This window comes from Camellia sinensis, chromosome 12, assembly GCF_055761805.1.
Source record: "Camellia sinensis isolate YWXY chromosome 12, ASM5576180v1, whole genome shotgun sequence".
NCBI lineage: Eukaryota > Viridiplantae > Streptophyta > Magnoliopsida > Ericales > Theaceae > Camellia > Camellia sinensis.
In genome coordinates this window covers 133693008-133759547 of record NC_138972.1, presented here as the reverse complement: position 1 = coordinate 133759547, position 66540 = coordinate 133693008, and the positions used below count along the sequence as shown (strand labels likewise).

At 37.8% G+C, this 66540-nt stretch overlaps 2 protein-coding genes, 1 long non-coding RNA gene and 6 other non-coding genes across 10 annotated transcripts; 7 read left to right on the top strand and 2 right to left on the bottom strand.

Annotated features, from left to right (window-relative positions):
- The first annotated feature begins 10222 nt into the window (after window positions 1-10222).
- LOC114320961 (telomere repeat-binding factor 1) lies at window positions 10223-30422 on the top strand. The gene is made up of 7 exons (XM_028268071.2): window positions 10223-10539; window positions 12216-12431; window positions 12608-12825; window positions 15907-15991; window positions 20116-20199; window positions 29004-29354; window positions 30115-30422. Exons 2-7 carry the CDS (start codon window positions 12282-12284, stop codon window positions 30127-30129), a joined length of 903 nt encoding a protein of 300 aa, XP_028123872.2. The 5' UTR covers window positions 10223-10539; window positions 12216-12281; the 3' UTR covers window positions 30130-30422.
- A 1850-nt stretch (window positions 30423-32272) lies between these two features.
- On the bottom strand, window positions 32273-35089 carry LOC114320969 (LIM domain-containing protein WLIM1). Its single transcript, XM_028268082.2, has 5 exons — window positions 34670-35089; window positions 33791-33887; window positions 33630-33673; window positions 33323-33406; window positions 32273-32595 (listed from the first exon to the last, which is right to left on the bottom strand). The coding sequence occupies exons 1-5, from the start codon at window positions 34802-34804 to the stop codon at window positions 32377-32379; spliced, it is 579 nt and encodes a 192-aa protein (XP_028123883.2). The 5' UTR covers window positions 34805-35089; the 3' UTR covers window positions 32273-32376.
- An 11954-nt stretch (window positions 35090-47043) lies between these two features.
- On the top strand, window positions 47044-47115 carry TRNAP-CGG (transfer RNA proline (anticodon CGG)). The gene has a single exon. It is a non-coding gene; the product is annotated as a tRNA-Pro (tRNA).
- Window positions 47116-48747: 1632 nt separating this feature from the next.
- On the top strand, window positions 48748-48819 carry TRNAP-UGG (transfer RNA proline (anticodon UGG)). The gene has a single exon. It is a non-coding gene; the product is annotated as a tRNA-Pro (tRNA).
- A 777-nt stretch (window positions 48820-49596) lies between these two features.
- On the top strand, window positions 49597-49668 carry TRNAP-UGG (transfer RNA proline (anticodon UGG)). Its single transcript has one exon. It is a non-coding gene; the product is annotated as a tRNA-Pro (tRNA).
- A 142-nt stretch (window positions 49669-49810) lies between these two features.
- Window positions 49811-63082, bottom strand: LOC114320956 (uncharacterized). Of its 2 annotated transcripts, XR_014345684.1 has the most exons (5): window positions 62899-63082; window positions 55849-55969; window positions 55677-55767; window positions 50336-50398; window positions 49811-50227 (listed from the first exon to the last, which is right to left on the bottom strand). It is a non-coding gene; the product is annotated as an uncharacterized LOC114320956 (long non-coding RNA). The 2 variants fall into 2 exon arrangements; XR_014345683.1 differs by lacking the exons at window positions 49811-50227; window positions 50336-50398 and having other exon boundaries at window positions 55540-55767; window positions 62899-63075.
- Window positions 50959-51030, top strand: TRNAP-UGG (transfer RNA proline (anticodon UGG)). Its single transcript has one exon. It is a non-coding gene; the product is annotated as a tRNA-Pro (tRNA).
- TRNAP-UGG (transfer RNA proline (anticodon UGG)) lies at window positions 55293-55364 on the top strand. The gene has a single exon. It is a non-coding gene; the product is annotated as a tRNA-Pro (tRNA).
- Window positions 57349-57420, top strand: TRNAP-AGG (transfer RNA proline (anticodon AGG)). The gene has a single exon. It is a non-coding gene; the product is annotated as a tRNA-Pro (tRNA).
- Window positions 63083-66540: the final 3458 nt, after the last annotated feature.

Genomic DNA, 66540 nt, shown 5'->3' with positions numbered 1-66540 from the left:
GTGATCCAGAATTCGCATTTCTTTAACCTGGCATAAAATTTGTGATCACGTAGTGTTTGGAGAATCGTTCGCAAGTGCTGCTCATGGGCCTCTGGTGACTTGCAGTATATGAGGATGTTGTCAATAAAGACGATGACGAACTCATCAAGATAGGGTTTGAACACTCGGTTCATAAGGTCCATGAAAGCTGCTGGAGCATTTGTGACGCCAAAAGGCATAACAAGAAACTCGTAGTGCCCGTAACGGGTTCTAAAGGCAGTCTTTTCGATACTTTCCATTTTGACTTTTAGCTGATGATAGCCAGAACGCAAGTCGATTTTGGAGAATACCTAAGCGCCTTGAAGTTGATTAAACAAGTCATCAATTCATGGCAGCAGGTACCGATTCTTGATGGTAACCTTGTTCAGCTCCCGGTAATCGATGTATCACCGCATCGTGCCATTCTTTTTCTTCACGAACAATACTACAGCTCCCTAGGGTGAGGTACTAGGTCGAATGAAACCTTTGTCCAAGAGTTCCTAGAGTTGAGTCTTCAATTCTTTTAATTCTGTCATTAACATGCAGTAAGGAGCTTTTGATATTGTTTGGGTACCAAATTGAGTGTCAATGGTGAATTCGATTTCCCAGTCAACTGGGGTACCAAGTAGGTCTTCGGGAAAGACATCTTGGAATTCTAAAACCACGGGGATTGCATCAACGATGGAGGTCTCTTTTTGTGTATCGATCACATAATAGATATAACTATAACAACCCTTTCTTAGAAGTTGTTGGGCTGTTATGGAGGATATAATACAGGGAGGGTTGAAAACTTTAGTCCCATCAAAGACAAGCTCCGGTTGGTTTGGTAACCTGAGGGAGACCTTTTTGGCTTTACAATCAATAGAGGCGTGGTTGGCAACCAGCCAATCCATCCCTAAGATTAAATCAAAGTTCCCAATGCGAAGGGAAATCAAGTCTACGTATAAGGTTTTTCCTTTTAAGGATATAGTATATGATCTGTAGACCTCAGTACTACAGACAAACTTGCCAAAAGGAAAAGACACAGACAATATATATCCTAAGGGTTTGGGTGTTGATGCCAACTTAGCAGCAAAGTGTGGTGCAATGAAAGAATGAGTTGACCAGAGTCAATAAGGACGTGAGCTAAATGACCATAGACAGAAAGTATACCTGACACAATGTTTTTGGTAACTTCTGGTTTTTAGGTACCAAGGAAAAAGCCCTTCTTGGCGTTTTTGGTCCTTCTTCTCTCCTCCAGGTCCTACGGGTTTTCTAACTGGGCCAGAGAGGCTGGCTGTAGGATTGGTTAGCTTTGGAGAGTCCCTCAGCAAGTGGCCAACTTGACCGCATTTAAAGCATGCTCCTGTGTCTCGATTGCATTGTGCCCAATAAGCCCTTCCACACGTAAGGCAAGTTGGAATGGTGCCACCTTGGGAATTAGTGGGACATTGATTGCCTGAACTGGTTGCACCTGTATTTACCCTCTTGGGAAGTGCAAAACCGGATCTTCTGTTTTCTCTTTCCCAAAATCACTTCTTTTGGCTTGATTCCCCAAAACACAAGGCTTTAATCCCTTTTTCTGCAATGTATCCTTAGTCTACCACTTCTGCATAGGTTGGCAATTTCAAAACCTCAAGCTTATCTTTGATTTCAGCATCCAATCCTGCTTCCAATTTTCTTGTTTTTCAAGCTTCGGTGGGGATGACGTAGGTCGCAAATCGAGTGAGTTGTATGAACTTGCTCTCGTATTCGGCCACTATCATGGTTCCTTGCTTTAGATGTATGAATTTCGATGCCTTCTGTTCCCACAACGAATAAAATACTTCCAAGAATCTTGCCCAAGTCACAATTTCTTCTTTCTCCAGAGTGAAAAGTCACAATTCCTGTGCATTATCTTTGAAAGTGAAAGTGGCGAAAGTTACCTTCTGTCTTTCGGTGCAAGATAAAGCGTGAAAAATCTTTTCCATGTCTTTAACCCAAACGTCCACTACCATTGAGTCTGGACCACCGATAAATGTGGTGGGTTTCAGATCCTAGAACTGTTTTATAGTAATCGGCTCCTCTCGCCATTCTGGCATCTCATTGTTGATGTTAGTCTACAACGCTTGCAAAAGCTAGTAACTGCTCTTTCCATGATTCTTTCCATCGACTCAGTACCACTGACTGATGACTCGCTTTTGTTACCATTATTGGCCATTCTACAAAGTAATAAACGAGACATTACATTCATAATGCAGCATATGTATTGCATATCTAAAATACCAACTTTGCTATTTTTACAAATATAATATTACATCGTAGTTCCAAAAAAATCAAAAAATTGTGTTAGTGTCTTATCCCTGTGCTACAAAAACAAAAGAGAGATCAGAACTCATCATGGTTAGCTTACAAAAAGTTTTCTTCTACCAAATCTAAAGTGGTGAGTCAAACGGGTCAAACAACCATGGAAAGTAGTATTGTATAAAAAGCTCAAATTTCCATCATAACTGGACCACACCAAAACACATCCATGCTCCCTGGACTGTGAAAATAAGGATGGGCTGTATGTATCCCAAAAACGCTCGATCAACAATCCAACCGGGTGTCTCGATATATGACAAGTCATTACTAAAGTCAATATTTTGAATATTAATAATCTCCAGCGGGTTAGGGACATTGGTGAAGATATAGTCATTGGGTTACACATTTTCCCTTCTTACCACAAAATCTGAGGAGTAAAGGGCCAACGATGTAGTGCGGGCGGTAATAGCCTGGGGCAAGGCCGAGGACACTGGTGGGTCCAAGAAATCGTCCGCACGTATAGGCACAGCTTTGCCTTCACAATAAGTATGGTACATCAGTAGGGTCAGTCTATACATATATCAGCCGACCCATCAATTGGGCAAGGCCTGGATGCAGTCTCCAATTATATCCTCTAAATCTTCCCATCTTTCAGGTGAGGCGGGGACGAGGTGCTATGCTAAAATATCTTCCAAATTAATGGCCCCAAGCTCCTTCCAAAATGCCTTATCAAGGTTAATCTCGGACATTCCTACATCACTAGAATAAACGTGAGATTTTACATAAAAGGACTAACGTCGCAAGTTATGTAGTTCTAGGTGTATATGTATACATATATATTTTTTGTTAAAATCGTTGCTCTGATACCACTTTTGTCACGACCTAACCCCAACGGCTTAGGGTTGAAATCATCACTTATAAAATAATTCTAAGCTTAACAAATTACATGGCGCAGGCAGATGCAGAGTGGTGGAAAAACAAATAATGAAACAGAATATTTACTTCATTCTACTATTTTGATAAAAGAAAATACATCTATAGGGCTTTTATTATTTTATTATCCAATGACCGGCCCTCAGTAAATAAAAAATAAAAATAAATAAAAAAATTTAAAAAAAATAAGAAAATGAAGGGGGAAAAAACAAAATAATGGATCAGCATCAAATTCATGTACGGGTTCCAGTACATGAGGTTACGGGTCTTCTTTACATCTCATCACCTGAAAAGGAAACAGTTATAAGCACACAGCAGAGTGAGAAATATTATGTCAGGAGTATAGAGAACACAAAATAACCATAAATAGTTAGTTAGAATAACTTAATTTGAATAAACAAATCATTTAAGGTGGCAGAAACTGAAATATAGAAATTATATAAATAAATAACCATAACCATGGTACAGAATAGAAAAGAACAGAGGTCACTGGAGTGACAGTCAGAACAGAGGTCAATGGATCTATGACAAACAAAGGACCACAAAGTGGCCAAATAGAGGCCAATGGTTATTTAAGTCCCCCAAGACATTGGACTCCCATGTTGGTACTTACAAAACATAATTGTTTATAAAATCATTGTCAAATAATTTCTAAAAGTTAAACAAACATATCCATGGGTTTCAATTTGTGCAAATAGAGTTCAGAAAATAATTAACGTAATCAAAATATTAATATAATTTATAAAACATAGGTTGCGTAAAATAATTTATGGTAACCCAAAATATAGGTAAAATATATTATGGTGACTCAAGATATAATATAACTCACCTTAAAATTAATACCTCACTATTTCTTTCTACTATCAAAACCCTTCTTGCCTTCCAGTATTTTCGTCCCCTTTCTTTGTTGGTTTTTCTTCATTTGTTCACAAACACCCTTCCTCCTTTTATACTACTTGTTGAGCATAGTTTGGGTGACACGTAGCCTCCCTATGGACTGCCATCATTGTGCTAATAGATTTGAATCTTAAATATAGATTTGAATGCCAAATAGATATACTTGGGCCAACACTACTAAGGGAATTGCTTGGGCCAACACTACTAAGGAAATTGATGCGCCAACATTGGATCACTAATTTTCTTTTTTGTTTATTTATTTATTTATTTTTGTTTTGGTGCTCAATTCTACAGTGTTCCTAATGTAAATTAAATTACACTTTATCGCTTATCATCATAAAATTAATTATTTTATTTTACTTTACAAATTATTATTATTATTATTATTATTATTATTATTATTATTATTATTATTATTATTATTATTATTATTAATCATGGTGGGTTGTGGTATTAATTAAATATTTAAGATGTCACAGCTACGGTATTATTTCCCTCGAGCGAGAGCCTTATTAACGAAGGGCTGCGGTAGGGCCTTATAGCAAAGGGCCATTGTATTGTTACCCCTAGACATAGGCTACACTAAGGATGCCACAATTACTTTTCAAAAGAGACAATAATTCATTCTTATCAAAATAGCACTTCAAAATAACATTTTGTAGTAAATTGAAAATATAGTTCAACATATCTTTACAAATATACTACTCACAGTGAAGCACATGTTCTCAACATATAGAGTATCATAATTTAATTCTCTAACGTGAGTTTCTAGCTTATTCCTTGGCTAAAGATGTCTCAATGATACTTAAGAATGCCTAAAAGAGCATGTGGATGCAAATATGTACAGTGTTTGCCAAAAATTGCTAAAGACAGGATTCTTTGCTTGAGTACACCTTTGGTCGCTCGAGCAGAGTGGTCTGACTGTAAAAGTACTGGATAGTGTCAAAGTAGGCTCGACATTCGCTTGAGCCAAGTGCAATGTAAAGTCGAGTTCACTCAAGCGTACACTTGGTTGCTCAAGCCAACTATAAAAGTCTGTAAAAATACTGAGAGCATGCAAAGTGCGCTCGAGCGACGACTTCACCGCTTGAGCGAAGTGAATGAATTCTGAAAATTCCAAAATAGAATTTGAAGTTCAAAAGTATATCTTTCATGTTCATAACTTGCATGGTTGTTCCAAATTCATGAAAACTCATAGAAAAATATGTATATATACTAAATTTGAAACCATGAGCTTAAAAACACCATGTATTGCCAAGTTTGAAACCAAATTCTTCATGCATGTAATGAATTGTCTTCCTTTCTTTTCAACACACTAATATATGAGATGACGATTATAAAATTGTGAAGAACCTTAAGAAACAACAAGTGTAAGTCCCATGCATGTATGAATTTGTAGAAAACTAAGCTCAAAGATGGAGAATTATGAATGCATGCACTCAGTTGGCTCATTTCTACCATATTCAAGTTGTTTCTAACATTTCCTTTCCAATTACATGCAATTGATCCTACAACTAAGTGAATTCAATTTTCTACATGGATTATCTTCATGAATTATGGTTAAAGATCATACCTAGAGCTTGAATTGAGATGTTACTAGCTTAATTCCCTTCAATCTTCCTTTAATTCTCTAGAATTTCCTCGTTTCTCTCTCTAAAGTGTTGAGCTCTCCACTCCATCTCTAATTTCAGCTACTTAGTTGAAGAATATGAACTCAATAAGCCTATATCCCATATTCATAGGTTTGATTAAGTTAGGTTAATTAAGTGAGATTAGGCTTAACTAATTAGGCCTAAGTCTAACTAATCTTAATCACTTTATTCTAATTATTTTGATCCGAATCAAATTTTAATTAGACCTACCATATGGTTCTAAATATTTTAATTAGCCTATTGAACTAGTCAGTTTCGGTTTCTGAATCCGTTTCGACTTTCAATTTCGAATTCCAAATTAGTATTCTAACATATAATTCACAAACAAACAAATAGGCACAAATTAAATATATAATCATGAAATTATGCTTAATGAAATATTATATAAAAATAATACTTATGTCGGAGTCGTCACAGTAGTTTTGATCTTTTTTATTTTTTTCTTAATTTTCTTTTCTTAACTAAAATAAAAAATAAAAACTGTGAGGCTAAAGGGTTAGTTGTAAGGATGCAAGTTGTAGTAATAGGAGAGTTTGCACTTTTCGAATCTCTCTCAATGTATCTTTTCTTTCCTCATACCTTAAAATTTCATATTTTTAATGAAATTTTTTATTTTGCCGATCCCAAAAAAAAAAAAAAAAACCTTTGGCAAGTGATGGTGTTATAAGTGGTGGCAATGGTGGTTGTAGTGGTGGTGCTTTGGTTGTGGAGGTGTGGTGATTTTATATTGGTTGTAATTGTGGCAACAGTAATTGTAGCGGTGCTTTGGTGGTGGAGGTGTTGGTAGTTATATGGCGATTGTAGTTGTGGCAATGATGATGGAGATTTATCAAGAAAATATTTGATGGAAAAACATTATACAAAAAAATAATACTAAAATCTTATACATTTAGCATAGTAGGGTAGTAGATACTGTGTTTAATGTAGAGTTGTAATCATGATTTCACACCCATATTTGAGTGCTGTATTTGGATATAATTCTCAAAAATTAATTTTACACCCATATTTGAAAACTCTTTCCAAAATATGGGTGGTAGACAGAATTTTTGAATTTTGAATTTTGAATTTTGAAATTTGGTCTACCCAGTCGTCGTCGTCCGCCTGGACATCCTCTTGGGCAATTTTTGAATTTTTGAGTGTACCCGATCGTCCTCCCGAACGTCCGGCCAATTGACTGGAACAGTGATTTTTTATTTTTTATTTAATTTTATTTTTTACAATTGTTCTGTGAAAAAAAAATTTAAATAAATTTTTTCAATAGTTATTTTTTAGAATTGAATTTTAAAAAGAGTTTGGTTATGAGTTTTGAATAGAATTTTCTATAGAGTTTGGAGTTGTGTGTTTGGTTATGAGTTATACATTTTTTAATTAAGTTTTGAAAACCCTTTTTAAAACTCATAATCAAACAATTTTTCTTATTTTAAAACTCATTTAAAAAATTCAACACTCAATTCAAAACTCTTTTCAATATTCATAATCAAATAAATTTTCTCTTTTTAAATCATAATTCCAAAACTCACAAACTCAAAATACAACTATATTCTCAAATCATAATTCTAAAACTCTATCAAATGCTACCTTAATTTTTTTAAAATAATTTTAAGATAAACTTATTAGATTAAGTGGTACAAGTTTTGTTTATCAAATCAACTTATCTCATTTTTACTTAAAATTGATTCAATTTTAATGATTGCTGAATTGTGTTATCAAACAAGCTTTAAAAATGATTTATGAAACAGTATAAATTATACTAAGGCCAAGTTTGGGATGTTCCAAAAAAGTCAAAAAGTCAAAAAGTTACTCAAAAAGTTAAAAAGTTAACACTATTCACCAAAAGTCAACAATTACGGCTGCACAACTCCCAATTCAAAATTTTCCCTACAAATCAATTTTTACAATTTTTTATTACACATTTTTCAATAAAAAGTCAAAAAGTTAACCTAAACATCCATATTTTCAACCTCAATTTTTTAGTCCAAAAAGACAAAAAGTGCACTTATTTAGTCTTCCCAAACTTGGCCTAAATATGCATAGACATCCGCAACTTAAACCAAATAATATGGGGACTTCTATAAAACCTCTCTCCACTAAACTAATAAAAAAATTAAAACTACTATTTTAAAAATTATTGAGAAAATTGCATTAGCTTTGAAATCTACAATGAACTTAATCTACTTTGAATCCAAAATAAATTTAGTTTGTGAATTTTAAGTATTATTTTAGATAACTTATCTAGATATATGACTATGTTTAGGGAAATCCTTCGATACCCACTCTATAACAGAGGTGTTATGCATTTTTTGTATATATATATTTTTATGATAAGGTCTCGTTTGATAACTACATATTTTAATCAAAAAGTCACTATAAGTTGTTATATCACTCGTTCTACTTTTTTACATATCTTTTCGTAAAAAATCAAAAAATTACTAAATTAACTTATTTTCAAATAAAGCTTAAGTGTTATGTAATTTTGTGATAGAATTATATTAATTTTTAATTTAAAAATAAAATTACGTGATGATATTACATATGTTTTTATTGAAACATTTAATCATCACAATTTACGTATTTTTATTTTTTAGTCACAAATTATCAAAAGTGTACTTAAAAAGTGTATGGCACACAAGTAGCGAAGGAAACTCCTGTTATTACAAAAAAAATTCTTAATCTATACGTATAGAAGGACCTCCACCAGTGAACTCGTTTTTGCAATAAAACACTTTCGAATCAATTTTTAATCACTCTTTGGTGTCTCAGATCGAATCAATTTTTAATCACTATTTGGTATCTCAGAGAGCCACAACTCGTAAAACTTATGGAGTGATTGGGAGAAGGATTAGACTAAAATAATTTATTTAAAAATAAAATAAATTAAAATAATTAATAAGATAAAATCATTAATAAATTATAATTATTTAATTTTTTTTGCTACAATCATTAAATTAATTATATAAAAAAAATCAATCAATTTTTTAAATATAACTATTTTAACCAAATTAAAATACTAATCATAACGTGTTTTGAAAAGATGATTAAAAGTTAAATTTTTTATTTTTTTAGTATTTTAACTTTTTTTCTGTGAGAGAGAAAATAAATTAAAAATTAAAAAATGACTTTTAATTTATTTTTTAAAATAAGCCTAAAATACTAACTATTTTGGCTCATAGGGAGGGAGGCTCTATACTCACCGGAATTATAAACCACGCAGCTCATAGGGAGGGAGGCTCTATACTCACCGGAATTATAAACCACGCAGCTCATAGGGAGGGAGGGAGGGAGAGGAGAGGAGGGATTTGTGACCAAAGCAAAGGAAAAGGGCAATGGCTCATGTGAAAAATGAGTTAAAAGTCACTTTTTAATTTTTAATTTATTTTAAATTATATCATTTTTTAGATATTCTTTTTAAAAAAATTAAAAAATTAATTTTTAACTATTTTTTTAAAGAGTTGTGTTAAAATTCTAAATAAATTATTAAATATTTTATCAAACCTTTCACATGAATGTAAGATCTATACAAATCACATGTGTATGAGTCACACACCCATATAATAAGTTTGGCAAGTTGCCAAAAAACTAAAAAATTACTCAAAAATTTAAAAAGTTATCACTATTCACCAAAAGTCAAAAATTACAACTGCACAACTCTCAATCCTAATTTTCCCCTACACACTAATTTATACAATTTTTTAATACATATTTTTTCATAAAAAGTCAAAAAGTTAACCTAAACATTCATATTTTTTTTCTCAATTTTTTAGTCCAAAAAAATAAAAAGTGCACTTATTTAGGACACCCCAAACAAATGTCATACTACAAATCTCAAAAAATTTATAACAAATTAATATGGGTTTCACACCCATGTGAGACATTTGATAAAAATTTTGATAAATTTTTTTGAAATCTCTAACCTTACTTCTTTAATTAATATTATGTTATAATTCATAAATTTTGTAATTATGTCTCATTTTATGTTTAAATATTATATTATTTATTTTTCAAAAATGTTAGAGATCTTAAAAATTTTATAAAAATATTTACCAAATATCTCACATAGATATAGGACTCATATCAGCCCCACATGATATGGACCTCATGCCCATACAAGGTATTTGATAAAAAATTTAATAGAACACTTGGATCTCTAGCCTGGGGGTGTAATTTTGGCTCGGCCTGGCCCATCCGGGCTCAGGCCAGGCAGGGTTCATGTCGGGCCTTGTGGGCTCTCGCCAAAAATTGGGCCAGGCCGGACCAAAAAATTAGGCCCAGGCCTAGTGGTATTCGAGTTTTGGGCAGGCTAGTGGGCCAAGGCCGGGCCCCTAGGCTTAGGCAGGCCTAAATAATTTTTTTTATTTTTTCCACCAAAATTTTATTATTTTTCATTAAAAATAACACTGAACCTCGGCGAGGGCCGGGCTTTTGGGCCGACCTTACGTGGGCCAATGGGCCGAGGCCCTGCCAAAACGAAAGCCCAAGCCCTGACCCAAGGCCTCGGGCTAAGCTTAATCTCGAACAAAAACGAGCCTTAATAGGCCGGATCCACCTCAGACAGAGGGCGAGCTTCGGATCGCCCGCGGGCCACCGGCCACGGGCCAAAATTACACCTCTATTCTAGCCTTACTTTTTCTATTTTTTTTTTTTTAGGTGTGAGGAATTGATCGATAGATATCCACGAAGGAGAGAGGGAGAGGGGGGGAGAGAGCTGGCGAGGCCTTCAAATTCTCCGAAATTTCAAAGCACCGAAGCAATCAATCTTCAAATCGCAGAACATGCTCTGGTACACAATCGCACACTTTTTTTTTTGGTTTCAATTTACCTGATAACATCTCGGCTCCTAATTGGGATAATCGAATTTGCTATTGTTATGAGGTGCCTAGGGTTTCGATTACAGTCCTCTCGTTACACTGTAATCTTGAATTTCTTCTGTCCTACAGTCATCATACACGCGTTGTGAACTGATCGCACCATTTAGTTTCATCGTTGTTGAAATTTTGAGGAAGCAAACGAATGGAAAATATTTTTGAAATTTTTAACTTTCCATATAAATATTACTATTAAATTTTTATGATTGGATCTTCCTGTTTCTGTATCATTGTTGCTAAAAATATTGAGTTTTTGGATGTTATCAGGCATATAATGAACTCATGATGGTCCATTATATGGTTTCATCCACTCTGAATGGTTACATTATAAAAAATAGTCTCGCCGTACTTTTTTTACAAAATTTTCATATATGTGTTCTTGAATTGTAGTTAAGAAAGTGTATCAATAAAACACTTGCTCATTAGCTTGGTCTTTTAGGGCCTTACGACCAATTGATATGTAAGAGCAAGGTTCTGAAAAGCGGTTGCGGTCGCCATAACGGTGGCGGTGGCGTGGTTGCAATTGCGGGTTGTAAAGGCCATAGCGTAACGGTTGCGGTAACCAGAACCATGAATTTTTTTATTTTTCGCAAAATTTGAAAAAAAACTTACCGATACGCACATTTTTTTTCCATGATCATATTTATTGAGTTTTAAAATAAATATTGATCAATTTTTATAAATTTTTAAGTTTAATCCAATATATTTTATATTTTTAAATCACTACAAACTGAGTTTTTTACATTTTATTTTAATAATTAATGACTTTATATTATACAAAAAATCAATCATTAACTATTATATATAAGATAAACAATGACAAAAGTAAGAATAAATAAAAGTCTAAATATATATATATATATATATATTTTAATCAAGCCAAATAGATAATGACCACATTTATTATTATAATTATTATTATTTTCAAACAATATATAGATAGACACAAACAAAATAGTTGAGTAATAGCAACTGAATAGAATAGCATAGGTCTTACAGCTTCAACAAATCAATAACTTGTTCTTCATCTTTCATCTTCTCTCTCTATCTCTCTTCCCCTGTTTTCAACTCTTTTTTTTTTTTTTTGTGTTTTTTTGTGTTTTTTCGAAAGAAACAATTCAGAACCGTTACATAATGGTGCGTTACAGGCCGTTACAGCACCGTTACGACCGCTATAGCAGCCGCTACGGCCGACACACCTGTAAATCTCAATCACACTGCAAAAGCGGCCGTAACAGGTGACGGTAACTACCACAACCGTTACGTAACAGCGTTACGTAACGGTTGCGGCCGCTTTTTAAAACCTTGTGTAAGAGATATGATTTGGTTTTGGAAGATGAACCTCACTAAACTAAGAAAGGGTCTTGGCGTGACAATGCTTCACCGACGTATTCTATAATACGTACGGAAAACCAAGTTAGAGCTTTTTCCACGTCAGCAGAAGGCTTATTTGACAGAGGAGTGTTTGAACTGCTTCATCATCTATTCGTCCTGACCAACTTACGAACAAATTGAACATATATTGTATTTTGGGCTTAATGTCTTCTTATTTTAGACTTCGTTTAGAATCATATTAGCTTTTTTGGCACAGGTGACGACATCTTCTGCTGATAAATAATGCACTAGATTCTTCTGAGAGATTTTGTGCTATTGTTTGATGGGTGCCCCTAAGCAAAAATGGACACCAGAAGAAGAAGCAGCTCTGAGAGCTGGTGTCGTTAAACATGGGGCAGGAAAGTGGCGTACAATACTTAAAGATCCAGAATTTAGTGGTGTTTTGTACCTACGTTCAAATGTTGATCTCAAGGTATATCTTAAATCATTATTTGTTTGTTTTTACTTTTTACATGGTTTGTTTTTCTCTAAACAAATGATTTGTATGGTGAGCGGTGATGATAGCCATTTAGTTTTTTTCTTGGCTTTATATTTAGTTATCTCCACTGTTGTGTATATAGTGTATCAATTTGGTCTTATGTGAATTAGGACAAATGGAGAAACATGAGCGTAATGGCTAATGGATGGGGCTCCAGAGAGAAGGCTAGGTTAGCCCTAAAAAGGATGCGACCTGCCCCTAAAGAGGATGAGAATGCTATGGCTCTTAGTACAGTAGTTCAAAGTGATGAAGAAATTGTTGATGCTAAACCTCTTGCAGTTTCTAGTGGTTCTCCACAGATTGGTGCTCCAAAAAGATCAATCATAAGGTCAGGCATTATTCTTATTATTTGAGTTACCATACTCTTATTTCCATAATTTTTTCTGGGGATAATAATGAACTTGTCACATGCTGACATTTTTGCTCAAGCAATTCTGTAACGGTTAACAGCTGGAAAAAAAAAATTTGGTGACCAAGAATGGAATTTTGTTGATCTTGATAAAAGAATCTAGTGTTATTAATGCTGAACCCTGAGCCTATTTACCTATGAAGCACGGATACTTCAAAAAGGGTGACGTATCCGTATCGGATACGTATCGGATACCGATACTCCTCGGATACTCGCGGATACGTATCGGATACTTCTTAAAAGTATCAGATACTTCTTAATTAATTTTTTATTAATTTTGAAGTATCGGATACTTAATTTTGAAGTATCGGATACTCGAAGTTATATATTACTTATAATATTTTGTTTAGTTCTTTGATAAGAGGAATATAGTGAGAGTTAAAGTAATAGAATTTGTCAAATTGATGTATCCTTGTTGTCTCTCTCACTTCTCTCTCGCTTTTTCACTCTCTCACGTTTCTTCTCTCTGCTCTCATTCTTTTTTTGGTGTTGGCATGTAAGGATGATGTTTAATTTACATTTGCATTTGCTTTTGCTTTTGCTTTTAGTTTTGGATGTTTTATGAGTGTTTGAGCACTTTTAGGTTAATAGGAATCCCTCTCCTTATTTATTAATTTACTTTAAGTTTTATTTTCATGCATATTACATTAAAATTATATAAAAAAAAAAAATCATGAATGTATCCCCGCTGTACCCGTATCGTACTTTTTCAAATTTTGACATATCGCCATATCCACATCCCCATATCACCATATTCGTATCCGTGCCTCCTAGGCTATCATTGATGACTTAAAAAAGTATATTTGCTGAAATTTTTATTTAAGAATGGTTTTTTGGCTTTAGCTAAGGTCTTGTGATATTCAAAGATAAAGGGGAACAAGTTGAAGCTATTGACCTTGAAGACTCTTAGTTTTATAGGAATCTTTTTTCTTTATCAAGTTGTCTTTTGCTTTAGGTTTTATTTTTATGCATACTGCATTACTAAAAATTGTTAAAATAATATTTTTTACGAACGTATCCCCGCCGTACCCGTATCCTAGTTTTTCAAATTTTGTCGTATCGCCGTATCGGTATCGTATCCCGTATCCGTATCCCGTATCCGTATCCGTGCTTCCTAGCTATTTACCATATAAAAAGCAATAACTAGGTGTATCTTTCTTATACTAATTCATAACGCAAAAAAGGTAGATATCTAACTGTCACTATAGTTTTATGCATTAGACCTCTAAATCAAGCCGGTGAAATTATCAACTGAAGTAGAAGAAGAGATTAAAAAAAATGGCAGCGTGTAAATAAGAAACTATGGCTCTATTTGGAAGTGTTCTGGAATTATATTTCCAGACCACGTTTTGCACTTCACGTTTGGATACAGAACTCAAATCATAATTCTAGCACACAATTCAAAATACAACTCTGTTTATTGTTTGGCAACAATTTCCCCCCGTTTCTCTGCAGCACACAATTCTGAAAAGCATTCTCTGAAAAGCATTCTCTGAACTTTGAGTTAATAAGTGACTAACTAAGGTTAATAAATGCAATGTGATGAGCTAAACTGGTATGAAGTGAGATATGGACACTGCGAGGAAGGAAAAGAAAAAAAAAATTACAGAAACTGGTTGACCAGCCGGTCAACCAACCGGCCAACCCACAGGTCGCCCCCCTGCTGCTGTATTCGGCTGCTGCCCTCTGTCGCCGCCTTGCTGGTTGTGTTGTTGCCTTGCTCAGTCATACGTCCAGTGGATGTAAGTGTTTTGAAGGCAGAAGTTTGAATGTTTAGTGGATAGAGACTGTGTTGGGAGGGGAATATCAATTATGTTGATCTTGTATGTTGTCTGGTACCTTGGTTCAGGAGCAGGAAGTGTATTTGGTGCTGCCTTGGTGGAGGAGGACGAAGTGTATATAGAAGAGGACGAAGTGTAATTGGAAAATAAATTAATTTAAAACATAAATTGAAATGAAAAAAAATTAACAGGAAAAAAAGAATTGGGTCATAATTATTTGAATCAAAAATTTATGTGGAGCCAAATTATACGAACAAAATTTTCATTCAAATTTTTTTTTTTTATTAAAACGAATTAAGAATTGGGAGCAAAATTATTAATTAATTTATTGATTTGTATTGAAAAAAGAGTTTGGTTATGAATGTTGACTAATAAGCTCAATACAGTTACGAGTTATGTGTTTGATTATGGATTATAACAACTTGAATTACAGTTTGAAAACTATTTCCAAAATTCATAACCAAACACATTTTCTTCTTTTACATGTCACATCAAACTTTCAAATCTTAATTCCAACTTCAATTCAAATCTCATTTCAACACTCTATTCAAAAACCATAACCAAACAAATTTTCTACACTCAAATCATAATTCTAAAACTCACAAACTCAAAATACAACTCAATTCTCAAATCACATTTACAAAACTCTACCAAACGCAACCTATGTTGTTCTTGTTGTAACTGGAAAGTTACAACCCTACAAGATGGCACGAAAGAAATAACCTAATGATGGTGTTGCGGGAATTAGTTTAAACAGTTTCTTACATTTATCCAGTAAAATTTGAGAAGAATTGAATCTTTTGAAATTATAAAACATTTGTAGAATGAGCAATGAGTGGAATTGAGAAATCCTCACACATGAGCATCTCCAAAAAACAAAATAAATAAACAATTGAGACAATGATATTTATTTGTATTTTTCTCCAAAAGATATTACAAGTTTTTTAACTAGTTTAATTGAGAAATCCTCACACATGAGAATCTTATACTTGTAGCATTTTACTTACTATAGACATCTGCTATTTGCCACATGGAACTCATTAGGAGTTTTATGTTTTGATTTGTGATTCTAAGTTTGTTAGCAATTTGGACAAGTCTACTGCAGTGGGTTAAAGTTATATAGGTTGGAGAATCTGTGTATTTTCTTACTTGACTTCATATCCTTCTGCTTTTGGTCTAATTATCAAAAACTCAGTATGCTTTCTTCACATTGTTATAGGTTGGACAATCTTATAATGGAGGCCATAAACAACTTGAAGGAGCCTGGTGGTTCTAATAAGACTACTATTGCTACATATATAGAGGTACTTTTATTCTTACTTGGGTTAGGTTTGGAAATTGTTTTTTTAGTAGCTTTTTTGTTGATTTTTATTTTGGGGTCTTTAGTGATTTAAATAAAAAAAAATTAAAAAATTCACTTTTTAAGTTATTTAAGAAGTCAACTAAGAAAGAAAGAAAAAGTTAAATTTTTTGTTTTTTGGAATTTTTTCAAAGAAAAAAAGCTCCTAGACTAGATGGACGTGGAATTTAAAAAATTTGACACAAATTTCACTGAAGACAATTTTGAAAAAAAAAAATGTGCTTATTTAGCTGTTGCCAAACAGAGCCTTAATATACTTTGAGAATTTATAGTTGTCTACTTTTTTATTGCCTATTTCAGCTGTCAGTTAGTCTGTTTCATTTGGTAAAGTCTGTAGGAATACTACTTTCTAATTTTATGACCTTTGATCACTTGATGAGCTAAATTTTTTTTTTTTTATAAATAAAGATTTATTAAGAAAGCATCAAGGAGATGCCGAAAGAATACAAAACCAACCCCTCAAACAAGGACTTAACCAACTAAATCATCCACAAAGTCTAAAACAACAAATAAATTAGGATCTACCCAGCCCAACACCCAACTGTACAAAACACCACAAAACCGAGACTGTAACTGAACAATCGACTAAGCACACTCCTGGAAAACCCCGACGATTCCACTCCAACCAAAGCAACTGCATCAAACACAAAGGAGCTAACGCCCAAGCTTTCCTTCAGCGCTTCCCAACCTAACCACCCCCTCAACAACAAAGCACATCCAAAACCTGCTTTGGTTGCACCTACACCACGCCAAATAAAGAAAAAACAAGCACCCACAAGCGAGAAGCAATCGGACAGTGAATAAGCAAATGATCCACTGTCTCCGCATCCGCACAACACATGCAGCACCAATTCACCAATATATGATGCCGACGAATTAGATTATCAATAGTCAATATTCTACCAAATGCTGCCGTCCCCACAAAGAAAGCCTCATTCGACGGAACACCAGAAATCCACACGACACGAAGGGAAATATCACCCACCATCGCCACACAAAGTCCCATAAAATGACAAGACGAAAAAAATACCTTTCGCATGAGGAGCCTTCCAAACCAAAACATCCTCCTCACGGTCAACCTTAACCCCATACAAAAGGCCAACAAATCCACTAACTGCCCAAACTCCCAATCCTGAGTCTGTCGACGAAGCACTATATCTCAAACCAGCGCCTCACCTCCTCCACCCAAATATGAAGCCACCATCACATTAGGATCCGCCGCCAACTAAAAAATCAAAGGAAAACGCTCCTATAAAGTAATCTCCCAACACTACCGATCTTCCCAAAACCGCACACGCATTCCATTGCCCACTCAATATTGGATTTGATCCCAAAACCCAACCCTACCCAACCAAATTCCTTTCCATAACCTACACCCATGAGAACCCCCCACCTCCCTAGTAACACAAATCAACCCTCCCTAACCCATATTTGGATGTCACCACCCTCCGCCATAACTGATCCCATGCATTGGAAAACCTCCACAACCACTTCCCCAACAAAGCCAAATTAAATTTACACAACCTCCTCACCCCCAACCCCCCTCCTCCTTAGGGCAACAAATCTGCTCCCAACTAACGAGGTGATACCGAGACTTCCCACCATCACTTCCCCACAGAAAATCTCGCTGCAACTTCTCCAAACGACAAGCCACGGACACAGGAATGACGTGGACCGACATAAATTAAGTCGGAATACTAAAAACAGACAGGCCAGTTTGAGGAGCGTTTCAATGCGATTTTTATTGCTTTGATCCCTAAGGTGAGAGGGGCTGAGGATATTCGCCAGTTTCAGCCAATTAAATTGTTGGGAAGTGTGTACTAGTTTCTAGCAAAAGTTTTGGCCAACAGGGTTCGGTTGCAAGTGGGGGATGTGGTGTCAAAATCACAGAACACTTTTGTGGGTGGCTGCCGGATTCTGGATGCAGTGTTAGTGGCTAATGAGTTTGTTGACTCTCGTCTGCGAGCAGGGCAGTCAGACATGATTTGTAAGTTGGATATTGAGAAGGCCTATAATAATGTCAATTGGGATTTTTAGCCTCTCTATAAGCACAAATGTCAATAAACATGACTTGTGGACAGTGGACACCTTTAAATGACATGGCACCTGGACCCTTTAATATGGGTTATTAATTTTCTTTTTGAAAGATAGTTTGGATAGCCCAATGGGCCCTACCTATTTCAATGGTGACACATCCCTGTTTGCTTTAGGCTTGACATGGTTCTTTAATCCCAGATCGGGTGTGGTGAGAAGTAGGCAAGGGTTCCGGCTTATGAAGCACGGACACGGACACGGACCCGAACCCGGATACGGACACAGGATACGACAATTTTCAAAAAATGGGGATACGAACACAGCAGGGGACATTACGAATTTTTTTTTTATAAATATTTTTATTTTCATACATATTAATTATTTTATTTATTTTTTAAATAATGTGTTCTTATTAATTATTTTATTTTATTTTATTTTATATTATATATGTGTTTTTTTTTTGTTTATTAATATGTATAAATATGTAAGATACAAAATATGTGTTTTTTCATTGATACATATATTATAAGTATTATTGCCTTGTTTGGTAGGGCTTATTTCCAGCTTATTTCAGCTTTTAACTTAATTTAAGCTATTTTGATGTGTTTGGTTCAGCTTAACAATACAGCTTATAGCTTTTTGTAAATCAAAAATCAACTTATTCTTTTAGTGGGGGAGGAGAAGCTTAATTTATAAATCAAAAATCAGCTTATGTTCACAGCTATAAACTATAATCTGTTAGGCTATAAGTTATAATCACTTTCTCACAGGTCTACCAAACGAGGCCTATATCTTATATAAATTATGAGTATTATATCTTATATATATAATTATATCTCATATATAGTTATATATATAAGACAGAAGAAAGGGCGAGACAGAAGGCAAAAAGGCGAGAGAGAGAGAGAGAGAGAGAGAGAGAAGGTGAAAGGGTGAGAAAGAGAGAGCGAGAAGGCGAGAGATGCGATCTGGTCGAAGACGCGATTAAGTGAGAGACGCAACTGGATGGAGGTCATCAAAGTCGACTGGTTGGATTGATTCGAAGGTCATCGAAGTCAATTGTTTTTTCTAGGTCATTGAAGTCAACTGGTTTGAAGTCGCCGGCCAGGTTTTTTTTCTCTTCTCCTTTACTCTTTGTCTTCTCTTCTGTTTGTGTCCAGATTTGGTGGACACAAGTGTCCCCGCCGTCTCCCCGGCAAAAGAATGATTAAATTAAAAGGACACACCAATTGGCGTGTCTCGTACATGTTCCCGGCGTGTCCCCGTGTCCGACACCGCCACGGCATCAAATTTGACGTGTCCATGCTTCATAGGTTCCGACACTTTAATAAACAAGTGCTGATCAAGAAGCTAGTTGTATTAAAATAAAAAGGTAGCAAAAGAGCCTTGGTGAGTTTAACGGATGTTGGCAGCCATCTAAGGAAACTTGGTGCTAGAAGGAAGAGGCTCAAAAAGTTATCAAAACAAAAAGAGAGTGTAACAAACCTTTATATACATAGAGGAATAACATAATTTTTTAAAGATATTAAGTAGCTAGAACTTTGAACTGAGGAAAAACCACTTGAGATGATATGTCATCTGCATCACCAATTGATGCGCATGTAAAGAAGAGTGATTTGATCCACTTGGAAAGTGATAAAAGAAATAGAGGAAGGCCAAGGAGAATATGGGTTGAGATGATAAGGAAGTACATGATTACCTTAAACTTAGGATTTGACTTCGAATAGAATCAACTGGAGAGGAAATAAAACCATGAAGCTAACCCGAGTAATTGGGACAAAGGCTTGTTGAGTTGAGTTGAGTTCTGGTCTGATGCTAGACCATAGGCCTTCTCTATGGTTTGGCTTGCTATATTATTTCAGGATGCATGAGCATTTATGTGATTTCTTTTTGTTGATGAATCCTATGCAATTGTTTAATAAGAAGTTCTGCAAGACTTTTTCTTTTTCTTTTTCTGTTTATGTTTTATAAGAAGCATTTATGAAATTTATTGTTATCATAATAATCATTAAAAAATACTTTTTCCTTATACAGGAACAATACTGGGCACCTGCCAACTTCAAACGATTATTGTCCGCCAAATTGAAGTTTTTGACTGCAAGTGGGAAACTGATTAAGGTAATTACATGGTACTGGAGGTGTATGGTTTAAAATTTATTGGCGATATGCTGTTTACTTGGATGCTATGAAGTTGAGTTAGAAGATAGCTTAATCATGCTGTACGTAATTTTCTAACATTTGTAGCACGTTGACTTGGAATTTTTATTTGGTTCCTAAGGCAAGGAATTACTGGAGGGTAGGTTTGGGTTTTTGAATGGTTGAATTTTTTTATTTATTAATGCATAATCAAGTAAACCATTGGATATTCTTAGTAGGATGAAGAAAATCTCATTGTATGGATCCTTTTTAGCCGATTTTGCTTTGTAAAGCATTAACGACATTATTGCTAGTAATTAATTAAATTTTCCTTTTGTGTTAATGTGCTTGATATTCCTTATGATTTGTATTATAGAGTTTTATGATTTTTGTAATAATTAATGACTACTGAACAACATCACATGCATTGCCTCTATGCATTGAATATTGTTATTAAATATTAATTGTAAAAGAAATGAGAACTGTACGGGGAGCAAATATTCCGGCAAGCCCGTACTCCTTTCTTCCGAGCTCCGTCGATGTCCGATCACCTGCGAGCAAGTAACGGTGAGCTACCCGGCGGTGTGTGGCCGGAAAAACCCTCCGACGATCAAGTTAGCACACACCTTAGGATGGATAGAGAGAAGGGAGAGAGTGTTTGAGTGTAAGAAATTTCTTACAGAGTGTTCGTGTGTCGCGTATGGGGGGCGCAGACATGCCTATATACCTTCTGAGCCCCTTACCCACTCCCAGTCATCTCCTGACACGTGGCTCTGCTATCCCATCTGTCAGCATAGACCTTGCTGAACATCTCCTAATCTCAACTGCCTGACTTCACAGCTGGAGCTCGGCAGCCGAGCTGCTCTACCACGGCCATGCCATGCTTCATACCCATGCGCCTAACCGGACAAACACATGGAGGACCGGGCTAGGCGGCATCCCGGCAAAGCCTAGCCCGGGTACCTCCTTTGGTCGGCCTTCCTGCCGGTCAATCAACTACCTCGGCTGACCACGCCTTTCCGGGCGCCGGTCACTCGGTCTGTCTGGCTTTGACCATCCTCGGACCGAGCATCCTGGTCCGACCGGTCACTTCCTGGCCGAGCAGTTTCTGTTCGGTCCGGGGTGGCACACACTCAGTCCAAACTCTGCCCGGCCCAAATCTGTCCGGCACAACTCTGTCCGACCCAAATCTGTCCGGCACAACTCTGCCCGGCCCAAATCTGTCTGGCACAAAGTCCATATCATTAATCTCCCTCTCAATTGCCCCTTAATTCCGTCCGCTGAAGCGTGACTGGGATTACCTATCCTGATCGGGGTAATACTTCCTCGGTCCTCAATATGCAAGATGGTGACCGCACTAAGAAAGCGAGCAAGGTCCGCTCCACGACTTCCTTCTTGGCGAGCAACATCAGCTCGGTCAAGGAACTTCCAAGGTCAGCGAGCAAGGTCCGCTCCGCGACTTGCTTCTTGGCGAGCAACAACAGCTCGGCAAAGAACTTCCAAGGTCGGCGAGCAAGGTCCGCTCCGCGACGTGCTTCTTGGCGAGCAACATCAGCTCGGTCAAGGAGCTTCCAAGGTCGGCGAGCAAGGTCCGCTCCGCGACGTGCTTCTTGGCGAGCAACATCAGCTCGGTCAAGGAACTTCCAAGGTCGGCGAGCAAGGTCCGCTCCGCGACTTGCTTCTTGGCGAGCAACATCAGCTCGGCAAAGAACTTCCAAGGTCGGCGAGCAAGGTCCGCTCCGCGACGTGCTTCTTGGCGAGCAACATCAGCTCGGTCAAGGAGCTTCCAAGGTAAGCGAGCAAGGTCCGCTCCGCGACGTGCTTCTTGGCGAGCAACATCAGCTCGGTCAAGGAACTTCCAAGGTCGGCGAGCAAGGTCCGCTCCGCGACTTGCTTCTTGGCGAGCAACATCAGCTCGGTCAAGGAACTCCGAGGAAGGCGAGCAAGGTCCGCTCCGCGACTTCCTTCTTGGCGAGCAACAACAGCTCGGCAAGGAACTTCCAAGGTCAGCGAGCAAGGTCCGCTCCGCGACTTGCTTCTTGGCGAGCAACAACAGCTCGGCCAAGGAACTTCCAAGGTCGGCGAGCAAGGTCCGCTCCGCGACGTGCTTCTTGGCGAGCAACATCAGCTCGGTCAAGGAACTTCCAAGGTCGGCGAGCAAGGTCCGCTCCGCGACTTGCTTCTTGGCGAGCAACATCAGCTCGGCAAAGAACTTCCAAGGTCGGCGAGCAAGGTCCGCTCCGCGACGTGCTTCTTGGCGAGCAACATCAGCTCGGTCAAGGAGCTTCCAAGGTAAGCGAGCAAGGTCCGCTCCGCGACGTGCTTCTTGGCGAGCAACATCAGCTCGGTCAAGGAACTTCCAAGGTCGGCGAGCAAGGTCCGCTCCGCGACTTGCTTCTTGGCGAGCAACATCAGCTCGGTCAAGGAACTCCGAGGAAGGCGAGCAAGGTCCGCTCCGTGACTTCCTTCTTGGCGAGCAACAACAGCTCGGCAAGGAACTTCCAAGGTCAGCGAGCAAGGTCCGCTCCGCGACTTGCTTCTTGGCGAGCAACAACAGCTCGGTCAAGGAACTTCCAAGGTCAGCGAGCAAGGTCCGCTCCGCGACTTGCTTCTTGGCGAGCAACATCAGCTCGGTCAAGGAACTTCGAGGAAGGCGAGCAAGGTCCGCTCCGCGACTTCCTTCTTGGCGAGCAAAAACAGCTCGGCAAGGAACTTCCAAGGTCAGCGAGCAAGGTCCGCTCCGCGACTTGCTTCTTGGCGAGCAACATCAGCTCGGTCAAGGAACTCCGAGGAAGGCGAGCAAGGTCCGCTCCGCGACTTCCTTCTTGGCGAGCAAAAACAGCTCGGCAAGGAACTTCCAAGGTCAGCGAGCAAGGTCCGCTCCGCGACTTGCTTCTTGGTGAGCAACAACAGCTCGGTCATGGAACTTCCAAGGTCGGCGAGCTAGGTCCGCTCCGCGACTTCCTTCTTGGTGGACAAGATCAGCTCGGCCAAGGAACTCCAAAGAAGGCGAGCTAGGTCCGCTCCGCGACTTCCTTCTTGGCGGACAAGATCAGCTCGGCCAAGGAACTCCAAAGAAGGGGAGCAAGGTCCGCTTCGCGACTTCCTTCTTGGCGGACAAGATCAGCTCGGCCAAGGAACTCCAAAGAAGGGGAGCAAGGTCCGCTCCGCGACTTCTTTCCTGGCGGACAAGAACAGCTCGACTGGACCCTCGGAGTTGAGCAAATCATCAACTCATCAGCCGGAGTAAAACATCTCGGCTGGAACCTCGCAGTTGAGCAAATCATCAACTCTTCAGCCGGAGTAAAACATCTCGGCTGGAACCTCGCAGTTGAACAAATCATCAACTCTTCAGCCGGAGTAAATCATCTCGGCTGGAACCTCGCAGTTGAGCAAATCATCAACCCGTCAGCCGGAGTAAATCATCTCAGCTGGAACCTCGTAGTTGAGCAAATCATCAACTCTTCAACCGGAGTAAAACATCTCGGCTGGAACCTCGCAGTTGAACAAATCATCAACTCTTCAGCCGAAGTAAATCATCTCGGCTGGAACCTCGCAGTTGAGCAAATCATCAACCCGTCAGCCGGAGTAAATCATCTCGGCTGGAACCTCGCAGTTGAGCAAATCATCAACTCTTCAGCCGGAGTAAAACATCTCGGCTGGAACCTCGCAGTTGAGCAAATCATCAACCCGTCAGCCGGAGTAAATCATCTCGGCTGGAACCTCGCAGTTGAGCAAATCATCAACTCTTCAGCCGGAGTAAAACATCTCGGCTGGAACCTTACAGTTGAGCAAATCATCAACTCTTCAGCCGGAGTAAAACATCTCGGCTGGAACAGAAGAGTAGGCCCCATATCCACTATTATTTCGGACACAACAAAGCTCTTCAGCAAAAGTAATTCACTTCTATTACATTGACAAAAAGAGTATTTGCATTCAGAAGTGTAGGGGAAACAAGTCCCTCAAAAAATTACATAAGGCCGCATTCCATGGCCGGGGTACGCCTTTGCCATCCAAATCTTCTAAGTTGTATGCCCCCTTGCCCGGTTATCTTGTAAGGCTCCTCCTAGTTTGCCCCTAGCTTGCCTTCACCCGGCACTAGTGCGTTGCCCATGACCTTCCTTAAAACCCAGTCGCCCACTTACTCGTTGCCATCGAGGTTGTCTCCGCGGTGGACGTCGCCGCATCATCCTCTACTCGGATGTGCTCATTGATGCGCTGCATTAGGTGCCACATGGATGTCTGCTGGTTCATTGTAAGCGAATCCCTCAGCCTATGTCCGAGCGGGAGACCGCGCTTGTATTGCGTGATTGCAAGGTTGACCGGGCAATCCAAGATCTCGTTGAAGGTTTCCCAATACCTCGAGTTGTATGCCTTCAGTGTGTCGCTCGGTTCCATCTTGACACTAAGTAAATGATCGACTTCCTTTGGTGTTTTTGTGTTGGTTTTGAAGCGCGTCACAAAGGCTTCGGCCAACTGATGCCATCGTTGTATGCTCCCTTCCGGCAACCTCTCGAACCACTTCAAGCCCAGCTCGCCTAAACTTGACGGGAAGATCAGGCACATAAGTCCGTCATTTCGCCTATGTCCGGCCATAACCTGTCGGAAGTGGCTCACATGCAGGTAAGGATCGGTTTTCCCGTCGTAAAGCGCGAACTTTGGCTGGTGGAAGCCTGCCGGAAGCGGTGTAGTTTCTATTTCCAGGGAGAAAGGGGTGGCACTCAACCTGGCCAAATCTGAATCCACTAGGAGTGGCGCTGCTTGGCGGGGTGGAGGCATTCCGACCTCCTCGCTGGCGTGAACCCCGTAGGATAGCCGCTGGAACGCCGGTATCCTCTGAGCTTCGCGCCGACGAACCCGCTCCTTTAAGACCGCCCGCAAATCCTCTGAATGAGCGGAGTAAGAGTACCTCGAAGTCGTCACCGGACGTGAAGGCCGGTAGGTGCTGTCTTGCGCGCTAGACTTCTCTGCATGCACGTCGGAATCACTAACTTGGTAACTTCTGGTAATAGAAATGGATGGAATGCGTCGCTGACTCTGACCACCTGAACGGCGGGATGGGGTGCGCTCACTGTGGTCACCCACTCTAGCTTCACCTTTCCCTTTGACATGCCGCTTCAGATCCTCCATCTCCGCCGCCATTCGCCGGATGACAGCGTCTTGGTCCCTCAACTTATTTTCCAGACGTCTGGCGTGTGAGTCTCTCCTCCGCCGGTGACCGTCTGGACTCCGTGAATGACCATGACTTCTTCCGCGCTTATCCCGCGCGTCTCCCGACTTTCCGCCAGTGGGCGTTCCCAAGTCAGCCATTGGGTGGACAGTAGGAGGTCCCTCTCTCCTTCGGGTATACTCCGGGATGGCTCCGTCGATGGCGGACAACGGAAACTCGTCGTTGTTCGCCATGGACGGCGATCAGATGAACCTGGAAGACAAGGTTTTGTCTGTCAAGCTTCCCACAGACGGCGCCAATTGTACGGGGAGCAAATATTCCGGCAAGCCCGTACTCCTTTCTTCCGAGCTCCGTCGATGTCCGATCACCTGCGAGCAAGTAACGGTGAGCTACCCGGCGGTGTGTGGCCGGAAAAACCCTCCGACGATCAAGTTAGCACACACCTTAGGATGGATAGAGAGAAGGGAGAGAGTGTTTGAGTGTAAGAAATTTCTTACAGAGTGTTCGTGTGTCGCGTATGGGGGGCGCAGACATACCTATATACCTTCTGAGCCCCTTACCCACTTCCAGTCATCTCCTGACACGTGGCTCTGCTATCCCATCTGTCAGCATAGACCTCGCTGAACATCTCCTAATCTCAACTGCCTGACTTCACAGCTGGAGCTCGGCAGCCGAGCTGCTCTACCACGGCCATGCCATGCTTCATACCCATGCGCCTAACCGGACAAACACATGGAGGACCGGGCTAGGCGGCATCCCGGCAAAGCCTAGCCCGGGTACCTCCTTTGGTCGGCCTTCCTGCCGGTCAATCAACTACCTCGGCTGACCACGCCTTTCCGGGCGCCGGTCACTCGGTCTGTCTGGCTTTGACCATCCTCGGACCGAGCATCCTGGTCCGACCGGTCACTTCCTGGCCGAGCAGTTTCTGTTCGGTCCGGGGTGGCACACACTCAGTCCAAACTCTGCCCGGCCCAAATCTGTCCGGCACAACTCTGTCCGACCCAAATCTGTCCGGCACAACTCTGCCCGGCCCAAATCTGTCTGGCACAAAGTCCATATCATTAATCTCCCTCTCAAGAACTAAATGCAAGGAGGAACATTTTTCTACTGAACAAAAAAACTTCCATGTCAATTTGTGGTTTAAAAGAAGTGGTTCTATAAAACATGAGAGGGAAACAATTAGCCACAAACTGAGAGGGGGGGGGGGGGGGGGGGCAATAATTAGATCCCTTAATTTTTACTAGGAACCTTTTTTTTACATGTTTGTAGGTAGTTAGGAAAATAATATCGAACATTTTCTTTTGGTATAGATGAAGTTGGAGATTGAAGAGATCAAATTTGTGCTTGGCTTAACATATAGTAATGGATAATAATAGTAGACCCCGCTTTTGCCAGAGCCTTGGGTCACCCTTCTTTTACTAGTGGTAGCAGGAGCAGCAAATTTTTGGGGTTAATGTTGGATACTTTTTCTTGAATATGTAAGGTAGCTTCTGACTGATTGAATTATCAAGTTTGATTCAGGCTGCTTTAGAAATTTTAGTTTCATTGTAGCTGAGCCCATGCTGGTATCTAGTGATGGGTAAATTAGAAAGCATATGTTGGCACTTCAAATGAGGACCTCCCTAACTCCTTTCTATTTTGTAATTAAAGTAGTTTTGTGGCTGGTTTTTTGAACATTATATCTCATGTGTATCAGAAGCCTGGCTTGTTAAATAGCTCACCCATGCTTAGTCACAGAAAAACTTGTTTCAGTGGGCCCAATCTAAGCTAGAGTAAACTTGATATCTTCATGAACAAAGTTGATATATGTTAGGCTTCCTTGGTGGGTGGGGCAGTGCCCATTAATTTGGGCTTTAACCTAAATGTTCTATGATGAGAAAAACATTTGAAAAAATGAAGGGTTCAAATCACTTAAGATTTCTTCTTTGTTTGACATAATCCTTTTTGGGAACTTACGTGTAGGTTTTAATAAGTGAACTTATTGTCTAATAGGTCCTATGATAATTAATGACGTTTTTCATCAAATACTGTTAAAAAAAAGGTCACTAATTGCTAACTTTCAGCGACAGTTTGGAAATTTTGTTATAAAAAAATGTCACTAACTATAAGTTTTAGCGACAAGTTAAAAAAATCACCAAAAAAGGTCACTAATTTTCAATTTTCAATTTTCAATGACTCTTTGAAAAATTCATCATAGAAAAACGTCACTAATTTAGCAATAATTTATTAAAACTGTGACAAAAAAATCACTAATTATCGGTTTTTAGCGGCATGCAAAAAATCGTCATAAAAAATTATTTTTAGCGACAATTTTATTAGGACTTGATGGAAATTAAATCCAACTATTAGAACTTATTGGCAGTTTATCCATCCTTTTTTCCTCTTTCTTTGTTAATTTTTTTGGTTTGGGAATAAGGTTTGAAATTAAGGCTTGCAAGTATATTTGGAAGAAGGGTTTGGTTTTCTTCTTTCCTGATTCTTTTTGTAGCATTTGGTGGAAGTTTTATAGATAGAAGTTCTGGTAAGCAGCAGTTTAGTAAGAGATTTTCTGCTTCCATTATGATTCACTCTTTTGATGAGTTCTTTCTCCAAGCTTATCCTTTCGGTTCTAGTTTGAGCTGAACTCAAATAAGCCTGAGCTAGGAGAAGTCATCTGGCATTCCGGGGATACAATGTGGCCATGTGCCTACCCAACAGTAGAAGGACATGTGACCATTTTCAGGAAAAATGGAGAACTAGTAACCACATGACCACATGCCATTGGATGGGCACGCGGCCACACTGAAATTCCCAACTCACCTGATAATTTTTGTTAAGCTAGGGCATACATATGTACTGTTATACATCAATTCGAGCTTGAACAGGCCTGCTCAAATTTTGTTTGAGACACTCATAATTTTACATCACTACCTTTAAATTTATGCTTTAATGGAAATTAAATGGAGTCTCACGTTTTAGTCCATGATTAATTATTTCACTTTGGTCATATGGGAGCTTCCCTATATTTATTCTTTTGTAGAGTTTATAGGTGTTCTGAGCTTTATGATTGGAGTGTAGTTTTGTCTGCTCCTACATACGTTGCATGTATTGGTTGTGCCGTTATTAGTGTTTTTATAGTTACTATTATCAAAACAAGAAGAAAAAATTTCACAATTCAGGAAATTTTTATGGTAACTTTTAAACTATAGTTTATCAACCAGCTTTGTTGGTAATTTTCAAAGCCATTTTATCTGCTGTGGGTGTCACCATTAAATTACCAAGGTGATAGATAGAAATCATTCCATTCACAGATGAGGTAGTCGTGTTCATAGATAAGTGGATAAAACATGTCTCACACAATCCTTGTCTTGAAAGGAAGGTGCCCATATGGATGTGCAATTCTTGTATCGATTATGCATGTCACTATAATTGTCAATCAACAATTATTGAAAGGTTTGCACAGTTTCATCTTTTTATTGCACGTAGTAATAATTGAAAATTGCTCAACCTTCACCTTGATCTTACAGCCATATATAGAACCTAAACTGAACTTGTTTCTATGCAAATTTGGTTGGTTTCAGTGTTTGATGGTAATTATCTGCTTACGAGGCTGATACCTTTGTTTATTTTCTTGCAGATGAAACGAAAGTTCAGAATTGCACCACCGTCGGCATTATCGGATAAAAGAAGAAACTCGTCCACGTTACTACTAGAGGGAAGGCAGAGGGCTTCTCCAAAAATTGACAAGGATGATATCAACATTCTAAATAAAGCTCAGGTCGATTTAGAGTTGGCTAAGATGAGGAGCATGACTCCACAAGAGGCTGCTGTGGCTGCTGCCCAAGCAGTTGCCGAGGCAGAAGCAGCTATAGCAGAAGCTGAAGAGGCAGCAAGGGAAGCAGAAGCAGCGGAAGCTGATGCAGAAGCGGCACAAGCTTTTGCAGAAGCAGCAATGAAGACACTGCAAGGAAGAAATACACCAAGGACGGTAAAGTCTTTATCCAATTGTTTCTCCTTTATTGGGCTCTGTATATTTTCTCAAGTTTAGTTGCTTAAGGATCTTAGTTGAGGGTTTTTAGTTGCATCAAGGAACATCTAATCATCATCATGTTCTTCAATAATCCTTGTCCCTTTTTATTGTTAGATGAATAGCCTCTTTTTTGTACGAATTGTTAAATGAAGAGCCTTTTCCGTTTATTATGTTTAAATACACGAATATATTTAGGGCATCCTCAGTTTTTAAAGATCTTAAAAAAAATTCATATTTGGCCAGATGTTCAGGCTGTGGTGAACATTGGATAGAAGCCCTACATGCAAACAATCAGTTTCTGTTTATTTATTTTCTTCTTCCTTTTTCTATTTATTGAAGCAGTTTTTAAGAATCCTTTCTGATGCTATTTATGCCATGTTTTCCAATAATCATTTGGATTGTGGAAAATAATTAAATCATAGATGAAATAATTTTAAAAATAAAATAAAATAAAAAAATCTGGACTCAAAACCGACTTGACTTGCTAAATTCTGATGTGAAGACTCGGCTGAATACAAAAAAGCAAGAACTATGTTAACATTTTCCATGTCGAATTTTCCTAGGACTTCGGTTTTGGCCGTATATCATGTCAATATTTTCCCACTACCATTCTCTTATTATTATTATTGAGTAGCGTGAATTGCACCGGCATTCATAGAGAAATTCCTCTTGCCTTCATTTCCTCTTTGATTTATTGTTCTCTTTGCAAAACATGCAGATGGTCCATGCTTGATGGGAATTCACGACACATGCTATTGGGATGGATGAACGACATCTCTTTTTTGGATCTAGGCCCTTATAATATATGTATGTTGTTTGCCAACTTTTCCTGTAGTTGTAAATATGCTAAAATTTCTTGCTCGGTAAAAGGCAGGATGTGCTTTTACCATTTAGTTCTAGTGAAGGAATAGAGATCTCCTCGGTTAGAAGTTTATCCATTTGGAAACTTTTGCATATGTTTGTTTGGTAGCCTTTTGCTATCTCTTTTTCCAAGATAAATGGGAGGAATTTTCATATGGGAACTTACATGTAGGTCTTAATATAGGTCATAATATGTAGATTTATTGTCTAATAGGTCTTATAATAATTAATGGTTAAAAAATGTCATTAATTGCTAATTTTTAGTTTTGAAATTTTGTTACAAAAAAATATCACTAATCATAAGTTTTAGTAATAGTTTAAAAAAATTGTCATAAAAAAAAAATCACTAATAACTTTTAGTAACAATTTCAACTAACTAATCATAAGTTTTAGTAACAGTTTAAAAAAATTGTCACAAAAAAAAAATCACTAAGTTTTAATTTTCAGTAACAATTTAAAAAATTTATATAGAAAATGTCACTAACTGTAAGTTTTAAAGACAATTTATAAAAATCATGATAAAAAAGTTATTAATTGTTAATTTTTAGCAACATGTAAGAAAGCGTCATAAAATATTATTTTTAGTAACGATTTTATTAATTTATTTTCAATAAGATTTTATGAAAATTAAGTCTAACTATTAGAACTTATTAGTAATTTATCTTTTCATGTGGGATTTACGTGGAGGTCTTAATAAGTGATAAATGGATTTATTGTCCAATAGGTTCTATGATAATTAATGGCAGTTTATATCAAACACTATTAAAAAACGTAGCTAATTGTTAATTTTCAGTCACAGTTTGAAAATTGTCAAAAAAAATTACTAATTATAAGTTTTAGCAACAGTTTTAAAAAATTGTCACAGAAAAATATCACTAATTGTAAGTTTTAGTGACAATTATAAAAATCGTGACAAAAAAAATTATTAATTATCAATTTTTCGTGACATGCGCAAAAAAATTGTCAAAAAATTTATTTTTTAACGATAATTTTACTAGAAATTATTTTTAATAAGACTTGATGAAAATTAAGTCCAATTATTAGAACCGACTGGTAGTTTACCCAAAATAAAAATATATATGTAAAAATTCAGTACACTTTTGTATTTTGTTGTATTTAATGAATTTTTTTAAAAATTTTGTACAAATTTTATACTTTTTAAATATATTAAGTTTAAGTGGATGTAAAAAATTAAAAAAAAAAACATGATTAAAATATTTTAAAATGTCACTAAAAATATAAAAGGAAAAATTAGTGAAACATTCCTCTATAACTTTGTGTAGTAGGAAAGGGCTAAGATGTTTTTTTATTAGCTAAGGTCTCTCAATGAAATTAAAGAAATTTATATATGTAGGGCAAAATTTCTCTGAGTCGAATTTTCTCTGTGAAAATGTTGAGAGATCTTAACTACTATGAAAATATTGTATGTCATTTATCTTATAAAATCTTAATATCAAAAATCTTTAAAAAATTCTCCAATATAAAAATAGGAATTGAAAAATCAAAAAATTATTTTTGAAAATTGTAAACCAAACAGCTAGCCAACCTCATCCAGCCAATCTCTAATCTCATAGCAAGAACTTAGTTAAGATTAGTGATTCCAATCATTAGATTTCAATTTCTTTAACACATTTCGAAATATTTTTCTCCTAGACATGTAACACCATGAAAATCAAACAAATAAAAAAACTAATAAATTTGAATCAACACAACACAATCTCCATATATAGTGCACAATGTGTCATCACACAATTAGTTTAAACCAAAAGCTTCCACAAAACTCACTCGAGCCCAAGGACAAAAGAGAAAAGCTAGGGATCATGAAAAAATTTTCATGAAAATGATCATGAAAGATTTATGACTCTTGGATTACCTTGATTAGTGTGTGGTGCTTTATTTTAAGTGTAATCCAAAGGTCATAAATCTTTCATGACCATTTTCATAAAAAAATTTTCATGATACCTAGCATTGCTCAGGACAAAAACCAACCCATCTCACCGTATAAAACCATTATGGACTCGGCAAAGAAAGCTTCCTTAAAACACTGCGACAACAACATTGATGTTGTGAGAAAACAAACAAGAGAGAGAATGAGGAGAATTTGTTCAATAGTAGAGGATCATGATTCAGCAGCAATCTCCATGGAATCCAGCGCGGACTCTTTTTCGAGGTCGCCCTCAAGCTGGCTGTAGTTACCCTTCTCCCTGAAGAGTTGGATGTGGTGGTGCTTGCAATAGAGTTTTCCCTCATGTGCAATGTAATTGGATGGGCTTATGGTACAACCTCCATACGAACATTTGAAACAACTCCTGTGATAAGCACTTCCATTGACAGACACCTTTGAACACATCAAAACAATATATTTTACTCCAAAAATTATGTTGTATGAGTACTAGGTATGTATTCAATATCAACGAATGCGAGAAATATGTATCTGTCACTTTTTTTTAAAAAAAAAAAAATTGTTGGGTACTAGATGGATACGTATTGGTACTTTTATAGGTATGTTGAGGCATATATGTAATTTTTTAAAAATATATAGGTTTTAGAATAAATATATTGTGTTTATATTTAAAAACTCCAAAAATAAAGGGTACTTTTGCAAAAATCTCAAAAAAATGAAAGGGTAAGTAAAATAAATATATTATGTTTGTGTTTAAAAACTCCAAAACTAAAGGGTGTTTTTGCAAATATTACAAATTTGAGAGAACGCGATTTTTTTTAGTCTTTACAAATTGAACAATCGTATCTCTCCCTATCAGTTGAGTTTCTATCTCTTTCTCAGTTATCTCTCTTTGTTAATTGGTATGGAATTCTAATTTGTACGTTGTTTTAACTATTTTTTATAGTTGATTTTTAATTTTTATATATCATGCACTGTCACAAATTTTAAAAATATATCTTTTTATAGATGTATCTAGCTATTTATTATACGTTTTTAAAATTAAAAAAAAAAATCATATCGACATATCCATAATGTATCTATACACGGAACCATGGTGAATGATTGTTAGGTTAAACACAATATACAGATCAAACCATACATAAATTTATGTGCGTGTTACCTTCTCAATTGGATAAACAGTCATGCTACACCCTACACATTTATCCCTGGTACCAGCAAACGCAGTTAAGACCTTGTTTGCATTCTGCAAAATACAATTCATGTTTTAGTTAGTGGCTATGTACTCCCTCTGCAGATCTCACAGTAACAAGAGCCTTGTACACTGGGCTGCCTTTCAATTATCGGTTGCTCGAGCCAAAAACTTGCCTAAAAAATTGAGCGTAATAAAGCAAAAAAGTATTTGAGATAACACATTTTTTTCAAGTAAAAAAACAAGAATTAATCTAGATTCGAATGAAATTAATTACCTCACTATCAATCTGTCTTTCTGGTTTCAAGATTTTTGGTGTTCCTGAAAAATGTTGGTGGAAAAGGGAAATTTAGAAGATTTGAGGACTAAAGAAATCATTATCAACATATTCATTTTTTATTTAAATTTAGAAATAATTGTATTTGTGGGGTGTGTTACCTTCAAAACTCTTGTCCAGACTGCCAGTTCTCTTGAAGAGTTGATCAAAGTGAGGTTTGCAGTAAAGGACTCCCTCAAAAGAGTTGAAGTTGCTAAGCTGCAAATTAAGTAAGTACTGCCTTATATTAGAACATGAAACAATTTTTGAGGTCATTTAGTTGGTTTCAAATATTGAAAATTTGAAACACCACTCTAAGGGAAAATGGTGGAATGGTTCCTAAATCATAAAGCTTGTTTTTTACCTCTTAAGATATATAGAGTTTTGGATTGGGTTTTTTCCAAGTTTAAATCTGAACTTGAGAGAATTTTAAGAGATCTGTAGAGTCTATCTCAAATTCCATTTCGATAATCGTAATCATTCATTTTGTATGACCTCTTTATATGATATTTATGGGGAAAAAAATTAAGTCAATCCGATAAATGTAACATTTTTATTTTTATCGTATTTATCTCTAAAAAATAAATTGTTTATTTTTAAAAATATACTTGTCAATTTTTTCCAAAGACAAGCACGAGAAAATGAAAATTTTACAATTATCAGGTCAACTTAATTTTTTTTCTTTGATGATATACATTGAGAGCCATGCAAAATAAACAATTCGAATAACCAAAATGGGACCTATGGTGGACTCGATGGCCCCTCAAGTTCAAATTTAAACTCGCGAAAAACCCAATCTTATAATTTAATAGACTACGAAGTTATGAAGCACCAGTACTTCAAAACAACCATTGCAGCGGGTCCAACATGACATAGACACATTTTTCTGTGCACAAAGCTCGTCTGCCTCCAAGAATTATGAGCAAAAAGAAGATGAAACAGAAACAATTGGGATGAGAGAGAGAGAGAGAGGTGGGGAGTAATAGGCAATTATAAGGTACCTTGAGGGTGCCTTTGCAATGGTAACAACGGAAGCAGGACTTGTGGTAAATTCGGTTATTGGCAGTTAAGCGATCAACAAGATACACTGTCTTCTCACATGCTGTGCACTTCTGTGTTGTTCCTGCAAAAGCCATTCTTCTCCTCTCCTCTCTGATATTATTGCATCAAGATCAAGATGAAGAAAATCAAGATGATCAAGAGCAAAGACAACAACCCAATATTATAGTTCAATACCACCTTTAATTCCTTTGGTTGTTCTCTCTCTCTCTCTCTCTCTCTCTCTCTCTCCTCTCTTGCTAGGCTGCTATGCCTCCCTCCTTCCCTCCCTCCCTCTCTATTAATAAACTACTAGAAAGAGAGAGAGAAGGTATAAAGTAACGCAGAGGAAGAAAAGGAGAGACAAAAGAGAATAGTGGATTGGAGTGAATTGCGAAAGGCAACATACAAAATGATTAGCTGATGGATAGGAATGACCACCTTTTGCAATTATTTTACTCTTATATTCAAATATTTCCATCTCTCAATACAAAAAAAAATGAATTTATTCACACATTTTGTATGCTTTTACAGGGTAAAACACTTTTAAATAATTTAATGAATTAAAATTATACTTTTCAATTATTTAAGAGAAACCATGTAAATAACCCTAAATTAAATTACTTGTTAAGAAAATGATCTAGAAACTATTATTAGGTAGAGTTCTCGGAGGGCGTACCAAGTTTGAAGTTCCATCCAAAGAAGATAAAGCTCATTGGCAATAAGAAAATGATCAAGAAACTATTATTAGGTGGCGTTAGGCCTTGTGTCACGGGACGAATCCTTTAGAGGCGCAGCGGATCAATTTTTCGCCTGTGTGGTGCTAAAACTCCACCAAGTTTAAGTCCGGCATAGCTCATTGACAAATCGAGTGTTGATGGTCTCACCCGTTTGAAACATTAGGGCCCAATGCTTTGTCAAGCAAAACAACTTCACAAGGAAGCTCCGTCTTTACCCAGATGCCACAAGTAGGCCTATCGCCTCAAGTGCACCAAGCACGGCATAAGTCGCTTCATAGCGCCAAGCTTACCTAAGCAAGGTGCTCGTCCAACTTAGGTTTATGTCACCAAGGTGCCTAGCCACACAACAATGTGTTAGCGAAGGCCCTCAACTTAGCCGACAAGCCAACATTGCATGTTAGGTCTTTAACAGCATCTCGAAGTGTCGTAGGGTCAAGCATGCCTCAATAGATACATATTGGATGGCCACTTGGTCAAGCGAAGCCCACAAGCCACCGAGGGTCAATCTCTTGCCCACGGCGTAATCCTCGTGCCTACACGTGTGTTAGATTCCGTTTAAAGCCATTGCGCACCTTAGCATTGCACCAACGTGTAGCATAAGTAAGGCAACATCTCAATCCGTAGTTTGCTTGTAGCATAATGTAGTCCCTCAATAGATTTAGCCAATGCATAGCTTGATGCCTTCATTCGATAGCCTACATATGCGGTGTCGCCTTCCAATTGCTTAGCTTAAGCCACGAGATCCCCTCGTGCAAGGTTGAACCCAAACCAAGCACTTGAGTCGGCACACGAGACCTTTAGTGGTGCCTCAATAGCCCATTCGGTCCAAAACGAGTCCCAAAGATGCCATATTGCATGGCATAATGGAAACAACGTAGTGAACCTCTTCCTCGGGCGACATATGCAGTGCCTACATTATTGCACCGTCCACGAGGCTTCCAAACCCACGTGGAGACTCTAGACACCCCTCTGGATGCCCTACCAAGTTTGAAGTTCCATCCAAAGAAGATAAAGCTCATTGGCAATAAGAAAATGATCAAGAAACTATTATTAGGTGGCGTTAGGCCCTGTGCCACAGGCCGACTCCTTTAGAGGCGCAGCGGATCAATTTTTCACCCGTGTAGCACTCTAACTCCACCAAGTTTAAGTACGCCATAGCTCATTGACAAATCGAGTGTTGATGGTCTCACCCATTTGAACATTAGGGCCCAATGCTTTGTCAAGCAAAACAACTTCACAAGGAAGCTCTGTCTTCACCCAAATGCCACAAGTAGGCCTAACGCCTCAAATGCACCAAGCACGGCATAAGTCGATTCATAGCGCCAAGCTTACCTCAGCAAGGTGCTTGCCCAACTTAGGTTTATGTCACCAAGGTGCCTAGCCACACAACAATGTGTTAGCAAAGGCCCTCGACTTAGCCGACAAACCAACATTGCATGTTGGGTCTTTAACAGCATCTCGAAGTGTCGTAGGGTCAAGCATGCCTCAATAAATGCATATTGGATGGCCACTTGGTCATGCGAAGCCCACAAGCCACCGAGGGTCAATCTCTTGCCCACGACGTAATCCTCGTGCCTACACGTGTGTTAGATTCCGCTTAAAGCCATTGCGCACCTTAGCGTTGCACCAACATGTAGCATGAGTAAGGCAACGTCTCAATCCATAGCTTGCTTGTAGCATAATGTAGTCCCTCAATGGACTTAGTCAATGCATAGCTTAATGCCATCATTCGATTGCCCACATATGCGGTGTCGCCTTCCAACCGCTTAGCTTAAGCCACGAGATCCCCTCGTACAAGGTTAAACCCAAACCAAGCACTTGAGTCGGCACATGAGGCCTTTAGTGGTGCCTCGATAGCCCATTGTAGCTTGACTTTCTTGCGCCTCCTTTCGGAGAGCTCGAATTGGTCCTACAATTTAGACTCCTGTCGCGGTTCTGAATCTAGTCTCACAAATGCAATGTGAAATCGATAAACACCAAAGAGTCCAATCTGACAAATCTTTTTGGTAAATAAATTTTAAATCAAATAATGCCAAAACTGGACTACTTTGACAGATTACAGAGTCACTACCTAAATATTTTATTTTGGAGAAATTTAGGAAACCCTGACTCGTGCCAAAGGCCATGTGTCCGTCATCACTAAAGTTGCCTCGGTTCGGGAACTTGGGTACGGGAGGAAAAGGTCCTGAAATGAGCACCCCCGCTCACCCGATCAAAGATCAGCCTCTACTAATCATGATATGATGTTTTATAAATCTTATGTGTTCTTATTCCGGTTATTGGCTAACATTACTATGTGATGCGCACAAACAAGTATAGACTAAAATCACAAAAATTGGAACAAAACAACTCTTGTTTGTTTTTTAAAATGGTTTGAATTTACCACCCTCAAGTGGGCCAAAACGCGGATTTGCCATCAAACATGATGGGCTTAAAACATGATTTGCCACTTCACAAAGTGGGCTTAAAACTCACACTCGTTGAATTGTTCCAATTCAAACAATCAAGCCTTCATCCACAGGCATTCATGCAGTTTAGCATATAAGCAAATCGCCTCATGGCAAGCATGCAAAACGTGGCAACATGGCAATCACACTCATGCAAGCATGCTAAAGCGTAAAAGCTTACCAAGTACTCCAAGCCAAAACAGAAACTAGTTAGAAAGAATGCATGATCCTAACTATGTTAAGATGCCTAATGCAACACATACAATAATGCAATTAATAAGCTCGGCTACTAACATGGCATATGAAGCAACTTGAACAACATGCTTTGAAACACGTATTCAAAGAAGTATATTGAAATAACGATACAGTTTGAATGATGCGCCAAGCCTCGGTGCATGCAAGACAAATGAATGGATGCAATCATACAAATATAAAGTATGCTAATTGAAAATGTCCCTAATCTAACCATAAAAAACGGTTAAATAAAAGGGAGAAAGACGTGGGGTTGAAAGACATACACACACACGCACACTTATTACAACATTGCACCCTCGCGAAGGAGGGTCTGAATGAATAAGTTAAGCTACACTAAGCTAAGCTAATCCAACTAATCTAATTAAGTTAATTAGACTAATTATTACAAACCAAACGAATAACTAGTAAACTAATTACTAATTATTACAACCCTTTAACTAATTAGCAAACTTGTTAATTAAAGCAAATGTACACTAACTAATCATGCAAGATATTTAAACTACACTGCCTCAGCTCTGCCTCGGGAAATGGAGGATGCATGCACTCGGTTTTTGCCCCGAAAAGCCCTCCGGTTTGCTCTTGAGAGGCTCTATTTGCAGGATTGATCATACTCCAGAACCTTTCTGCTCCACTTTACCAAGTCAATGCTGAGGATTGCACCGGTGGCCTGCCGGCCATGAAAGCTTGTTGCCGGCCATCTGCCGGCCAAAAGTGTGCCTTGCCGGCCAAGAATGAGGCGCTGTCGGCCACCAACGAGCCACTGCCGGCCACTGGTGCTCTGAGTCACCACACTGCAACAGAGTACAAATAGAGAAAAATTTAGAGTTTTCCAAGGGTATATTTGTATTATACCCCTCCTTATCATCTCAAAACATCAAAGAAGTGGCACTCTTGGATCCAAAACTACCAATCAAGCATTTTCAATGCATGATGACCAAAGATCCAAGGAGTACAATTTCAATAAATGCACAAAACAATACTCAAGACCACCACCTTATCATGAGTGATCAAAGGCCATGGAGACAAAGGAGATTGGCTCATTTCATCACTTTAAGTATGAAATGCTCCAACTTTCCTTGTGTTCAATATATCGTCCGATTGAACACATGCAATGCAACACAAAATGCTTACCTTGCTCAAGTTTTACTTGTCCAATTTTATTTACTCATTTTAGTTACCGATCCATTCTTTAACCGATTAAGTCCAAAGTGAGAGTCCTCTAATGAGTGAGGTGTCAACCAAGGGATGACTTAAGACACGAGAGAGATTATGCCGTTGGTTAGTAGAAACCCTCAAAAGAGAATTAAAACCATTAAGCACAAGTCTCAATCTCAAGCTTAAACACAACTTTAAGGCTAACCAACCCTCAAAGCAAATGAAAAAGTGAAGAAATGAAGGAGGTTGTAGATATTTCAGTACTGAAATGACATGCAAAATGATATTACAACATGCAAGCAACTTATGCACAACATGCTTAAAAGCCAAAAACACCAAACTAGTGAAGATTACTACACTATAGGCATGCAATACAAAGCTTAAAAGGGATAAACAGTCCAAAACAGTCCTAAAACAGCTTAAAATGAGTCCTAAAACATGCTTGAAGTTAGCTAAAAATGGCTAGAATAAGAGGCTAAAACATGGCACAAACTAGACTATCAAGCACAATTGCACTACATGCATACAAGGCAAGCCTCAAGTGACTTAACTAGACCCAAACAGAGGTAAAACAAGTCAAAATAGTAGCAAAACCATGCTGAGATCAAGTCACAAAATACTAGAAAAACATGGTCACGTGTAAAGCTATCTACACATGCAAGCAAGACACAAGGAGGAGAGGCCAACCCCTCTCATTTTGGACCTCAAAACATAGTTTTTGCCACTGAAATAACTCTGATTTTCAGTGGTTAGAAAGGCTAAAACGTTTGATTTAAAGAACTTTGAAAAGTGGCACAACAACTTAGCAAGCAAGCTACAAGAATGGTGGACCACCCTCAAACTCAAAATAGTCTCAAACCACCATTTATAAGCCTCAAAAATAGCGGTTTTTATAGTTGAAAACCAGCTCAAAAACAATTTGCAAAGATGGCACAACAAGTGTGCAAAATAAGCTTAAATAGGGTAAGTTCTATACCTTTGAAGCAAAGCACACAATAAGCATAAATCAGAGATTAAACCACCTTCTAGAGCTCAAAGGAGGCACCAAGAGAGCTTCAAGAAACCTCAGCCCAAAGATGAACCACTTTGGTTAAGGGTTGATAGGTTAAAGCTTGAAGTATGCAAGCTTCTAAGCATAAAAGCTCAAGAGAAAGAGAAGTCTAGAGAGAAGGGATTATAGAGAGAGAGGCTCCCAAAATATATCACTCCTATATTGTTCTCACCTTGAAAACCATAGAGACGGCTCTCTATATATAGAAGAATGAGGCTTCAGGTCGAAAATATCCCAAAATGGACAGCTGGAACACAAATATCTATAAAAATCTGACTTTTTGCATCAATGGCCGGCAAGGGATCATTGATGGCCAGCACAGGTCCATTCTTGGCCGGAAATGATCACTCTTGGACGAAAAATGGCCGGCAAAGGCCATTCATGGCCGGCACATGGCCAAAAAAGCCCATCCATGGCCAGAAACCTCCACCTCTGGTTGGCCAAAAATATATGCTTTTGGGCCCAAATTCAAATGGGAATATCTCCTTCATATGGACTCCTTTGCAGGTCATTCTTGAGCCTAAATTGAAGCTATTGAAGTCTTCTTTCCAATAGTGGCAGCCTCACGTCAAAATTCCAAGTATTCAAGAAGATATGCCTGTTTGAGTGAAGGCTGCTCACTTTCGATTTAACCAGATTCATGCCTAACTTCTCCTCAGCTAGTTTTCTTCCCTCCTCTCCTCTTTTCTTCAACCCCAAACCTCTAAACAAGATGTTTTGAAGATTTTTTCAAAGAGATCACCTCTTTTTCATTTATTTCCACTTTGTCCTTGTTCAGTTTACCGAAAAGCGCAACATTTAACAAAATGCGAGTCTCGGAACATCGTAGAAAATTTTTTTTCAAAAATGTTTTGAAAGAGAGGGTCTTAAGGTCTAAAAATCATTTTGGTCAAAATAGTTTTGGTCCAAAAAGGGGTGTAAGGTTGGGATTTAACGCTTTCTTTACCGAAGAAATCGAACATTTACACTGCACAACTTTCATCACCAAGTAAACAATCAGTGGCTCCCAAATCTTAAGGGCTGTCAAAAATGGGGTGTCTACACCCATTCGGTCCAAAATGAGTCCCAAAGATGCCATATTGCGTGGCATAATGGAAACAACGTAGTGAACCTCTCCCTCGGGAGGCACGCGCAGTGCCTACATTGTTGCACCGTCTACGGGGCTTCCAAACCCACGTGGAGACTCTAGACACCCCTCTAGATGCCTAAAGCCCGCCCTTGAGTTGCCCTAAGGTTGCTCACTTGAAGCCTAGTTTGGGCAGGGAGGTAGGTAGGTAGTACACTTTGCCCCCTTATATATGCTTGTTAAGCAATTAGCCCTCTGGTAAGAGGAAACATCAATATGTCCGAGGAATCATAATGATTTTTCATAAATTTCACAAGTTGAGAAAAATCATGAAACTTCATCAGGAAAACACTTCCCCCAAGACCTCTTTTCAGTAAAAATTTCAACTCAAAACTCTTTCATTTAGATGCCCAAACAACACACCAAAAATTTGCACTATTGGCTAGTGTTATTGGCTGCTATTGCTGCTGGCCGTGTGTTGCTGCTGCTACTGCTGGTCCACATGCCTTGGGCTGCTTGGAGCCAATGTTAAGCCACGTTGAGGCACTTCCAACGGCCACTCTTGGGCACTTAAATGGCCACACCACTGCTAGCGAAACGCTACAGAGTTAGCCTTGCAAGGCAACCGGTGACACTCTCCTCCACTCCAACCATCAACGTCCTCATTGATGTAGCACAAAGTTGATGCTGCAGTGCGTGTACCGGCTCCTCTGATGACTCCAACACCTCTGTGTTGATGGCCTACCTTCAACGCCCAACTCTTTTAGCCAAGCTCCCCTCATTGTTCTCTACTATAATCCAGCTGAAATGCACTCCACTTGTTGCACCCTCTGTTGGCAACTTTTCTCAAATACCCTCTCTAAAAATGGCCTCTGCCAAAGCTCTTCTGAGCGTCTCTAAACTTTGCCCTTTGCCAGTATTCTTGAAATGCTAGGTTCTCTTCTCGAATGGCCTCTCTGTCAATACTCTTCTGAGCAAACTCAAGCTCCTCTGAGTTAACTCAAGCTCCTTTGAGCTGACTCCTCTAGACGATGTTCCTCTAATGATCCTTCATGCTCCCAATGCTCCTCTGAGCTAACTCACAGTGGGTTGTCACATCACGACTTCCTCCTCCACTCGAGGTGTCGACGCCCTCGTCGACTCAATGCAAATTAACAGTTGCTCCTCAAAATGATTAAGCAATGCTCCCTGGCACGCACAAAGCCCTTTGGCTGATATCTTCAATAAACTCAGGTATCTCTGTACTGTGCCCTCTAGCGAAATAAAAGCCTTTGGCTGTTGTTCATTAACAAGCTCATGCCTCTGAAGCTTTCTAGCCGATGCCCGTTAGCAAGCCCAATCTCTGAAGCCCTCTTGGTTGTTGCTCTCTGGCAAACTCAAACTTTAAAACACTTTAACTGAAGCCCTTTGGCAAATTGTAGCCCTTTGTCTAATGCATTCTTTGCAAACTCAAATTTTCTCATGCTCTCTAGCAAAAATGAAGCCCTCTGGCTTGACTCAAACTCGTGCCCTCTGGCAATAGGTAGCCTTCTGGGTGGATATGTACTTATAACTCAAAACTTCAATGCTCTTGTAGAAGTGTAGCCCTCAGGCTGAATTAAAGCCCACTGGCTTTGCTCAACTCGCTCTTTTTAACAAAGTGTAGCCCATTGGCTGAATATGCTTTTATAACTCAAAACTTTAATATTGCTTTTAGAAATGTAGCCCTCTTGCTAAAATGAAGCCCACTGGCTTTGTTCAATTCGTGCCTTCTAGAAAAGTGTAGCCTACTGGCTGAATCTCATGCTCATGCCCTCAGGCAAACCCTCTGTCGCAACTTATATCTTTTGGCTAGAATTTGACTCATGTTGCTCAGTACCTCGACCACTGCCTTCACTCAAGTTGGCTATCTCATTAAACTTAAAGATTTCGTCTTTCAAAGGTTCACCGCTCCTACCACCCACAAAGCTAGCCATTTCAACAATGATGCTCAAAACGGTGCGCTGATCCTGGCATCAAATTATGTCTTGACTTTAGAATCCCACTACACGGTTGTCCTCCAGCAACGGTGATTTCATCCATCACCCCGCTCTCTAGCAAGCATGTACACTCGGTGCCTCTGCACACGGGAGTCAAGATCTCAAATTTTGTCTTGAAAATTTTCCGAACAAACCCTCTAAGAAGTCAACAATCATGCGTCTGAAGGTGCAAAACCACTAACAAGCACAAGTTGCATATGCCACCATGAACGGTCGAAACATAGGCCCCCCTGAAGTGAACCAGTGATAATGCCATAGCACGTGCACGGCTGTCAATGAAAATCCGTCTCTAAGGCTCAATAAATGAAGATTACATGCCCACAATCTGATACAAGCATTCCACAAGTCCAAACTGTGATAGAAATCCTCATATAGCCAACAAAGTAACACAATCATGCCAACCCTACTAGTTAGAAAGTAACCCGTCCACAAATGTAGCTTATTCGCACCACAGTGTGCCCACAGTGTAGAAATGCTCACCAAGTCCACAAAGTGAGAGGGAAACATCAAGATAGCAAGGAAACACTAGATGCCACAATGCTGCTTAATTCGCACCCTCAAGAATGGTTGTTGCGTTCAAGGCATCGCTGAAAAATAGCATAATAGGCACGGATACCTCAAGGCATCACCAATCAGCTCCTACGGTTCAAACATGACCAGAAAACCAATGGCGGTCTTGTTTAGAGTCTAAGATGTCATACACGTCCCCCAGGATGAGTTTCATGCATAACTCCTTCAAACAGCGGCATCAGGGTCCACAGAAGAATGATATCACAAGATAGTTGTATGTCCGCTCTAGATCGAGCTCACCCCAAATGAGTGATCTAGCTCTGATACCAACTGTCACGAGTCGACTCCTTTAGAGGCGCAGCGGATCAATTTTTCACCCGTGTAGCACTCTAACTCCACCAAGTTTAAGTACGCCATAGCTCATTGACAAATCGAGTGTTGATGGTCTCACCCGTTTGAACATTAGGGCCCAATACTTTGTCAAGCAAAACAACTTCACAAGGAAGCTCCGTCTTCACCCTGATGCCACAAGTAGGCCTAACGCCTCAAGTGCACTAAGCACGACATAAGTCACTTCATAGCGCCAAGCTTACCTTAGCAAGGTGCTCGCCCAACTTAGGTTTATGTCACCAAGGTGTCTAGCCACACAACAATGTGTTAGCGAAGGCCCTCGACTTAGCCGACAAACCAACATTGCATGTTAGGTCTTTAACAGCATCTCGAAGTGTCGTAGGGTCAAGCATGCCTCAATAAATGCATATTGGATGGCCACTTGGTCATGCGAAGCCCACAAGCCACCGAGGGTCAATCTCTTGCCCACGACGTAATCCTCGTGCCTACATGTGTGTTAGATTCCGCTTAAAGCCATTGCGCACCTTAGCATTGCACCAATGTGTAGCATGAGTAAGACAACGTCTCAATCCATAGCTTGCTTGTAGCATAATGTAGTCCCTCAATGGACTTAGTCAATGCATAGCTTAATGCCATCATTCGATTGCCCACATATGCGGTGTCGCCTTCCAACCGCTTAGCTTAAGCCACGAGATCCCCTCGTACAAGGTTAAACCCAAACCAAACACTTGAGTCGGCACACAAGGCCTTTAGTGGTGCCTCAATAGCCTATTCGGTCCAAAACAAGTCCCAAAGATATCATATTGCGTGGCATAATGGAAACAATGTAGCGAACCTCTCCCTCGGGAGGCACGCGTAGTGCCTACATTATTGTACTATCCACGGGGCTCCCAAACCCACGTGGAGACTCTAGACACCCCTCTGGATACCTAAACTTCGCCCTTGAGTTGTCCCAAGATTGCTCGCTTGAAGCCCAGTTTGGGCGGGGAGGCAGGTAGGTAGCACACCTTGCCCCCCCTATATATGCTTGTTAAGCAATTAGCCCTCTGGCAGGAGGAAATATCAATATGTCCAAGAAGTCATAATGATTTTTCATAAATTCTACAAGTTGAGAAAAATCATGAAACTTGGTCGGGAAAACACTTCCCCCAAGACTTCTTTCCAGTAAAAATTTCAACTTGAAACTCCTTTATTTGGATGCCCAAACAACACACCAAAAATTTACACTATTGGCTATTGTTGTTGGCTGCTGCTGCTGCTGTTGGTCCGCATGCCTTGGGTTGCTTAGGGCCAATGTTAAGCCACGTTGAGGCACTTCCAACGGCCACTCTTGGGCACTTAAATGGCCACACCACCGCGAGCGAAATGTTACAGAGTTAGTCTTGTTAGGCAACCTGTGACACCCTGCCAAGTTTAAAGTTCCATCCAAAGAATGTAAAGCTCATTGGCAACTTTTGAACTAGAGTGTCTTCTACTTTAACAATTAGAAAAGGTAATTACAAATCCAAAATCCAAAAAACCAAACTATTTAATTTTATAAATTAAATGTTTTTAACTGTATATTTTATAAACGGGCATTTGGTCTAGCGGTATGATTCTTCCTTTCAGTAGATAATTAGAGTATATTAGATCATTTGGTCGGTATATTTATTTTCTTAATGCTACAAGTTTAGCGGTATGATTCTGTATATTTTCTTAAAACAAAACATAGCAACACTGGATGATTAGACTATTAGTAGTATTAAAATTAACAAATCTTACAATTTTTTACTTTTTAATGTGACACTTATCATATCATTGAAATTAATCTTGTTTTATTCTAAATTTTTATTATTACATAGTTATTAAAATAATTTATTAATTTGTATAATATTTTGAAAAATGTTAGGCATACCAACAAAATTATCAAGAAATCTACTAAAGACTCATATGAGTGTAAGTTTCACATAACAAAATTATCAAGAAATCTATCAGATCACTCACATGGATATAGAGCCCACACTCATGTAAGATTCACACCCATATGAATGTTTGATAATTTTTTTATAAAATATTTAATTATCTCTAACATTATTTTGTAATATTTTTCATCATATATAAAACAACACCATGGCTTAAAGGACGATTTAGTGCAACTTAAAGTAAACTAAATAATAATAATCATAAAGTAAAAGTTAAAATTATTAATCTCAATTTTGTGAGAGCGTCTTCAATGCTTATTCAAATTTTTTATCAAATCTGAATAAAAATTTGATCTGATATGATGCACTCCAATCATTTCATCAAATTTGGCAAGTCATCTAATAACAAGTCATCCTACCTAATATAAATTTTCATCAAATCTTTCCCAATCCAATCATCTACCAACATCTACAAAATTTGATTAAAAAAGTGTAACTCCATTCATTTGATACCAATTTAATGAAACAATTGAAACGTCGTTTTCACCAAATTTTTATCAAATTTAAATTTAATTAAAAATATGATTTTAAATTAGAGATAGTCTAATACTAACATTTTCTCAACTTATTTAAGTTATTTTTGTCTAATATACAAAAATTACATCTAACACTTTAATACAACCATTTTTTATTTTTATTTTTATTTTTATTTTATAAAGATGTAATCAAATTTACAGACTGCAACAAACAGCCCTTAATATATTTTCTATGCACTCGGGAAGTCAGTCCAGCAAAAGGACAAGATCAATTAACAATAAAATCGAAGAAAACAAACAAGCAGACGGGCATTTGGTCTAGTGGTATGATTCTCGCTTCGGGTGCGAGAGGTCCCGAGTTCGATTCTCGGAATGCCCCTTTCTTTTGTCAAATTTTTGTTTTATTATTCCGGAAAATTCGGATATCGAAAAAGAAAAGAACATTTATACTCTGATGAAACAAAAAAAAAATTGAAATCAAACCAAACCAAAATTTGTATTATTATTCCAAAAAATTCTGCCATTGAAAATGATATAACAAAAGGAACATTCAATATGTTTAATTTCAATTTTCTGAATTCAACTTTTTAAAAATTAAGTTTTTTATTTTTTATATTTTTTTGTTTTTAGTGAAAGTTTTTTTAAATTTTAAATAATTTTTTTAAATACACTTTACTTAGATATATCTAAATTATAAAATATTTACAAAAAAATATTTTAAAAAATTAATAAATACATAAAAATATGAAAAATGAGCTAGATTTTCTTCTCTCTTTTTTTTTGTATTTTCTGGTATTTAATGTATTTTTTAAAGATTTTTTCTACAAATATTATACTTTTTAAGTGTATTTATGTTAAGTATATCTAAAAATTAAAAAAAAAAAAATTACTTAAAATATTAAAAAATTCATTAAAAAATTAAATATGACAGATAAAAAAGTAAAATTTTCTCACAACTGTTTTCTAAAAAATATAACCAAACAAACTGATTTATTCTTTGATGAAACAAAAAAAAATAAAATAACATAACCAAACCAAACTAAGAAAATGTGGTGCTTTTCAATTTAATTTAGAACCATAATTTTTATAAACTGTTATTATTCACAATATGATTACAACATATTCAAACATCAAATAATATATCATTTAACAAATAATAATTAAGATAAATTACACTCACCTCCCTTGAAATTCAATTAATTTCACATTTTAAAATAAGTACACTAATACCGCTCAATTTAATTTACATAATATCTGAACCTTTATTTATCAGTACTTCGTTAGTCGTATGAATTAAAAAAATAATGTTATCATCCTTTTTTTCTACTAATCTAAAATACATTTTTTTTTTGTTTATTTTAATGTCTACTCACTATTAGCATTAATTTCAATAGCTTTAATCATACTAAAAAAAAGATTAATATAATTATATCAAAAATACAAAATTAACTATATTTTTTTTTAACGTCAAAAGAACGATAATGTAATTTAGGCCGAAGAAAAATATGATGCTGGCTCAATGACAGCATAAATAAATTAGCAACCATTAATTGGTCCGCCAACATTGGGTTTCAGTACTCTATTTTATATTGTTTTAGATCTTGGACCACATTCTCATAATCCAAAGTCAAAAAGGTTAATAAATACAAATACAGTTCTACTAGATCTACATTAATGAATAATAGTAAAATATCAATACAGGAGGAAAACTCAGTTAATACATATTCAATTTTCTAACTAATTTGATCAAGACATACAGAAGAAGCCGATATCAATGCCAAAATGGAAAAGTCGTGAACAAATATATAATATCACTAGTAAAATAAAATCTAATGTTACAAATCAATCACAAACATCAAAGTTACATCACCTAATTAAAGTGACTAAAAATTAAACAGATCTAAAAAGTATCAAACTTGAGTCAAACATGTTGGCTGTAATTCTCCACTGCAACTGGTCAACCTTATCAAACACATTGATTAAAAATAATTAGCAAGTGACCTACACAGTTGGGCATTTGGTCTAGTGGTATGATTCTCGCTTTGGGTGCGAGAGGTCCCGAGTTCGATTCTCGGAATGCCCCCACTTTGCAACAAAAAAATTTTCTTTTTTTTGCCAAAAAAATAAAATAAAATTCCATGATGTATATTATTTGTGACAATAAAGCTTCATTGCCCATTGCCACAAATTTGGGATGCAATATTTCAATCGCTAAAGGTACCTACAGGTGATGAATCTGCAGATTTAGCGGGGATTTAAATCTTAGGCAATGTATAGTATACTCTAAAGACAACTTGGATATCAAACCAAAAGGAAAGCAATATATTTGGTGTCCCCTTTCATTCATATAATTCAGAACTAAGTGAAAAACAAAACTTAATCAACCAAAAATTAATCTGAGACAACTAGAATTATGAATATAGACAGCAAGTAGCAACCAAATCCAAGATAAGAAGGCAATGTAGTCAATGTTGTTATGTTATCGAGTATGCTAGCAATGTAGTCAGAAAAACAGGCCAGGGTTCCTCTCTCAAAAACCAAATAATTATAGATGGCTCACAAATCAATCGGTATTGCTCATAGAATGTAATGATAGTTCTAAAGAAACTAATAAGATCTGGGAATGTTATTTCCATGAGGTTGTAGTTGAGTAGTTCGATTTAAGATTTGATTTCTCCTATATTATGTCTTGGGCCCTTAAACTGACATCTCTTTGGCTAATTCAAAAGCTTTTTATAATGAAAGGATATCAAAATACCCTGTTGCAGCTCCTACCACCTAAATCCAAGTCATAGCAAATACAGCTGGCAGTCAAGAAAACACACTGATCACAAATAGCAGATGATAGCCATCAACAGTTGGGCATTTGGTCTAGTGGTATGATTCTCGCTTTGGGTGCGAGAGGTCCCGAGTTCGATTCTCGGAATGCCCCATTGAATCAAGGAGTTCAAAATATATATAATTTTTGCCTGCCAATATCATTGGATTCATAGCACAACCCAAGTCTTCTTTTTTTATTTATTATTAGACAAGGACCAGACATTCAAAAGCTACAGAAACTGTGAGCACCAAGATGAGAAATTGGTGGTGCAGTAATAATTTTTTAAGTCCTAATTCTTTACTGGCAGTATTCTTCTAAAATGAATGGAAACTAGGAACAAGCATCATATCAAACTACTAGAGTGGATAAGAAAAACAAAGTACTAAAAACAGAACAGAGAAGGGAGGAAGGTCCATAGCCAAGCTTTTAATCACAAACTTGTAAGCTCGGGTTAAAGGTGATGATGAGCTATGGGCATTACTCATTTTAAAAGTCTTGACCATGGAGAAGCATTTAGGCAGCTGACAAAACAGTAGGAGTGTGAAACCAAAGAAAAAAACTTGAAAGGACAACTCCAAATGACATGAAAAAGTGACTACTCAACCTCAGTCACCCAGATAAGTTGTTTGCAGAAATGAATCTGGTACAGATCATTCAGGCACACTGAATTCTGCAGGCCATTCACCAAGTTCATATTATCTCAAAGAAAATGCACAAATATTACATCAAATTAACCACGATGAAAACAGTAAGAAAATAATAAGCATGTCTAAATGACCTATCATTTGAAGTTGCAGGAGCTATTATGCCACTGTGGGAATCAAATATTTAAATAAATCATCTGCATCAGATAAAAGATTTCTACAATTAATGATTAGTAAAAATAAATAAATAGGTGGCATATACATATATCATATCAAGGTTGAAAATCCAGTGCTTACACAGTAATCAAACCAAAAAATTATTGCAGTTAATAAAGCTTACAAATTAAGTAACTTGCATTGTTTTCAGAGATCTAAATCTTTCTTGACCTACCAAAGCAATCCAAATCATTCCGAAACCACAGAAGAAAAAGTAAATTAATATATATCCTATTTTATTTTATGTTTTTCTGACAAGCTTCCACCTAATTTGATTAAGAAATAAATAAGAAGAAAATATCAATATCAAGATGGAAAAGTCAGGAACAAATATGTAATCTGACTAGTATATATAATGCTACAAATCAATCACAAACATCAGAGTTACATTTACTAATTGAAGTGTGACTTAGAATTAAACAGATCTAAAGTATCAAACTAAAGTCAAACAAGCTGCTGGAATTCTCCACTGCAAGTCTGCAACTGGTCAATCTTACCAAACACATTGATTAAAAATAGTATGCAAGTGACATTCATAGTTGGGCATTTGGTCTAGTGGTATGATTCTCGCTTTGGGTGCGAGAGGTCCCGAGTTCGATTCTCGGAATGCCCCATTTTGCGAGGAACCATATTTGTTGCCTCTACGATTTTTATTTGTAAAAATTAATGTATTATTGATTGATATGTTGATGATTGATATTTGATTCTGTTACAATTGATTGATTATATAGATGTAGGTTAGGTGGTGGTAGGTGAGGAGTAGGTGAGTGTAGTAGGTGAGTGTGTGGTAGGTGATGGTAAGTGTGTGGTAGGTGATGGTAAATTCTAACAGCCCCCCGCAAACTCAAGGAGGATAGAAACTAACCAACTTGAGTTTGAAGAGAGGAACAAAACAAGAAAATACATAAAAAAAAAAGGATAGGAGACACTGTATGGTCGTGTCAGACCGTTGGTGAAGACACTGTATGGTGGTGTCATAACGTTGTAGAGGACACTGTATGGGGGTGTCATAACGTTGTAGAGGACACTGTATGAGGGTGTCATAACCATGTAGAAGACAGTTTATGGGGTCATGTCGGACCGTTGTAGAAGACAGTTTATGGGATCATGTCGGACCGGTGTAGAAGACAGTTTACGGGGTCATGTCGGACCGTTGTAGCAGACAGTTTACGGGGTCATGTCGGACCGTTGTAGCAGACACTATTGTGACAGTTGTGGTGACAGTTTACGGAGTCTTGCTGGACCCTTGTAGAAACTAACCGGAATCAATGTCGGGACAGTTTACAGAGTCTTGTCGGACCCATAAAGGAGCTAACCGGAATCAATGTCGGGACAGTTTACAGAGTCTTGTCGGACCCTTGTAGAAACTAACCGGAATCTATGTCGGGACAGTTTACAGAATCTTGTCGGACCCTTGTAGAAACTAACCGGAATCAATGTCGGGACAGTTTACAGAGTCTTGTCGGACCCATAAAGGAGCTAACCGGAATCAATGTCGGGACAGTTTACAGAGTCTTGTCGGACCCCTGAAAAAAGCTAACCGGTATCAAATGTCGGGACAGTTTATAGAGTCTTGTCGGACCCTTGGAAAAGTGGCACCCTCAAAAGGTGTGCCCAATTTTGTCAAAAGGCGTGCCATCAAAAGGCGTGCCCAATTCATCAAAAGTTGTGCCGGACATGATGGCGAGGCACGTGGGCGCCTTGGCTTGCGTGCCCGGTTGTCGGCTGGTGGCAAGAGGCGCGCGATGCGCGTGGCTGCCTTGGCTATTTAACCAAGGTTGATGCTGAGGCTGAGGCAGAGAAAAGCTGCGAAAAACCTCTGAAAAAAAAACTTCGTTGTGCTGAGAGAGAGTCTGAAAAAACTCTTCGTTGTGCTGAGAGAGAGAGTCTGTAACACTCTGTTGCGAGAGATATTCTGTAATACTCTGTTGCCCAGAAAATGGCCTCGTCCTCGTCTTCCCGTGGACTGCTCACCCTCTTTCCCGACCTCAACGAGTCAACAAGAGAGAGAACTGGTGCGGTGGCACTGGAAACTCAACCAAGCGCCCCGGAGTTTGCTCCGTTGAACTTTCCGATGCGGTCGGTGGAGCAAAGAATGGCAGTGCAGTCGGATGTGGAGGCCAATCAGTATACTCTGAAGGCATGTGTGGAAAGCATGACGGCGGTCACAAACTTGTCGAACCGGCTGCAGAGTAGGACAAATGAGGTGCAGCATTTAAACTCCCAGCTGGCTCTGCTCCAACGCATGTATAAGGATGCGCGAGCAGAGATAAGCGTGCTAAGGGCAGAAAACAAGGAGCTGAAGCGGAAGGCCACCGTGATGTTCCGATTCGGAGGTCCGCCATATGATGCAGTGGAGGAGTATGGGGGAGTGAACGTGCTCGGTGGACAAGGAAACACGGAGGCAGCACCGTCAAGGACCGCCCAGGACGGAGGCAAAAAGAAGAGACCGGCGGCAGAGTAGAGAAGAAAAATCCCACTGTGGGTGTGGGTGTTTTTTTTTTTTTTTTGTTTTTTTTTTTTTGTAAAATGGTGATCGGGGTTGATCCCCAATATGAATAAAATATGGTGTGTTGTGCAAACATGGAACTTGGTTTTTTTTTGTTTTTGTTTTTTTTTTTTTTTTTTTTTTTTTTACTGTATTTATTTATTTATTTATTTATGAAATAAAAGATAAAAAAAGTGGGTGGTGGAAAATGTGATGATGGTGTTGGGTGGTGGAGAAAAGTTAGGAGAGAGAGTGGGTGTAAAGTGATGTAAAGAAAAAAATAAAGAAATAAAAAAAAAAAAGTAAAAAAAGGGTAGTGCGTGCATGTATGTGTGGTGGAAAAGTGAGGCACTCATCTTATTAAAATAGAGAAAGTGGGAATGTGTGGATTAAAAAAACTGTTTGTGGTGTGTTTGTCGGGTGTGTGATGCATGGGTTTTATATGTTCAAAGAAAAGAAGAGAGTGGGGTGATAAAGGAAAAACAGAACATGTGCTATGAAAAGTTCCTCATGTTTGTCGGATATAAGAAGTTCAGGTTCTGGGATTTTTCATGATAGCATAAGCAACTTAGGTAGACCTTATTCCACTGCCTGGTGATTTACCAAAAATGACAACTGAAGTGATCAATAAAGATGGAGGACTTGAATTATCAGCATCCGGGGGTGATGAAAGTGCTATCCTACGACCTGAAGATTTCCTTCTGGGGCAGCAGAAACAAGTATGGACTCTGTCTGTCTGTTGATGGAGGTTATGCGGTCATGGCTTCTACTCGATGCCACCGGCGGAGCCAAAAACAGATCTGGAAAACGCGAGATGCATGCGATGAGGAGAGACGACCTCGTCGGCGGAGCCAACTCAGATGTGTAGAGGTCCGGCGGGCGGCCAAAGCGAGACTGCCGCCCGCCGGTGAAGCAGAATGGTTAAGTTGTTAACCTTGCTCTGATACCATGTAAAAATTAATGTATTATTGATTGATATGTTGATGATTGATATTTGATTCTGTTACAATTGATTGATTATATAGATGTAGGTTAGGTGGTGGTAGGTGAGGAGTAGGTGAGTGTAGTAGGTGAGTGTGTGGTAGGTGATGGTAAGTGTGTGGTAGGTGATGGTAAATTCTAACATTATTTTTATTTTTGCGACAAAAATAAGTCCATCACTAATGTCCATTATTTGTAATGACAAAACTCCATTACCCATTGTCGCAAATTTGTGATGGAATATTTCATTGCTAAAGGTGCCTATAGGCAACAAATCTGCAGATTTAGCAAGGATTTAAATCTTAGAAAATGGATAGTATACTCTAAAGTAAACTTGGATACCAAGCCAAACGGAAAGCATTTAATTGGTGTACCCTCATTCATATATTCATTCAGAACAAAGTGAAAAACCATAATTAAAAAAAAAATAATCTAACAAGTAGAATTAAGAGTATAGATATCAAGTAGCAATCAAATCCAAGATAAGATGATCCAGCTCCACGGCAGTGGAACATAGATTGTCAACCGGTACGCATTCCCCAAAAATAAGAATCTACATATCAAACTTCTAGACACTTGACACTAAATTCCTTAAAAAAATGCTCATAAAGTTTCAAGTATTATTAACAAAATGTAATTGGCACACCTAGACAACATTCAGTGATAAAGGGACGCAACTTTGTCTGTCATTACATGATTTGCACTTGTCTTCCCACCACATTGCAAGTTTGGGAACCTTAAATACAATCTGATATCTTCTAATATACATACAATCGGACATGTTGAACCCCAAGAACACTCAGCACTAATGTCAGGAACCAATGTACTATAGAATTCAACGTTTTTATCCAGCGAGCAAGCAACACAGTCAGCAAAATAGGCTAAGTTTCCACTGTCTGAAACCAAATAATTTTAGATGGCTCATCGATGGCTCATCAATCACTCGGTAGGGTACATAGAATATAATGATAGTTCTAAAGCAACTAAAATGATAGTTCTAAAGCGACTAAAAAGATCTGGGATTGTTATTTCAATGAGGTTGTAGTTGTAAGTAATTGGATTTAAGATTTTATTTCTCCTATATTGTGTCTTGGACCCTTAAAGTGACATCTCTTTGCCAAATTCAAAAGCTTTTTCACTGTGAAAGGATATAAAAACACCCTGTTTCAGATCCTACCACCTAAAGGTACACCAAGTCATAGCACATACAGCTGGCAGTCAAAAAAAACATACTGATCACAAATAGCAGACAGTAGCCATCAACAACAGCAAAATTGGTCTAGTGGTATGATTAAATAGATCCAAAGTATCAAACTTAAGTCAAACATGCTGGCTGGAATTCACCTCTGCAACTAGTCAACCTTGGCAAACACATTGATTAAAAATAGCATGTAAGTAGCATAGTTGGGCATTTGGTCTAGTGGTATGATTCTCGCTTTGGGTGCGAGAGGTCCCGAGTTCGATTCTCGGAATGCCCCATTGAATCAAAAACCTTTTGTTATTTTTTTTACCTGCCAATTATTTGGCACAACCCAAGTCTTCTCTCTTTTATCTTTTTGTTTTTGCAAAAGGAAATAAGTATTTTATTAGATAACATAGTCAAAAGCTAGAGAAACTGAGCACCAAGAGGAGAAATTGGTGGTGCAACTGTAATTTTTAAGTCTTAATTCTTTACTGGCAAGATTCCTATAAATGAAAACTACTTAAGTGGGTAACAAAACATAGCGAAACAAAGTTAAAAACATTAACAAAGAAGAAGGAAGAAGGTAAATAGCCAAACTTTTCCTCACAAATTTGTAATTGCAGCTCAAAGATTGTCTGGATGAGCCATGGGTTTTACTTGGACTAAAAGTCTTGACCACAGAGAAACATTTGGGGAGCCTACAACAGAGCAGGAATGTGAAACCAAAAAAAAAAAACTTGAAAGGATAACATCAAAAATGACGTGAAGAGGAACTCAACCTCGGCCGCCCATATAAGTTGTTTGTAGAAATAACCCTGACACAGATCATTCAGGGACAGTGAATTATGTAGGCCATTCGCCAAGTTCATATTATCTCAAAGACAATGCAAATGAAGTCGACTGCGACAAACATTACATCAGTTTAAACACGATAAAAACAAGAAGAAAACAATGAGCACACCTAAATGGCCTATCATTTGAAGTTGCAGGAGCTATTACGCCATCCTGGAAATCGAATATTTAAAAGAGTTCTAAAATTAGAGCACATGGCTATTCCATGAAAGAAAATCACACAACAAACTAGATTTCCCAAGAAAACAAACTACAATTTCTCTGGAAAAAAATGGATACTAATGACTCCAGTCAGACTCATTGCTAACAGAAGATGACACACATAAAGAAGTGCAGAAAAGTGTGTAGTTTTGATATTCAACTTAGGCTGCAAGAAAAGATGTTCCCAGTTTAACTCTCTGAATGCCCGGCTTGGATAATTAAATATATGAATTTGTTTTGCTTCTCTTCTTTGTCTTTTCTTTTATATTTCTTCCTTTCTTCTTATGTTTGTCTTTTTAATTTAATATTTCCTTTGGGACAAAAAAGTCCACGGCCATTCATTCTTCAGCCTCAAGGTCCAGAGAGTCTGTCCAGTTGAGCCAAGCCTAATCCAACAGAAACACTTAACCATTGTACAGCATTGACTGGCTGTGATATTCAATTTAGTGGCAGACACAAAGAAAACATTTCAGATGCAGGACCGTTGATCAAACAAAAGCAACTACTCCTGTAAATTGTAACAGGCCTTCATAAGTCAACAAGCTGAGATCAAAATCTGAGAAATTGCTGATGGACTAAATGCTGGTAGCTGGGGGAGAATGTGTTTGGGGAGGACATTAATTATGAAAGCTATATTAAGTCAACAAGCTGATATATACTTAAGCAGCAACAAATGGTAGATCTAATCAAACACATTAGCCAGAAACAAAACCTGATACCAACAACAAACGGGCATTTGGTCTAGTGGTATGATTCTTGCTTCGGGAGCGAATGCCCCACCTTAACGCAGTGTATTAATTTGCTCATATAGTTTTAATGCCCTCTTCTATTCTATTTTTAAATCCAAGCAAAGCATGTGATCCAAAGTCAACTCATACACTTTAGCAGAAAATGTCACTGATATACCTAAATACAAGTATAACAAGATTGCTTCTAAGTAGATTGAAAAATAATAAAATATCAAGGTGGGCCAGCTATGATTGAAGATGTAAATTTATTAATTCATAGATGAAATAAACAAATTACAGCTATCAAAGCTTTTTGATTGTTAAAATAATAATTATATCAGAGGCATGTAAAGCTATAATATGTATGACAATTAAGAAAGGTATAAATGAAATCTCAAATGCATTTACTTCAAGATGCACACACAGATTTTCAACTACAATAAATGGCAAATTCCATCAAGCACATTAATTACATATTTGGCGTTTCAAGAATCAATTGGGCATTTGGTCTAGTGGTATGATTCTTGCTTAGGGTGCAAGAGGTCCCGAGTTCAATTCTCGGAATGCCCCAATTTTATTAGTGCTTTTGCTAACCCATCTGCATAGTTTTATGCTAGATTTAAAAAAAAAAAAAAAAAAAAAAAAAAAAAAAAAAACAACAACAACAACAACAGAGTACAAATGAGAAGCAAGCTAAAAAAACTTCAACAAAACCTGTTAATCACTGTAAATGTAATTTTTTATGCTCCAATATAATAATATAAGCAGAAAATATTGATTTTAAAAGAAACAAACCACGACTAAACTTGTCACAAAAGAAAAGTATTTACGCTCACTCCATAAATTATACTTGACTATAACACCTGACAAAGGAACATTCATTTATAAGTACATCAAGTGGACATCTTTTAGCAGCTTGATACTTGGCTCGGGCCAAGGCATTTGGTGGACTATGAAGCACGGACACGCGACACAACACGGGCACGTAAAAACGCAAATTTTTGAAAAATAGGGGACACGACACGCTGAGAACACGCTCAATATATATAATTAAATTTATTATTATATGTCATAAAATTATTATAAAAAAAAAGAATCATAGAAAGGTAATAAAAAAATACCACCCGAAATAGCCATTGTTTCATAATTAAAAATTAATTCTTATAATAAAATTAATAAACATATATTATTAAAATTAACAAAATTAATCAACAAAATATATATATATACACTAAAATAAGAGAGGCAGAGTGAGAGAAAAGATAATATAAAATGAAATCAGAAAAAGAAAAAAAATAAAAGAGAGAGAGGGACAGATAAATTACACTAAAAACTGACCCTATAAAAGAAAAAAAAAATCAGATAAAAGAAAAGAAATGAAGAGGTCAAAGCAGATCAGAAAAGAGCGAGAGAGCGACTGCGAGAGAGAGAGAGAGTGAATGCGACTGAGAGCGATTGAGAGAGACGAGAGAGAAGATCGGAGAAGACGAAGAAGATCGAAGAAGAAGAAGAAGTTGTACCTTAGATAGCAAACCACAAACGACCGACAACCAACGAACGACCACCGACGAGCGACGAACGACCACCCATAAGCGACCAGGTGTTCTCTCTGTTCTCTTTCTCTTCTGCTCTCTGTGTCGATCAACGAGCATTAGATTACATGTTCTGTTTTTGCTTTTTACAAATTGACCCCACAGAAATTTCATAAATTATGAATTTCACCCTGAACGTGTCCCGAACATATCCAAACATGTCCGTTACGTGTCCAGCTGCAAAAAAATATAAAAAAAATTCGGACACCTTCTGCAACGTGTCGGACACGTGTCAACCTTGTGTCCGACACGTGTCTGTGTCCGACACTGATACGCAGCCTTTGGAGAGGTGTCCGTGCTTCATAGGTGGAAAGTCAAGCACCCATGCCTAGGTGTCACGGGTTGCCTTGCAAGGTTAATTCTGTGACGTTTCGCTCGCGGTGGTGTGGCCATTTGAGTGCTCAAGAGTGGCCATTGGAAGCGCCCCAACGTGGCCTAACATTGGCCCCAAGTAGCCCAAGGCATGTAGGCCACTAATAGCCAGCAGACGGCAAAGCCGCAGCCCATGCCAATAGCCAACCAGCGCTGCCAGCAGCAGCAAAATATAGCAGCACCAGCCAGCAGTGGCAGCCAACAGTGCAGAATTTTGGCACGTTGTTTCGGCATTCAAACGAAAGAGTTTTGGGCTGAAATTTTTACTGGAGATAGGTCTTAGAGGAAGTGTTTTCCCGACCAAGTTTCGTGATTTTTCTCAAATTGTGAAATTTATGAAAAATCATTATGATTCCTCGGACATGTATGATGTTTCCTCCTACCAGAGGGCAAATTGCTTAACAAGTATTTATAAGGGGGCAAGGTGTGCTATCTACTTACGTCCCCGCCCAAACTGGGCTTCAAGTGAGCAACCTTGGGGCAACTCAAGGACGGGCTTTAGGCATCCAGAGGGGTGTCTAGAATCTCCACGTGGATTTGGGAGCCCCGTGGACGGTGCAATAATGTAGGCACTGCGCGCACCGTCCCGGGTGGGAGGTCCACTACGTTGTTTCCATTATGCTACGCAATATGGCATCTTTGGGACTCGTTTTGGACCGAATGGGCTATCGAGGCACCACTAAAGGCCTCGTGTGCCAACTCAAGTGCTTGGTTTGGGTTCAACCTTGCACGAGGGGATCCCGTGGCTTAAGCTAAGCGGTTGGACGGCAACACCGCATATGTGGGCTATCGAATGAAGGCATCAAGCTATGTATTGACTAAGTCCATTGAGGGACTACATTATGCTACAAGCAAGTTACGGATTGAGATGTTGCCTTACTCATGCTACACGTTGGTGCAACGCTAAGGTGCGCAATGGCCTTGGGCGGAATCTAACACACGTGTTGGCACGAGGATTACGCCGTGACCGAGAGATTGACCCTCGGTGGCTTGTGGGCTTCGCATGACCAAGTGGCCATCCAATATGCATCTATTGAGGCATGCTAGACCCTACGACACTTCAAGATGCTACTAAAGACCCAACATGCAACGTTGGCTCGTCGGCTAAGTTAAGGACCTTTGCTAGCACATTATTGTGTGGCTAGGCACCTTGATGACATAAACCTAAGTTGGGCGAGCACCTTATTTGAGATAAGCTTAGCGCTATGTAGTGACTTATGCCGTGCTTGGTGCACTTGAGGCGTCAGGCCTACTTGTGGCATCCGGGTGAAGACGGAGCTTCCTTGTGAAGTTGTTTTGCTTGACAAAGCATTGGGCCCTAATGTTCAAACGGGTGAGATCATCAACACTCGATTTGTCAACGAGCTATGGTGGGCTTAAACTTGGTGGAGTTTGAGCGCCACACGGGCGAAAATTGATCCGCTGCCCCTCTAAAGGAGTCGGCCAATGACACTAGGCCAAGGCACACTTGCATCTGTGATAAAAGCAGCATGTGTAGGCTGGTGAACAATAGTAGGTGGTATGGCTTTGTGCACAAGCATGACTCTCATTTGGCTTGGCTTAGCCTTATATTGTAAGAGTTTCTCAAAATTTTGGCTCTCAGCCCCTGCGTTAGGGCATTGTAGCAACAAACCAAGGCCTTGATACATTGGTGGGCACTTTGGCCCTTGGTGGCATGCAAGTGTGGGCATATGGGCTTTGATTGGTGCAAACTTGTGGTGCTGTGGACTTGGTGAGCACTTGGATAGAGTGCTGGGTAGCAGCGTGACCCAAGATTGGGGAAATCTTAATGCTTGCTTGGGCAGGGGCACTTTCATAATTATTTTGACATGGTGAATTTTTATGAATATCACGTTGTGATTCTTCGAGCATACTTGATGCTTCCCCTTGCCAGTCCAAAAATGGATCGAGGGAGGGATATGTCCCTCATCTAGGCAGGCCTGCATTGCCTTGCAAGCTAAGGCAATGTGTTATGTAGGCAATGCATATGGTGGTGCATGGTTGTAAGCATGGCAGAGGCATCGTCCTGCATGCTAGGGACCCCTTTGTGTAAGTTGTAGACCTAGGCACAACGTTTGGCATATGGGCTTGGTGCAACACATGGACTTGATGGATTGATGAGATCCATAGGGCTGCCAAGAGCACTAGGATGAACCATGTTGTGTGACTAAGTGTTGGGATTTGCGGCACATGTGTGTGCAAACATCAGGCCAAGTCAGTTACAGGCGGTTATCATGATGGTCTGGAGCCAATGTGTGTCTTGGTTGAGACAAGCATATCCGTTCCTCTTATGTGCATAAGGTTGTGCTCCAATCAGCAAGGCATCGGTTGTGAGAAGTTTTGGATGGGGCTATGTTGCAAGTGTTGGTTGTTGCATGCACACCCTAGGCGGCTAGTGGCATCAATTGCTAGTAACTCTTAGGATTCTTCAAATTGTAGCTTTGCAATGATCTGCAAGATATGAGAGGGATCTCGGGTACTGTGAAAGCAAGTCTTGGTGTAATCTTTTGTACTTGTGAAAAGTAATAAAGGTTGGAGTGTTTTCCCTATAAACTCATGTGTGCCTTTAATGCTTATTGTGTCAAGCATGGATTACACAGACCTCTGCGTGTGTCTGTGTCTGTGTGTGTTGGGCTGAGACCACCAAGTGTAATTTGCTGCCATCGCCAGGCAAAAAATTACAGGAAAGAGTTGATTGTGAATTTGTGACAGCATTCATGGCAATCAGGTTCAATTACAGCCAACACAACACTAGAATTAGAATAGAAGAATACAAGTCATACACCATCAAAGAGAGATTTGGCCTCTGAACTAATTAAAACCAAAACACCTGAATAAGATAAGGCATTGCTAGTTGTGTCCCTGTTGGATGGTCAGCATGTCTCTATTTGTGGTTTTTCAAACTAATATCAACCACATATGTTACAAACTAGTAGGACAATCCAAAAAAAAAAATCATGTTTAGGACTTAATTTTTTATTTGGTTTCACAAGTTCTCATAACTAATCTCCATATCATACTGTAAAAATTGGATTGTCATACTCTAATTAATCAAATGTAGTTATGCCCTATTATAATGATTCCCTGTATCAAGACACCTGAATGTCTTACCATGAGTCGTCTCCAATTGTACAATTAATGAAAAAAATACTAGAAACCATTTCTTTTTATGCAAACTAAAAACCATTTGAGGGGAAAGGGTGTATGCTGTATTTTCAAAGATACAGTCTAAGTACGAATCCACACAAGCAAATTCCAAAGTGAACTTGGTAAATCCTCAAACATTTCTTGGAACTTTTACTGCATGAGTTATGCTAGGATCCCAAATAATCTATCAAATTTTCTACCAAACCTCTCACATGGCTGTGGGACCCACACACATGCGGGTTTGTGTGGGTCTCACATCTATGTGAGAGCTTTAATAAAAAATTTGATAAATTATTTGGAGTCTATAGCATTTTGCTTACTACATGCCTATCCAAGTGATATCACTTCAAGCAATTAATGCTTCTAATTGCAGAATAACACACATAGTACGACCCATTTCCAGTTTCAATCTATTGACGACAAATTTAATACTACAATATATGGTATAGTGGTATGATTCTCGATTTGGGTGCGAGAGAGAGGTCCCCATCCTCATAACCCTCCACCTACATCCAATAAACTCGGTTCAAATATGCAGCTCCCAAAATTTTATTTTATTATAGTGTGAGAATCTGAGCAAAGTTATCTGATCCAAAGTCAACTCAACAACTGAAACAAGAAACATATAAATTTATCACTAATAATATTGTAACTGTTTTCTGACAATTCCAATAATTTAAAACCTAAAATCTCCTTCATAGACCTAACTACAACACACTAAGCTACAGCTAGATTAGTGAATGAACCATCAAAAGAAAATCAAATTTGTGGTGACTGTTAAACAACCTTTTGTTCCAATTCAAAGCTAGTAAAATTGAAAAACCCCAAACTAGTTCGAATTATTGCCAAAATAAGAGTTATCAACAATTAAAGAAAAATTGGAAGAGAGAGAGCTGAAATTGAACTCTTTTGAAATAAGTTTATTTGAAAATCGTACCTTTGGTTCTACAGAAGAAAGCGAGAGGCCGACTGGACTGACGCTGACACGGACGGACTGTTTGGTTACCATGAAAGCATCGGGACAGTGAAGTAAAGTGAAGAAAGGAGTTGTTTGAACTTTATTAAGCTCTGTGTTTGGTTCGAGGGAAAGGAGAGGGCAGCAATTTTAATCTGGCAGCAATGCTACAGACCCCACTGGGGTCACCCAGTGCCACGTGTTGGCCTGGGATTGGCTGAAAATTTAAAAAAAAAAAAAAAAAAAACTGTTTTTTTTTTAGACCAATGGGAGGTGACCCCAGTACCCCACTGGGGTCCAAAGCTTTATTCTTAATCTGGAGAGGGAGAAACAAATATTGGTTGGAAATTTTCCCTCGAAATTTTCGACGTCAGAATTTTGCCTCTGGTGTTTGGGAAGTGGATTTTTTTGTAGTTTTTTTAGTTGTAAGGTATTATTGGAAAAAAAAAAATTTTATATTTTAAAAAAAAATTAGACTTTTTTATGGTTAAATGTAATATTTATGAGAAAAAAATAAAATAATTATAAAATTTAATATGATATTTTGTTTGAATTTATTTTTTTTAATTTTATAAAATATTTATCTTGTAGTGAAAAAAAAAAAAAAACCAAACTAAATTCCCCAATACCGTCAAAATATAGGACGGACGTGTTTGAACTTTCTGCAAGGGAATAATTGTCCTTTTAACAAAGGATGACACTTCAAATGGTTAAATAAATACGAGAAAATTATAACTTAAGTCAAGTTTGGCATAACTTATAAAAAGTTATTATTTTATTTAAATTACATCATTTTATTTAAATTATATCACTTCTCTAACACATCATATCAAATCGAAACCAAATCCAATTTATATAAGCCAATAAATAAAAAAGTATATTTTTTTAGAACATCTCAAACTAACCTTTAGTGTAATTTATTTAATGAAGTTGTTAAATAAATAAGGGGAAATCATAACTTAATGTAATTTTTTTAAAATAATTATAGATCAATAATAAATTTTATAAACATTAATAATTAGCATTATAAACTTTTTCAAGTATGCATTTTTTTATTTTTTTATGCAAGACACACAGTGTTTGGTTGGAAATTTGATGAGAGATTTGGAAAAAAAAAATGAAAAATGTAGGTGAAATATAAATAAAATATAGAAAAATTTATCCATAAATCCTATTTTCTGAAAAGGTGAACCATTTAGTCCTAAAAGTTTTCTTATGCACCATTTAGTCCCATTTATACATCATCATCAAAACAACATCAAACATCATCATCAAAACAACATCAAACATCATCCGATATTTTTTATGTTTGTGGGTGTTTCAAACATCAGATTCATTTTTAAAAAAATCACCATCATCAATAAACCACTAAAAATCGGCAACATCACAAACATCATCGTAATTTAATTAATTTTTTTCCCTTGAAAACCTTATCCCCGCCATAACCTGGTTCTAGTTCATCATTCATCATCACATATCTTCATCTTTCTCTCTGTAAGAATCTCTCTCTCTCTCTAACACATACACGCAAACCCTCCTGCGTCGGTTCATCTCTCAAGCAACATCGCAACATCGCAACATTAGCAACATCTAAAAAAATTGATGAGAATTCTGAATCGCGAAAAAGAAAAACATCATCAAACATCAAACATCGCGAAGAATAAGAAAATGAAAAATAGCAGAGCCAGTAGGAGAAGAACAACATCGACAAACCCACAACCCAATGGATCGAAGATTTTAGAAATCTCAAAAGATTCTGAGAATTCAAATCCCAATCTCACAAGCCCTAGTTTGAAAGTTTCGAATTCACCAGCAATTAAATCTGCTTCAAAGACCCAGAAATCGGCCTCCAAAAGCCTAACCCAATTGTTTCACCGCTGCAGTATGAAGACAATTGTCTGTCCTTCTCTTGATATTCGAACTACACATTTTGCCCAATTGCTTGATCTACATTAGCAACATCATCAAAAACATCAGCAACATCAATCCTCATCCTTTCTATTGGTTCCATTCATTCTGTTTTCTTCGCAGAGGACGATCAGATAGCAGAGATGGACGAAGATCAAGACGTCTCCGGAGAGGACCAACTCGACGCCTTTCTGCGATTGCCGGTGGGATCTAAACCCAGATTCGATGATGTTTTGTTCATGATGTTCTGATGTTCATGATGGTAAATGAATCTAATGTTTCATTCTATAATTTCAAACATTATTGAAATCTGATGAACATTAGATGTTTGAAATTTAATATTTGAAACATTATTGTAATTTTTCACGATGTTTGAAATCTAATGTTTAAAATCTGATTTCAAACATTGTAATGGGACCTTTCAGTCTATAAGAAAACTTTAGGACTAAACAGTGTATAAGTTATTAATTTGGGATTTATTAGTGCATCACCCTAAAATATATTTACATTTCACCTAATTTCACACATATTTTCTCTTTCTCTTTTCAAATCCTCTAACAAAACACAGAGTAAAAAAATCACACAATTCTATTAATTTCATTTTATTTTTAAGTTCTAGTCCAAAAAAAAAATCCCAATTTTTATGCTCATTAATGATTTAGGGAAAATTATAAAATATTAAATATTAAAAATAATAATAATAAAATAAGTTCCAAAAATCCTTCAAAGGTTGATATACTCTAGAATAGGTTGATATACTCTAGAGTGCTTTGGGAATATGGTTAAAAACTGTCTTTTGACTTTTAATCAAGTTTTTAATTTTTTTAAAGTGATTTGAGAAGTTGATAAAAAGTTATTTTTTTACTTTTTGGGTTAATATTTGTTTATGATGTCACATTATCATGCCATAATGTAAAAAGACAAAAACATCCCTTCCCTATTTGATAATTATAGAATTTTACCCTTTCAATCTCCATCACCTTAAAAAGTGAATGGAGGGCTTATTCGTAAATTGCATTTAACCAACCTCCCAAATGGGTTTGTGCACAAAAAAGCTAACGTTTGACTTTTTTAAGCGCAGCTGCTAACCACATACCCAATGCATGTCTCCATATTTTTTCTTTTTTTACACTTTAATAGTTATAACTCCACTTAACTCATGGTGTGTGACCTGGACTTTGGAGTAGTCAATTTTAACAACTAATTAACATGCTTACAAACATACAAATTAAACATAGATGTCACATATATCTTGTATTTTGATTGACACTCTCAAGAGTTGTTTGGGGTGTTCTAAATAAATGTACTTTTTATCTTTTTGGACTAAAAAATTAAAGAAGAAAATATAGATGTTTGGGTTAACTTTTTGACTTTTTATGGAAAAATGTGTAATAAAAAATTGTAAAAATTGGTTTGTAGGAGAAAATTAAGATTGGGAGTTGTGCAGCTGTAATTGTTAACTTTTGGTGAATAGTGTTAACTTTTTAACTTTTTGAGTAACTTTTTAGCTTTTTGGCTTTTCCTGGACATGCCAAACTTGGCCTCAGTCTAGGTGTCCATTAATTGTTGATTAACAAGATGATAAACTATATTATTGACTTCTCTAATTTGATCGAACTTTTGCTTTAATATTCGTAGTTTTAATTTCACAAATTTAAAATTTAAACTTCTTTTAAATGTAGTCACTTTGACAAATGCTGATAACATTTTATAATA

What these genes read in the sequence shown, in the direction of transcription:
- LOC114320961 (XM_028268071.2), top strand. Translation starts at nt 12,282, where the DNA reads ATGGGTGCCCCTAAGCAAAAATGGACACCAGAAGAAGAAGCAGCTCTG. An exon ending in GTTCAAATGTTGATCTCAAG is followed by an intron (nt 12,432 to 12,607) that starts GTATATCTTAAA and finishes TATGTGAATTAG; the next exon opens with GACAAATGGAGAAACATGAG. An exon ending in CAAGTGGGAAACTGATTAAG is followed by an intron (nt 20,200 to 29,003) that starts GTAATTACATGG and finishes ATTTTCTTGCAG; the next exon opens with ATGAAACGAAAGTTCAGAAT.
- LOC114320969 (XM_028268082.2), bottom strand. Translation starts at nt 34,804, where the DNA reads ATGGCTTTTGCAGGAACAACACAGAAGTGCACAGCATGTGAGAAGACA. An exon ending in ATTGCAAAGGCACCCTCAAG is followed by an intron (nt 33,888 to 34,669) that starts GTACCTTATAAT and finishes CTTAATTTGCAG; the next exon opens with CTTAGCAACTTCAACTCTTT. An exon ending in AAAGACAGATTGATAGTGAG is followed by an intron (nt 33,407 to 33,629) that starts GTAATTAATTTC and finishes TGTATTTTGCAG; the next exon opens with AATGCAAACAAGGTCTTAAC.